Source organism: Ascaphus truei, chromosome 10 (genome assembly GCF_040206685.1).
Source record: "Ascaphus truei isolate aAscTru1 chromosome 10, aAscTru1.hap1, whole genome shotgun sequence".
Lineage (NCBI taxonomy): Eukaryota > Metazoa > Chordata > Amphibia > Anura > Ascaphidae > Ascaphus > Ascaphus truei.
Genome location: NC_134492.1, coordinates 29,803,623 through 29,864,570, shown reverse-complemented (window position 1 = coordinate 29,864,570; position 60,948 = coordinate 29,803,623). Strand labels below are relative to the sequence as shown.

Here is a 60,948-nt window from a genome sequence, read left to right as displayed (position 1 = left end):
TCTGTATTGTGATATTGTGATGCCTGTGTATTGTGATGTCTCTGTATTGTGATATTGTGATGCCTGTGTATTGTGATATTGTGATGCCTGTGTATTGTGATATTGTGATGTCTCTGTATTGTGATATTGTGATGCCTGTGTATTGTGATACCTATTGTGATACCTCTGTATTGTGATATTGTGATGTCTCTGTATTGTGATATTGTGATGCCTGTGTATTGTGATACCTGTTGTGATACCTCTGTATTTTGATATTGTGATGACTGTATATTGTGATACATATGAGCCCACTAGCTGTAATGATGAGCCAGCTATGTCACCTAAACGGACAGCCAGCTGCCTGTAATGCGGCTGTGCTCAGGGCTGACAGCCAGCCAGACACACACAGCGCTTCCGGCTGTCAAATAACTATGCTGGGAATGTAGCTCTGCCAGCAAACACCGCGAGAAGCCGGCTGAGCAGCGGATTCTCGCGAGATGTTACTGCAGCCTCCTGCCGAGAGCTTGCTTGTACCTTTCCAGTGTAGGAAGACAGCAGCAGCAGGCGTGTCACTGACCATGCCAGCTCCAGCCCAGGTAATCCTATACCCTCCTACCCTATCCCCTGCTGGGATTACAGCCCCGGCGGGATGTGCATGTGCAGAAGGATAGCCCCGTGCTGCAGAGCAGCCGCCCTCTGCTGCATGGCATCATTTGCACTGCATCTGTAGTATGCACAGCCTTCTAATGCACCCTGCTTTGTACTTGTTATTTTAGTATGGGTTGGTCAGTGGTGGGATCTGTTATGGGGTCAGATTGCGGCTGTGTGCATTAGGATGTGCAGGTACTGTCAGCCATTACATTGGTTAATAAATGATTGCAATTGGCAGCACTTCTTTCTATGTTGTACACCCCCCCTCCCAAATAGGAAAATAACTATATTGTCACATAACAAAAATAAGTTATACAAAATAAACATGACACCCTCCTGCACTTCCCCTGCTAACCAGATCCGGATCCTTCCTTAAGTTACACTGCTGATCCTTTTGATATGATTTTGCTATTTTTAAGGGCATGTCGTTAACAAATTCTCTCTAATAAATGGAAGAAAGCGCATAGAATAAAAGCCAATGTTGATTTATTTTAACTATTTCTTAGTTCTTCTTAAAGGAGCAATCCAAGCAATATCCTACATGTTTCTTTTTTTTAATCAGTTCTGTAGTATTAGATAATACTGTACTTATTATTATTTTTTTTTTATTTATTTATTTTTTTTAAATTCAACTCCATGCTATTTTTAATGAGTTTTATTTTTTTTTTGTATACTGAGCATCCTTTGATTTCTATAGCAGGTTTAGCCCACCTACACAGCCGTGCCAGATCTTTGCAACACTTTCCTGTTTGGGATCATTTGTTGCCAATATTCCCAGCCGTTTGTGCTGCAAACTGTAACAATATATAATGTTACCTTATAAGGATACATTGTAGCTGCTGAGTTACACTGAAGGATTGATTTGAAACTGAAACCATTTTAGTGAACCCTGAGAAGCAGGATTTTGCTGATCGATCACAGGAGAACTAATCGATTGGCAGCTTAGATAATTAGTTTTCAATAAAGGTAATCAAATGCTGCATATATTAAAACAAAAACATTTTTTAAGCTGCTTGGATTGTCTCTAAATGTCAGCTGATGTGGTTTTGTCTTTAATGGTCCTGCAGTGTCTGCAAACTCGATTTTGCTACATATGTGCCGATGCTTGTGTTATTTATTAGAGGAGGTGGTGATTTATTATAAGGATTGCAACCTTCTTGGATGGCAATTTAATTCTTTCAGCCCTTGAGGACAAATCCTGGTTCACAGTGCTAGATTGCAGGAAATCACCCTTCTTCTTCTTTTTTTTTTTTTAACTAATAAGGCATATCTTTAGGGTCTGGCAAGTCTTCCAAATGTTTTCGTGGTGTTTATGCCTTGGAAACAGAGATGGAAAGTATGTTCTTTCCTGTGTAGAAATGTATTAGAATTGCTGGATTATTACATGTATGCAGTATCCAATAGCAGAACTGTCACCTGTCACTGATTTTCTGAGTCTCAATGATTCGTAGTCAGTGTCACTGATTTTAGCATGAACATGCTCACTGATAGACGTCAGTACTGTTACATTAAGATGCATTAAGATGCAAGTCCAAATACCCCGAATCTCCCTGTTGTTAAAGATGTTAACTCTGTCATACGAATTATGCATGTGACAACAGATCAATGTGACTGCAACACTGACGGGGCAATGTAGCAAGTCTTGCACTTGCCTTTTTTCCTACAATGTTGACTAAAAGGAGCAATCCGTGCATTATTCTATGTGTTTTTTTTTTGTTTTTTTTAAAATCAGTTCTGTAGTATTAGATAATACAGTACTTGCTACCTTTAAAAAAAAATTATTCAACTCTTAATGCCATTTTTTAATAATATACAGAGCATCGTTTGATTTCTATAGCGGGCTTTAGCACACCTCCCCAGCAGTGCAAGATCTTTGTAACACTTTCCTGTTTGTGATAATTTGTTGTCAGTATTCCCAGCAGTTTGAGCTGCAAAATGTAACAATAGATAGTTACCTTAGTAATATAAGAATACATTGTAGCTGCTGATTTACACTGATTCGAAGGATTGATTTGAAACTGAAAGGCAGCCATTTAGTGAACCCTGGAAAGCAGGATCTTTGCCGATCGATCGCAGGAGAACTATTTGATCGTCGGCTTAGGTATTTAGTTTTCAATAAAGGTAATCAAAGGCTGCATATATTAAAACAAAATATATATTATTTTAAAGTGCTGCTGTGATTGCTTCCTTAAGGGGGAGATTGATTATGCTTGCTCAGCGTCAACTGCAATTCACTTAGATGGCCGTTAATGCTGATTGAGCTCTAAAAAATCCCTTAGACACTCCGCGCTTTGAATCCTCCAAATCACTAGCATGTTGTGTCTATTAGAGGGTTATTGATTAAGCTGTGATGGTGCTGATCGGGCATTATTACACACACACACACACACTCCCATTCACTTCAACAGAAGTTTCAATGTGATAGTGCAGATTGGAGCACTGTCAGTTTAATGAATGACCCCGTTAGTGTTGATGCATGAAGGCCCCACATAAAATAATTCCTGTTGCGCATCACGTCATTTTGACTTATTTTCTTAATTAGCCGTCACAGCCCAGCGTCATTCTCCTAGAACAAATGCGATTATTTTTCTCATGTTAAGCGGCTGTTTGTTCATTACAAGGCAACTGATGGCAAACTCATAAGGCAGCAACCATGCCTGTAATACAACAGCAAGGCTTATCGTTGTTATGCTGGTTAACAAAACACCAAGTTGTAATACGTTCCATGAACACGAAGTACTATAAACCAATAAACTTTGTGTTCTTCTTTTTTTTTTTTGTACACACATGAAAAACTTTAAAGGAAGTCCCTATTTACCCAGCAGCCGACTATAACCTCCTTCCTTATCCTTATTTATCCAGGGATTATGTTCTGCCAGGTTCTTAGAACTCGGAGAGTGCTGGTTAGGATAATTGTTAGGTTGGCATATTAGGGTTAGGCTGGCATGCTAGGGTAACGGTTCGCTGGCATATTCGGGTTAGGCTGAACAAGTCCTCTATTTGGCTGTTAAAGGCTAACCAAGTGCTCATTAAACCAGATTGTCAGCTTTAATAGCCTCTACCAAACTTAAAATATACAAGGGAATTTCTCTGGAGTTCCACCTTATAAAATGTAGGGACAGAGCCACGGCAGAAAGGAGAAGACTTGGTAAACGGCACAATGGATAGAAGGAACCCATTGTGGTTGCAGCCATATTAAATGTGGTCATAAAGCCCATGTTTTGTCTGTTTTATAATAACCACTTTATATAGCGCTTTTTTCCCAATGGTACTCAAAGCGTTTCACAGCTCCAAAAAGGGAAAAAGAAGAAAACATTTACGGTTGTAAACAAGACCAAACACAAGGAAAGATACAATACAGGATGGGGCGGTATTGTAGCTATTATATGCTGGACCGGTTGTGGTTCATTAATAAATGCCTCGGTAAACAGGCCTGTTTTGATAGATTCCCAGAGAGGGGATCTCTCGGACTGTCCGAGGCAGACTGTTCCAAAGACTGGGAGCAGCGAGACTAAAAGCTCGGGCCCCAAAGGAAGTCAACGAGATTCTGGGAACTGTTAGGAGTCCTCGATCGAAGTGAGCGAATGGGAGTTTTCCTGTAATGTTTTGGTGAAATGCGCTGCCGTTTAGCCACTTTGAAGAATAATCTCTGTATTTGCTTGAAAATGTCGTTTCACAATAAATAGATGTGGACGTGCACAGTGTCAAAGTAAGCTTCTGCCTTTAAGTAATAAACCTGTGCCTGAGACGTTTGTAGTTATAATTTTAGTTCTTTGAACTAATAAAGTAGTGGTACTGTGCCTAATTTCAAGTATTTCTAAACATGTTACATTTTGAGGAAAAGCTAGTTTGACCTTATTTTAAAAGGATTAATACAATATCTATGACCTAAACTAGAAAAAAGAGGTGTGTTTTTTTAATAAACTCCTTTCTTCTTTAAAAAAGGAAGTAAAACTGTGTATGTGTATATGATAAAGCACCGGTACTCTGAATCCCCCCCCAGTACCGGTACTCTGAATCCCCCCCCAGTACCGGTACTCTGAATCCCCCCCCAGTACCGGTACTCTGAATCCCCCCCCAGTACCGGTACTCTGAATCCCCCCCCAGTACCGGTACTCTGAATCCCCCCCCAGTACCGGTACTCTGAATCCCCCCCCCCCAGTACCGGTACTCTGAATCCCCCCCCCCAGTACCGGTACTCTGAATCCCCCCCCCCAGTACCGGTACTCTGAATCCCCCCCCCCAGTACCGGTACTCTGAATCCCCCCCCAGTACCGGTACTCTGAATCCCCCCCCAGTACCGGTACTCTGAATCCCCCCCCAGTACCGGTACTCTGAATCCCCCCCCAGTACCGGTACTCTGAATCCCCCCCCAGTACTGGTACTCTGAATCCCCCCCAGTACCGGTACTCTGAATCCCCCCCCAGTACCGGTACTCTGAATCCCCCCCCCCCCAGTACCGGTACTCTGAATCCCCCCCCAGTACCGGTACTCTGAATCCCCCCCCCCCCAGTACCGGTACTCTGAATCCCCCCCCCCCCAGTACCGGTACTCTGAATCCCCCCCCAGTACCGGTACTCTGAATCCCCCCCCAGTACCGGTACTCTGAATCCCCCCCCCCCCAGTACCGGTACTCTGAATCCCCCCCCCCCAGTACCGGTACTCTGAATCCCCCCCCCCAGTACCGGTACTCTGAATCCCCCCCCCCCCAGTACCGGTACTCTGAATCCCCCCCCCCCAGTACCGGTACTCTGAATCCCCCCCCCCCCAGTACCGGTACTCTGAATCCCCCCCCAGTACCGGTACTCTGAATCCCCCCCCCCCCCAGTACCGGTACTCTGAATCCCCCCCCAGTACCGGTACTCTGAATCCCCCCCCCCAGTACCGGTACTCTGAATCCCCCCCCAGTACCGGTACTCTGAATCCCCCCCCCCCAGTACCGGTACTCTGAATCCCCCCCCCCCCCCCAGTACCGGTACTCTGAATCCCCCCCCAGTACCGGTACTCTGAATCCCCCCCAGTACCGGTACTCTGAATCCCCCCCCCCCCCCAGTACCGGTACTCTGAATCCCCCCCCCCCAGTACCGGTACTCTGAATCCCCCCCCCCCAGTACCGGTACTCTGAATCCCCCCCCAGTACCGGTACTCTGAATCCCCCCCCAGTACCGGTACTCTGAATCCCCCCCCAGTACCGGTACTCTGAATCCCCCCCCCCAGTACTGGTACTCTGAATCCCCCCCCCCAGTACCGGTACTCTGAATCCCCCCCCAGTACCGGTACTCTGAATCCCCCCCCAGTACCGGTACTCTGAATCCCCCCCCAGTACCGGTACTCTGAATCCCCCCCCCCCCAGTACCGGTACTCTGAATCCCCCCCCAGTACCGGTACTCTGAATTCCCCCCCCCCAGTACCGGTACTCTGAATCCCCCCCCCCCCCCAGTACCGGTACTCTGAATCCCCCCCCCCCCCCCAGTACCGGTACTCTGAATCCCCCCCCAGTACCGGTACTCTGAATCCCCCCCCAGTACCGGTACTCTGAATCCCCCCCCCCCAGTACCGGTACTCTGAATCCCCCCCCCCCAGTACCGGTACTCTGAATCCCCCCCCCCAGTACCGGTACTCTGAATCCCCCCCCCCCCCAGTACCGGTACTCTGAATCCCCCCCCCCAGTACCGGTACTCTGAATCCCCCCCCCCAGTACCGGTACTCTGAATCCCCCCCCCCAGTACCGGTACTCTGAATCCCCCCCCAGTACCGGTACTCTGAATCCCCCCCCCCCCCAGTACCGGTACTCTGAATCCCCCCCCAGTACCGGTACTCTGAATCCCCCCCCCCCCCAGTACCGGTACTCTGAATCCCCCCCCCCCCCCCCAGTACCGGTACTCTGAATCCCCCCCCAGTACCGGTACTCTGAATCCCCCCCCCCCCCCCAGTACCGGTACTCTGAATCCCCCCCCCCCCCAGTACCAGTACTCTGAATCCCCCCCCAGTACCGGTACTCTGAATCCCCCCCCAGTACCGGTACTCTGAATCCCCCCCCAGTACCGGTACTCTGAATCCCCCCCCCCCAGTACCGGTACTCTGAATCCCCCCCCAGTACCGGTACTCTGAATCCCCCCCCAGTACCGGTACTCTGAATCCCCCCCCCCAGTACCGGTACTCTGAATCCCCCCCCCCCCAGTACCGGTACTCTGAATCCCCCCCCAGTACCGGTACTCTGAATCCCCCCCCAGTACCGGTACTCTGAATCCCCCCCCAGTACCGGTACTCTGAATCCCCCCCCCCAGTACCGGTACTCTGAATCCCCCCCCCCCCAGTACCGGTACTCCGAATCCCCCCCCCCAGTACCGGTACTCTGAATTCCCCAGTACCGTCACACTTCAACCACTGAAACTGATAAAAATAGCTTTAATCATACATTTTCCATAAATGAGTGAAATTATTTGCTAGGTTGGCTTAGTCTGTATGCAAAAATTCAAAGTATTTCAAGACTGGACTAAGTTTTTGTGATTACACTCGCTCTTCAGGTGTATAAACGGCCCATTAACTTTAGATGACCAGTGCTTAAAATAAATAGTTTATGCAACACCCGAAAGTACATGAGCATTAAATAGGAGAAACATGTTAATTTCAGTGTTTGCTATGTGCTGTTCTGGTTAGAGAGCCAACCATGTTTTAGTTTGGAAATCCAAATTCTGCATTTGCTTTAAATGACTAACAAAAGTAGCAGAACTTGTTTGTAGGGTGGTGGGGAAATTGTTCAGATCTGGAACTGATATTCTGCATAGTGAGTGGGAAATCCCCACCCTGTACCCTGCACACTCCTTGCTTATGCAGTTAAACCAGGGAAGACTCGCAAAACGTACCGGAAAGGCATACCCCGCATTAACGTACGCAATGGGCCCAGAGCATATATGTAAAGCGAAAATGTGCTTAAAGTGAAGCACTACCTTTTTCCCACTTATCGATGCATGTACAGTACTGCAATCATCATATACGCACATAACTGATGTAAATAACGCATGTGTAACAGGCTCTACAGTCTCCCCGCTTGTGCACAGCTTCGGTACAGGCAGGGAGCTGGTATTGCTGTTCAGGACGTGCTGACAGGCGCATGCGTGAGCTGCCATTTGCCTACTGGGCGATATGTCCTTACTCACGAGTGTACTTAAAGTGAGTGTCCTTAAACCGGAGTATGCCTGTACATACACGTAAGGGGACGATCCCCATCATATTTCTTAATGCCATGCTTGTAAAAGCTGTCTTGCATCACTGGGTCCATGTGAGTTCCCATTGCATCACTGGGTACATATGAATACAAGTGGTTATATTCCAGGGGTGGGCAACTCAAGTCCTCAAGGGCCACCAAGGATATCCCTGCTTCAGCACAGGTGACTCAATCAGTGGCTCATTCAAAGACCAGTGCTGAAGCAGGGATATCCTTATAACCTGACCTGTTGGGGGACCTTGAGGACTGTCGTTGCCCACCCATGAATTAAAGCAACACAGCTGGGACGCAAATTAGAAAAAATATTTTCGTGTTAGCGAACAAACTAAAGTGAATATGAGGGGAGTGTTCAGAGCTTCGTATAATGCTCACTACGGTCTGCTGATAAAGGACTCCTAACAGCTCCCAGAATCTCCCTGACTTCCTTTGGGGCTCGAGCTTTTAGCCACGCTGCTCCCACTCTCTGAAACAGCCTGCCTCGTACAATTCGAGAGATCCCCCTCACTGGGAATCTATAAAAACAGGCTGAAAACCTACCTGCTTACCCAGGCGTCAGATGGTGCTCCGGGGTCACGTGACCCGCGGCGTCATTTGACGCCTGTGACGTCACATGACCTGCGGCGTCATTTCACACTGCGTTGTCATGGAGACGCGTCACCACGTCTGAATTCCGGTAAGTTTTTTCTTGTTGCCGAGGCCTCGCGTGATCCCCTGCCATTTAATTTAAATGCCTGGGGGAGAGCGCGGGACCTCTGCAACCGCCCGCACCCCCCCCCCCCCAGACAAATCTCCCGCCCCCCCAGTTTGCGCACCCCTGCATTATGGGATAAATCACTTCCTGTTTGTTGGTTTGTTTGGATTTCTCATTTGGACCACATTTGTTTGTCATTTATTTATTTGGTCATTGCAGGCTCTAATAATTAGGCTCTAATAATTTATACCCATGTTCATTTAACTTAACCATGAATCTGTCGCCATAACTGTGCCCAGGACATACTTGAAAACAAAGAGGTAACTCTCAATGTATTACTCCCTGGTAAAACATTTTTATAAATAAAACTCATTCAGCAAGTGTAGTCGTTTTCAGGGTGCAGGCTCTTTGTTCAGTCTGTCACTAGTTGCACATTCTTTAACAGAAACTATGTACACAAATAATTATGTAACAAATTTGAAGATCAGAACACAAAAAATGTCAAGATGAAAGTAACTAGTCACAGCACAATATTGTGATTATATATTAGTTATTGCTAGGTGTTAAACTCAACCTCGTGAAGATCTCGATGACAGCCAATATGTGTGGTGGCTGACTGTTGTGAGAACTTGAGAAGATAATTCCTGCTGCTTCCATCGTCCCACATTTGTGTGGAGAAGTCACTGTCTGGCCGTGCCTTCAGGCATAAGGGCGAGTTGTCTCTCCAATTACATTAATATTGCTTTATGGCCTAGTAAGTGTAAGATCTCAAAAAGATGCTTAGTATGCCTGTTATTTAATTTCAGCACCCTTATGACGAACCCAGGGGGGCTCAACTCCTGTCCTCAAGCCCTCCCCCCCCCCCAACAGGTCAGGTTTTCAGGATATCGCAGCTGCAGCACAGGTGGCTCAATCAGAGACTCAGTCTTTGACTGAGCCGCCTGTTGGGGGGGAGGAGGTCTAGAGGACTGCAGTTGAGCACCCATGACATACACTGTGTCGTGACCTTTTGGTTTGTTATCCTAGGAGACAATCGTAAGCGCTGGCCGCAAACTAAACTGAAGACTAGGACCCTGCCCTCCCCTTCCGGTCACTGGAAGCGATCAAGTGATTGCTCAGGAGAGGGGTCACCTGATCGCGAGTGCCGGAGGGTCCGTGGCAATGAAAGGGTGAAATGTGAAGCAGCATTTTGTTTTTTTTAAATAAGACGATACATTCTGAGAACATCAGGAACACTTACATTATTGGCGTACGATAGTTTTAATAATGTAGGGTTTACCCTCTTTATTCTAAATATTTAAATATTTATAGGGCAAATTCATATGGCATAAGATCGCAAGAACCCCAAGATAAACGTTCCGTAGTGGCTACATTCGTATTTTAAGGGGGACATTCCATGTAGTCCAAAGCAGATTTTGGACAAAAAAAACACAATTGAGTTCCTTGGCGTTATCGTCCGAAAACGCCCTAAACGGCTGCTTCAGACAGTATAGAAAAAGGCCCTGAGACTCGTACTTGCACGGTCTAGGTCAGTGGTGGGCGACTCCAGTCCTCAAGGGCCACAAACAGGTCAGGTTATCAGGATATCCCTGCTTCATCCCAGGTGGCTCAATGTGCTGATGGTGAGCCACCTGTGCTGAAGCAGGGATAACCTGACCTGGTGGTGACCCTTGAGGACTGGAGTTGGCCCATCCTTATCTCTAGGCCATCACCATCGGCACTGCTCGGATACGCCACGACCTATTTCTTCCACTGCCTCCAGCGTAATAACCGAAAACCAAAATGGTCTCTGCAATGCATTTGTTTTTCATGGTCAAGTTGCCCAAGTCTAGAGACGTTCTGTACTTAAACATACTCTTGTGGCTGTAGGCAGTGTAAAGTGGCTGTTGGTTGGCCTTTGGGTTTGGAGACTTCTGTTTAAGTTCATAACTGTGTTTGCAATGCTGTCATGCTGCGTACCCATGAGGGACTCCACAGCTTTCATTGGGTTTTCGCGTCTATTCCCTGGATCAGATTCTCACACTGTGACAGGCAGTACCTTCAATTGTAGGCCGTGTCTGGAAATGTCAGCACTAAGTGACGCCGCCTTAGGCCGCGTCCATGGATAGTGCTCGCGGGCGAAGGCGTGCTTCCGCTCAGCACTGAGCCCCTACAGCCGCAATGAGAGCGGCTTTAGTAGGGGCTCGCCTACGCTTCCGCAAGCGCGCGGAACCGTAGGTCTTAGGGAAATTTTAAATCTTCGCGCTTGCCGGAGCGCAGGGCCGGTCACGTGAGCGGTTCGCCCAATGAGGGCGAACCAGCTCCGTGACGTCACTGGCCCACCCGCCGACACGCCCCCGGACGGCACGCTGTCTAAGGCCAGGGAAAGCACCCGCTTTCCCTCAGCCTCAGCGCGCCTCCGCCCGCCAGGATTAACCATGGCCGACGCCTTATGCTCATACAAGCAGGTACACACCCAGAGTCGTTGGTATCTGTAGTATGCTGTGTACGTATCACATGTACACGTGGATATGTTCTGCAGGCTTTATTTTGCAACCTGTTTCACTTCCTTTCTTTACACTCACTGGATGGCTTTCTGGGTAGTCCATGTGCCCACCATCTCCCGGTCTGTAATGGAGTCTCTCACTTTGAAGCCATCACATTATGTGTCTTAGAGTCCTCAGTCCTTGACGGCTACGAGAAGAGGAGACTTTCTGACATTTTGGCACTGTCTGTTGGTTGACAACGGACAGGAATTCATTTAAAAAACAAAACAATTAGAGCAGCAGCAAATAGCCACTGAAAATTGCTTTTCTCAAATTAAGAATACAATAGAGCATGTCTGGATTATTTTGACATATTTTAAGTTATTTTGTAATCCTTTTTTTGTACTGCCTAATAATAACTTTATTTCATATCGTGCTTTTGTCCCAACGGAAAGCGTCACAATGACAGTATAGTGCGCAGTAGCCTGGGGCGCGGTGAAGGGACATGTGCAGGGCCTCGGCTCTTGCCTTCTCCATCGGCATATCGTGCAGATTAGTCCAGTCATCATGACTGCGCGACGTAAAATGGCGCTGCGTTGTCACGACAATGAGACGTCGCTGTGTCGCGTTGTCATGGCAACGGGGCGCCATTGGACATTGTGGAGCCATGATCACGGGACCATGCGGTTGGAGATACCGCTGGAGAAGGTTAGTTAGAGGCCCCGCGCTCTCCCACTGGCAACCCGTTTGATTGTCGTGGGGGTGAGTGCGCAACCCCTGTAACCGCGGGGCTCGGTGGGGTGACACTGATGGCTCTGCCATCAAGCTGGCCCTGTGCGATATGCAGCACATAGGATTGTTAGACACTGTCCCTGCCCTGTAGAGCTTACAATCTATTATTTTGGTGCCTGATGCACAGGGAGATAAAGTGACTTGCCCAAGGTCACAAGGAGCCGACCCCGGGAATTGAACCAGTCATTGTTTTTAGTGTTGGTGACTTAGGACTTACATCAGCTAATCGGGGTGATATATTTCATGTAGTAAATGTAGGTCAATGTTGCCTGTAAAAAAAATCAGATGAGTGTAATTCATTTGAAATAATTTATTTAAATTTTGATATTGCCACATGCTTTTGGAGGATTTTTATGATATTTCCCTGGTCTCGCTTGTGATAAGACTGTTTGCGTAATAAGACTTGTATGCACAGGGAATCCTCAATTCTATACTTTGTTATTCTAATCTAGAGAAGTACTAGCTGGACTATTGTAAGCCAAACAGCTAAAACTTAAATAAAATATATGAATGTTAGTGGATCTGTTGGAAGAAGAAAATTATGTTTTTTTCACATAATACAACTAATTAACAATTTTTTTTGCGTTAAAGAAGCAGCTCCCCCGCCCCTCCTCCCCTCCTCCCCAGACTCTTCTTTGGGGACCCCCTAGTTCACAACCTGCTTACCGGTAAAGCTAGCGCCGGTACTTCCTAGTCTTTAAATCCCCTGCGTGACGTGTCCAATTGGAAGCCTCAACGGGTGACGCCGCTGCTTTCTATTGGCCCTTGTGACATGAGAGAGATTTGAGCCTCCATTTTGTTTCTCCCGTAGGGGATGGTACCAGCACTACCGTCTGTGGTATCTCAGGAAACGGGGGGTGCATGGAGCTGAAATTCACGCAGTTCTGCTCCAGGGACCTCTAGCTTCCCATCCAGGTAAAATAAAAAAAAGCGGGGAACAGGGTATATGGGGACCTGCTCTTTTAAGGGAATATGCTAAAGAAAGCTAGTTACATTGCAAAGCTTTTTTTATACATGGATTGTGCAGCCAGGATCCTGAGATTTTATTTTTTTGTTGTTGGATAGAGATTATTTGTGCTTGCGTTATTCTACAGTGTGCTGTATAAACTGGCATCACTACATAAATAAATCAATAAAGGACACAGCGGAAGAGGCCGAAGCTAATTAAATGAAAGACCAGTTGTCCTAGCAAATTTAGGAACTGCTTTCTGATTATGTCCCATATTGCACCATCACATTCCATCGTTGGCTCCCTGACCAGTAGATTTTGCAGCAAGTGATCTATTTCCCTGAAAGCGAACGTTTTATGGTAAACATTATTCAGTCATCAGCACTCGCACAACTTTGGGGGATTAAATGCAACGTTTGCAGTATGCAGTTCTACTTCTTCATCGCTGGTAGACACAAAGGTTAATTGGTTACTGGCCATGTACCAAATGAAACAAGAAATAACAGTTTGCTATCATTTGTGATGTTAATAAAATAGCCTAACGCACATGCAATTATCAAAGCATGTCTTACACAAGCATGCCTTAAAGCCGCAAGGTTTAAACACATGATGTAGATCTGCCTTTCGATGTCTGCTGGATGGGGAGGCCATCTGGGAAATTGAAATGAAAAGGCATAAGTCATTGCAGCTGTTATTTTGGCCTGTGTCATACTTTTGTGAAAATGTCTGTCAAGTTCATTAAGAAGTAGCTTGTGTGGTGTGCTATAAAATGTCTGCAGTAACCCAGCAAGTTACTGTCTTGCAACCTAGGGCTAGTTCATACTGTATCTAAAAACATAACCCTCGGTTAGAAGGGTTTACGTATTTATCATCCTAAAACCATAGCTACTCTCTTGGTGAAATAACAACGAAAAATTAAACCGTAAATGATGGCGCTATCCTTAAAGCCATAATATCCTTCCTGCCCCCTCCCCAGAAGCCTATATGTTTAACTCCTATGTTAGCATCTTGCCCCCTGAGCATGTCCTGCTTAAAAAATAAATATATATATATATATGATATATTATATATTTTTATTTTTTATTTTTTTTATTTAAAAAAAATTAACAAAAATTCTGTTTTTCTTAATTTCTAGCATATGAGGTTCACCTTTTAGACTTCACTGAGCTCTGGGGAGAACTCAATTTTAACATCCCAGTCGCTTGGGGTCTTATTCTATATCGGCCGATTAACATTAATGTGGTAGCTTTGGTAGATACAGAATAAGCCCCTTACTTTATAAAGGCAGTATTGGGAAGGGCAAGATACTTATGCTTTTTATTTTTGGTCTCACCCCAAGTTCAAATATACAAATTCTAAAAAACCCCACAAAAAACAAATATGGATTCAAAATCTCTCCGCTGACTCGCATTTGTTCTTTCATCGCTGTCTAAGAAGAATTGAAATAGTAGCAGAGAAACGTCTCCTTCTAGTTTTTGTATTGTGCTGGCGTTTCCGTAACCTTTCCGGCGCCAGTGATCCTGTGACACTGGCCTCCGGCACTTCCACATGTGGTCACTCCAGAAGTGACCACATGACTTGCCCAGGACCTGGCTGGCCACTGTTGGAGCAGTCCGCCCCGATCAGCCATATAGATCGAGCATGAGCCTAAAACGTACCTGGTATATCGTAAAGAAATCCCTCGATCTGTAGGGGGAGGGGCGGGATGACTTGAGGCCGTAGGACCCCTCCCCTAAGGAGCTGTGAGGCTAGGGTTGGGGGTGCGGAGTGAGAGGGGTATTTAAGGAGGTGGGGGGGGTGAAGGTATCTGTATAATGTAATTATCATTATTTCTTCACGGATCCATCTGCAGTGAAGTTTAATCGTCGCTGATGGTATGGGGGGAGTAGTGTAACATCAGGGGGGGGGGGGTTGGACGGTGTTGGCTCCTTGTGGTGAGGAGTTGGACCTCATAATTGGACGTTTGGGGAAGGCGGTGCCCTTCCTGGCTTGGGTGGCCGGAATGGTGGCATCTTTGCGTAATACTATGTGCTGGGCGGTGAGTGGCGATGTGGGTATGAGGCGGGGGTATCCCTCAAGCTCTTGGTTAATGGTAACGAGCCAATCTGGCTGGGTCCCTATTATGGTGAATTGTGGTTTAATAGGTTGTTTGTATAAAGTTGTGACCGGTTTATCCTCGCAAGTAGTGGTGTTGTTCTTTGGGGCTTGGGGGAGGGGACCGGGGCGAGGCATGGGGTAAGTCAAGGCATCTGGCGTGCCAGGACCCATGCATGAGGTATGTCATTAAAGCACTGTAAGGGTTAAACTCTTACCACCTGGGACATCCTTATTTTTGCATCAGATGTTGTGGTGCAATCTGTTTTTTGTTTACCCCGTCCCAAATCCATACCGACCAAACTTCCCAGGATTTAATTTTTTTTCTTAAGATTTTCTCACCCGCTGTTCTCAAAAAAAAAACCACCACTATTTAAATGTGCAATCCCCAATATCGGCCAGTGAATTTCTTGGAAGCCTCTGAATTGGGAAGTGTTTGTCAATAACATGTTTTTCTTTACCCTGATCCTACCCTGTCCTTACCAGAGAACCAATAACGTTAAGGGGAGGCGAGGAGGGGGAACTCTGGCTGATCACACAGTGACATCACACAGGAGGGAGCAGCCAGGGCAAAAGAAACCCCTTACAAGTCAAACTATAAAAATACAGTCCTTATAGTTGTCGGATTTGGGTAAAAAGGTTCTCAGTTGCCCAGGTGAGGCTGGTTAAAATGTCACTGGAATTAGTTTACTTTGGTTCTACAAGGGATTGCCCCTTTTAAAGGGACTGTATCACGTACCAGGACCAAAAATAATGACACAACTTAGTGGCATTGGATTCATTAGACCTGTTCCTGCTAAAGTGCAAATAAAATGTTGTTGTATTCTGTTTAAAATTATTTCCTTATTGTTGTGCCCACTGAATTCCAGCTTATTTGGTACTTATGTTCTGTTTGTAAAGTAATTGAGGCTAAAATTAGTCAAACATCAAATCTATAGGCAAACTGTGTTTTTTGTTTTGTTATTTTGAAGTGACCAATAGTCTGATCACCAAAAGGTCGTCAAGGTTGCAAAAACTCACCAAAGCATTTGTTTAATATGGAAATAGTTAAAAAATAAAGGTCAATCATGTAAATGTAACATGTTAACCCTTTGAGTCAGGTGATCATCACATGTTGGCTCCTTGAAGCGATCACATGATGGCAGTATCATATATGATGTAAGCAGAAGGAGAGTCCTCTTCAGTTCCTCTACCACCCTAGATCGGGATCAGCGCTCCACAGGATCGCAAAACGCAGTCTCCTCTCAAACGAGCGGAGAGTCCATGACCTAGCTACTACGTCACAACGCCCCTGGAGTGCCAGACCCCATGAAAGGGTTAAACATGCCACTGCCATTCGTTCACTTTGGTCCTGGGAGGGATTTCCGTTTTTAAATGTAAATAACTGCTATCCTCGGACCTTATGTCCAAAGCTTTGAATTATAACTACACTGACGTCTCCAAAGTAACATACGCTATCTCTGCACATCTCTACGCGTTTATGTTTTAGATTGTAAGCTCTTTAGGAAAAATGTGTCTTTTTCTCATTATTGCATTTTAATTCTCTGTATTTCGGACAATAAGATTACTGGGGATTAAAAAAAGTGACCGCATCCACAAGGAACAGCAAATACAAAGAACCCATGAGTATCTGCATGGTTTCCCCTCAAACCTGCTTCTTTTACACCCATTATCACGTCCTAAAGTTATTGACGTGTGTGACAGTAGGTGCAGTGAGGCCCAGTATATTAAAGGTTAAGCCCGCTTGTTGCCCCTACCAGTCAAGATGGCGACCCAGGTTCAGGGTCAGAATGGCCATCTCTGAGCCATCAAAAAATGGCTTCCAGCCCTGGTAATGCATTATTCACGGCTAGTGATCAGTGTTCTTTTTAATATGTATCTTTGTGTTTCTTTGTATTTCTGTGTGACGTGTACATGGACCTCTAACCATAGTTGAGTGGCTGCCATACAACCAGTAAGGGGCTAGGTGCAGGGTCTCTGGACAATGGTGAGGTGGGAAAGGGTGAGCCCTCCTGCTGGGGAGGTACATACTCCAAAAGCATTGTTCTCTTCCCGGCAGCCAGGCGTCGTCTAACCCTATGGGGGGTATAGAGCTGTCACTGAGAACCTAGGGATGAGTCCTAGTCTCATCGGCTCGATTCCCATTGGTCCGTTCTAATTTCCCACGCTCACCAAGCCCGCCCCTTGGGGCTGTTCTTAGGCTGTGTCCATGTTTCTGGTTAGTCCGGTCGATTCCCCAGCTCCTGATTTGCTCAGCGGAGGAAAGGTCTCCGCTGATTGATTGGCACTCCATCCTCCATGATATCATATGGAGGCTGAGGACTTATACTAGCCGATGCTGATCAGGGCTCCACAATTGTTCATGGTTGGTCAAGAGACTAACTGGAAAGTGAACTGTGGGTATCCTGAGTTACTGGGATAGTCCGGACGGATCAAGGTGGCATCTTGTGTAACCTAGCTTTGGTAGCACCCTACACCTAGCAAGCTAGACATCCCCCTGTACCCAGAGTTTGCGTTGAGTTATTGCCCTGTGTTGGCTCTGGACAGACTAAACCTGCGTTATTTAACTCGCTCGTTCTGCCTGCTGCTTGCGATCCCTGTTAGACGATACTTTTATCGTGACAACGTGCAGGCAAGGATTCTGGGAAATGTCTGGACCGCCGGCAGGAATGACGGGATCCAGGAAAGAGTACTGACCTGTGCCCCAGATTGGGGGTGAGGTGCAAAAGGTAGTTCAGCAGGCGACCAGAGTACATGTACTTCCAGTGGCAGGGGACACCACCCGGCAAGGTGAAGGGGAGTGGGCCCACTCAGGATAAAAACTTCCATGGACGTTGGGCCTAACGTCCGGTCTAGGCCCGCTATGCGCCCCCCCAGAGTGGCCGGGCCCAGGACAAATATCTTAGCTGTCCCCTCCTCCCCACCCCCCTTTGTGGCCCTGCATATAAATGACGACACTGAGCATGTCACACTTGGCATCCTATCCATTTTAAGACCTGGACTTGATATTCTAATTTCTTTCCTGTAATGGATCATTGGCACAGTATAGATATGGAATGTGCATGCGTTGTAGCAGATGTGAAGATAAGGGAACACAGATGGAAATTGCAGCCATTTAATCAATCAAGGTCAAGTGGTGACTGCCTCAGGGAAAGAGTTAAAACTAAGGAATTTTAGAAGGTAAACTTCAAACATATGGCTAATGAATTACAGAAGGTTAAGGCGAGTAGGTTATTTTGACAAACCTGTGCACTGATCCTAAAGTCATTAGGTACAGAGAATTAGAAACTTACCCTAAGATATTTTCCTGAATGAGGAAAAAGTCCGACAATGAGACAAAAATATGTAAGATGTTCAAAAAGAACCCACGTCATGTGTTCGAGAGCTTTCTGTGGATGCCGGCAGGAAATGTAAGTATAGCGTGACTATAAAAATGTCCAAGGACGGAGCAGTTTAACCAGATTACATTGCCAGGTAAGTTTAATGTGTGTAGGTTGGATAGCTTAGAACAATGCATCCTTATAAGCAAATCAATAACTACCCTACGTTGTTGTGTAAGGAGTAATTCACACGAAACTCCTGCTTTCTCAAAGGTTATGTTGCCGACAAGAGCATTCTTTATAGATGTAATAGTGTTTGAGCAGTTTTGATGCCTCTGGCAGTACTCATGAAGAAGAGACCCGTGTGGTTTTCAGTCACACGACTGGAAAACTCTTCTGATCCCATTTATTTTTTTAATCCTTTTTTGAAAAGTTAGCACAATCCATCGCTGACCTGCGGCTACAAGAATGCTGCACTAAATTACTTCCAGGTGGATTTTTTTGTTTTGTTTTTGCAATGTTTTCTGCAATCTGACTACCTCCTCACCTGTATTTATCCCACTGTGCAACACACAGTTAAGAATATAGTTGCTACTCCTACCTTAATTGCATTGTCTATGATTAAAAAAAATTAAAAAAACAGGCCTCAACATGCCCACATGGTTCTGCACAGGCAAACCTGTAATTTAATTAACTCCTTCTAAACCATTAATATTCCTAGTTTCAGCTCATTCTTGCATATTCAGCAAAGACACGTGGGTAGCCTTGTGGTCCTTTCCTCCATGTTAGGCTGCGGTCCCAGTCAGCGCTGAAGCACGTGCGCGGGGAGGGGGGGAGGTAGGGGCAGGAGGGGGCGGTGTGTGCACAGCGCTTCACTGTGATCTGAGGTCTGCGGGGAGAGGGAGAGATTGCGACGGTGGGGGGGGGGGGGGGCGTCGTGGTGGGGTTTTGCGTGGCCATGACCTCACATGGCTGGTTCGCCCTCATTGGCTGAACTGCTGGTGGGGGCGTGGCCACGCCTCCGTCGCAAACTAAACTCAATTTCACTGTCTTTGGAAAATCTTGTAGTATGGCGCAGCTGCACCTTACGCACGAAGGTGCGTTCTGGGCCCAGCCCCATTGAGGGGCGGTGCTTGTATGCACAGAGTGCGCTGTAGAAAGCATGGGACCGCAGCCTTAATGTTTTTTAACCAGGGTTCTCAGGAACCCTTGGGTTCCCCCGGGCATCCCGAAAGGGTTCCCTGCAATTTTCTGGTCATTTGAAAATTGTATCAAATACAGAAGTATTTACAATGGATCTGATCACAGAGTTGCTATTAGAGATAGTTGGGGGCGGTTCCCTCAGAATTTCAATTGGGGTTCATGAACCCAAAAATAGCTGGGAAACTGCCCCATGTAGGTAGTAACACAGGAGGGAGAGGGAGTAGGGGGTATGATGCCTTTTATTCGACCAACAACTAGTTGATCTGTTACGAGCTTTCGAACTTCAGGGTCCTTCATTCCGATGAGTGGTTTGCAAGCGTGTAACATTTCAACTACTTGTTGGTCAAATAAAAGGTATCATACTCCCTACTCCCTCTCCCTCCTTGGCTCTTAGGCCTTGTACATAGTAGGCACGCACGTGACGTCACACGCCCACTGCGTAGGTGATCTGTGGTGTCTGGAGGAGGAGACGCGACGAAAAGCAGCTCTAATTCAATGTTTGGGGGGCGTCTCCGTGACGCCACGTGAGCAGTTCACCCTCATTGGCTGAACCCCGGCCATTGCGCCACAAAATAAAAATATTTTGTCTCGCGAAAAATCAGGCGCACTCTATGGTTGCACATTGCCTTACAGACGTGTGTGCGTGTCGCGCTAACTATGGACGCGGGCTTCCACCTTCATTGAGTTTTACACTAATGCTGGTTTCCCTAATCATTTATAATTGGGGGCGGAAAAAAAACACAAGCTTTTTGAAAGATTTTAAAATCACAAAAATGTACGTTTTTCCCTGACGCACACATTTTTCGTTAATTCTTCAGAGACACACATGTGGTTAGTTTGTCCTGATCCGTTTACAGAAAAGCCTGGCTAACTCTGTAGTTGATGCAGTCGTTCTGTTTAGTGGGCTCTGACGACTTGGAATGTATACTAATCGGATTTATTGGTTTATGTCAAATTATAACTTGTCCTCCTCGTTCCCCGAGGCTGCCTCTCCCCTTCTTGTTTTACATGGATGGAAAGTTTCCTATTGGCGCACGTGATGCGTGATTTTTAAAGCTCCGTTGTTTCAGCTCCTGCGTTATACTGCTCTCCTCCCATGTAAGGCTGAGTCCATGCAGACTGCAGCAGTGCGGAGGCGCGCGGAGGCTGAGGGAAAGCGGGTGCTTTCCCTGGCCTTGGTTCGCGCGCTGTCCTGGGGCGGGCCAGTGACATCACGGAGCTGGTTCGCCCTCATTGGTCGAACCGCTCACGTGACTGCCCCTGCGCTCCCATGAGCTCTCAAACTAAAAAAAAATTGTCGCCTGCGGAAGCGTGCGCGAGCCCCTGCTAAAGCCGCTCTCATTGCGGCTGCAGGGGCTCACTGACCGAGCGTCAGCGCGGGTCAGCGGATAAGCGCTGACCATGGACTCGGCCTAAACCATAAACAATCTGTGGGGCATGGGAGAAACAAACTCTGGGGACTGCACCCTTTTTAAGAACCTTGGGAAGTGATATGACCGTGTATAGATTTATTCATACATCAAATATAATATCAGCCACTTTAATGTGACTTGTTCTAGAGAGGTCTTTCTGGCTCTGCACGGGCGTCACATGACCCAATTACAGATCCGACAATGGAAGGCATCTTAAGACAAAAAACATGTTACCTTCAGAGTGGTTAGAACAGGGGTGGCCAACTCCAGTCTGCAAGGGCCACCAACAGGCCAGGTTTTCAGGCTATCCCTGGCTTTCAGGATGTCCCAGGTGGCTCAGTCGTTGACAGCTACTGATTTAGCCACCTGTGCTGAAGCAGGGATATTGTGAAAACCTTGCCCTGTTGGTGGCTCTTGAGAACTGAAGTTGGCCACTCTGGCCCTCTTGTGTCAGCAGTGTACCCTGAGTAACAAATATGTAAATCGTATCACAAAATGCATTTAAATTGTAGCGCCTGGAGACCATCTGATACCCGCATCCCCTCTCATTGAACTTTGTAACACTTTGCTTTAAAGGTGCGGTTTCCCCTACTAGGAACTGAAACATTATTTCCAGCTCCCTTGGTTCCCGAGATATTTAACACTAAAGGTAGCGCTGGTACCATCCCCTTCAGGGGAAACAAAATGGAGGTCTAAATCACCTGTGTGACGCAGGCCAATAGGAAGCAGCTTCCTATTGGCCCATATGATGCGGTGGAATTAAATACAAGGAGTTAAGTGTAACTGTTCCAGGTATATTGGGAACCAGAGGTCCCCCGGAGTGGAACCACGTTAATTTCAGCTTCGGGGGGCCCCCTGCCTTTTGAGATACAGCTCAACCCCGTTATAACGCGACTCATTACTGTGCAAATTTGCTTATAACGCGATGCAAGCGCGGCTCCCAATTTCCGTATTTATGAATACTTTACAACACGATAATTGGTATCTTAAATACTTTATAGTACAATGCTTACAATTGTACATTATTTGTAACGCGATCCGCTTATAACGCGATGTGATTCTTTGGACCCCAAACACAGCGTTATAAGGGAGAAGAGCTGTACTTGCCGCCTTACTCTGTACTTTCCATTCATTTAAAAAATGAGGAGGTGGGTGACCAGAGTGGGTTCTGCCCCTTTAACGTTCGTGCTGGGTTTGGGCCCTGTATCAGGGATCCCACCATTCCTCATTGAATGAAATATGCAGGAGGTAGGTGACCCCAACAGACCTATCTGCAGACTCCTAACATGTTTTTACACAGATTCAAATACAAATTGTTGTGTAAAATTGAACGGACCTTGTTTTTTTTGTTAGAAATTGGAATGTGATTAACCCAGTTTTCCTGTGACTGTCCAAACCGGTTATACGATGTCAGTTATGGCTGAAACATCTATAGATGTTTTTTCATTTGACTTCGCCCCATAACCTTCACATTCTAAATGTTGTAATTTATTTTTTTCATAGTACGTGGAATTTGCTTATTTTGATTTGTGCACGTTGTCGATGGTTTTCTGTGATGTTGCAATCCTAGTTTTTGTGTGAAGTGCTAGTTCTGTGTTTTGTTGGGTATTTGTATTCTGCAACATGCATTATAAAACCTAGCTTTCTGACCTACTTAAAGCAGCAGCTTGCACTCATCACTATTTAAAAAGAATAATATACACGTGTTTTTTTTTTTGTATTTTTGTTTTTTTTTCCAAACGTTTTTATTAGGCAAAAGTAGTTACACAAGTCATAGTTTATACATAGCCTAATACACAAGATTTTTCAAACATATAGAAAAGACAGGATAGAACATCGCCGAATGCGGTGAGGCCTCTTAGCCCCATAGTGGGCCTCGACTGATAAGGGGGGGGCGGGGGGGGAATGGCCAACTCTCATTCCTTAACAACTGGGCTTGGAGAGCTGGGGGGTGGGGGTGGGGGGAATTTAAGGGATCAGTCGAGAAGAAGGCTAGAAAAAGAGAAAAAAGAAATACATATGTGTTTTTTAATAGAATTTTTCTTGCCCTTTCAAAACCGTTTTTTTATTTTTAATAAGCGTTTTGATGTATTAAGTATCCGGGAGGTTAAAATGAAGCGCAGTGAAGTCAAAAGATTACCATGACATTCTCCGAAGCCTGAGATTCGGAAAATGGTTTCACTTTTATTTTTATTTATTTTTAAAAGCAAGACATGCTTAGGGGGTAAGATAATATTACTATTGAAATGAAACTCATACAGGCTTCTGAGATGGATTGCTTAGCGTTGTAGATGAATACACTTATTGGAAACTTACCTCCCTTGTGTTAGTGGGGTAGCCGAATTCGCTCATTTAAAAGCATAATTTGTAAATTGTTTAAGAATGTAATTGGTTTCCCTCAGCAAACTTAATCATGGAGTAACGACAGGTGTCAAGAAAAAATGCATCTATTACCTGGATTTCATTCCTCGAACATGTCGCTGCCATTTGGTTTGTTTCACTCCAGGGAGGAACTCGCTTGTGCATTGACAACCAAAAAAATCACAGCTGGTCTGTTCTGACTTGCAGCATTACTGCAAGTGTGGCCCAAACCCCAAACCTTACCTGTTACTAAGCGCATGAAATGTCCTGTTTTCCCAGCCCAATTTCTTCGATTTTTAGTCATCCCTTTCCTCTCTCTTATTAGTCCCTTTTCCTCTCTGGTCTTTTCCCCCCACCTTGCTATGAAGCCACTTCCCTGTGCTGGAAATGATTTTAGTCCCAGAAGCAGCGTATTCACAGAATATTGAACCTATCTATCCATCTATCTGATGGGATCTATCGAATCTGAGTGGATCTATCAGATCTAATCTAATTTTATGTAGAGCTTGCTGTCTCTTTCCGGGATTTATGAACTTCTGACACGGGCTAGTGACTTGAATAGCAGTTAACGCGGTTTTACTGTGAGATAACCTGTAGCCAGTGGCGGGTTTAAAAATATGCCGCCCGTAGGGATTTAGATACTTGCCTGGTGCCGCCCTCCTCCAGCGTGTTTTGACGCCACGCTGTTTTGTTGGCATGGCAGCGCGATGGCGTGTGATGTCACGATGCCAGCCGTGCATGTGGGATCGGCACTTGCCGGCCATGCGTGTGTACGAGCGTCTGGTAAGCGCTGTTTACACGAGCGGCCGGCAAGCGTTGATCATGCATGCACACCAACAGCTGGCAAACGCCAATCGGGCATGCACGGCTGGCAAGCGCCGATCTATGCCACCCCATAATGTTGCCGCCGTAGGCCTGGGCATAATGGTAAATCCACCACTGCCTGTATCGGAAATTGGTGAATGTCCCCCAATCTCTCTCCATCCTTCAAATCTCTTCTTCCTTCTTTTCCTTCCCATCTCCTCTTTCTCTTGTTGCTCCCGTCTCCATGTAAAGCTGGCACCGTTTTTTGGTTCGGCTCGAAGAGTCGATCAGAGCACAGTTCTAAGAGGAGAAATGTTCTGTTCCAACAGTTATGGTGCTGCTTTAACCCTTGGAGTGCCGGAGGACAAGCAACACTCGATCGTACTCGATCACGTGACCCATTTACCACAAAGGGATCACTACATCACTAACGGAGTGCAGAACACGATCTCTCCTACAAAAATGAGCATCTCGATTATGACGTTATGGGGGCCTCTGGAGTGCCAGACCCCGTGACGTAGCTACGTCCCAAAGTACCCAACAGTACCCAAAGGGGGTTAAACCAGGGGTGGCCAACTCCCAGTTTTCAAGGGTCTCCAAGAGGTCAGGTTTTAAGGATATCCCTGCTTCAGCACAGGTGGCTCAATCAGTGGCTGCCAGAATGAGCCACCTGTGCTGAAGCAGGGATAGCCCTAATACCTGACCCTCCTGGTGGCACTTGAGGACTAGAGTTGGCCATGGCTAAAACACAGGCTTTCATTACGGTCATGATAATATCATAAGAAATTACGTGGGTTAACGTTGGGTTACAAATTGTCTTAAGAATGGGTTTTTTGATTAGTTTTATGTGCTGATCTAGTGATAAGGGTATCTGGTTTTGGAAGTGGAGCCGATTGAAATAGGGCTTCCCTGACACTAGAATAAACAGGACCCTTTTAAATGTACCTTGAAAGGCATTCTTTGGGGAGGGGGAAAGGGTCAGGAAGCGTGGCTAGCACAGCAGGTCCAAACATTGGAAGTGTGCCATGGAGAAGATCGAATGGGCTAGATAGCGGTGTCCCATAGATGGGTCACGTGCTCTCAGGTGCGCCGTACCTGACAATCGCCTCTCGTTTCTTGATTTGTTTATTTTACCTCCTGTTGTACTGGTTTTGCAACCGATTCTGAAATCGTACAATGATGAGTTCACTTACCGAAAAATTAGGGGGGTGGCGTGGGGGGGGAGGGAGGTACAGAAAGGAGAAAATAGAAGGGTGATGTCCTGGAGTTCTCGGCTCCTGATCCGTGGTACTGTGCAGTATATTAGGTTTGAAATGACAGAGATACACAGGTGCATATTTCCAGTTCAGTTGACTACAGGCGAGTCGGCATTTGTGTTATTGTGTAAGAAGTTGGGAGCGTGTAAATATCGTTCTTGGCTTCATTTTGCATTGGAAAACGGTTGCATTCCTTTTAAAACTGATCATTTCAAGATGCTTCCAGCACATACAAAGCCAGAGCCAATACTTTATTAACCCCTTCCCGACCTGAGGGGCCAGCAACGCAATGCTTTGTGGGCCTTTTTAGTAGCAAAGATTAATTCATATTAAGGCGTTGTAGGCCATTTTAATCAAATATAGAAAAGAAACTGCCTCTTATTTGCTTTTGTCGTGCGTTTATTTGTGGATACTTTTGGTCAGAAGTCCTAGGTCAGGGGTGGCCAACTCCCAGTCCTGAAGGGCCACCAACAGGTCAGTTTTTAAGGATATCCCTGCTTCAGCACACTGAGCCACCTGTGCTGAAGCAGGGAGATCTTGAACATCTGGCCACTTCTGTCCTAGACGATGTATAAAACGAATTGTTTCCTTTTTATTCATAGGACAGATGCCCCTGTGCAAGCAGCCGTAGTGTGAGCACGATCGCAGCCACCTCACTAATCTGAAACCTGAACCAAAAGGAACATCGTCTTTTAATGGTAAGAGAGACCCATTCACATGTTAGCAATACCCTGTTCTGGCGAGTGGACGTGCTCAGATTTACCGGCATCTAAGTGCGCGGCGAGAAAACACATCTTCCCCGAATGCTGCAATGAGACGTGACACGAAGCTTTTATTGCTGAAAAATTCACCCCGATGATGAATCTTTCGAACTATCTGTTTTCAAATAAAAGAGATATTCTCTCTGGGAACGCGGCCGACGGAGCACTTTCTCAGAAAGGGAATGACTTTATTTTATTTCGAAAGCTCTTTATAACATTTTCCCCAAACGCTCACTGAATTAAAACTCGCAATCGCAGATCAATGCACAGTTCTGAGACTTATTGCTTGTAATATCTGTTTTTATTACTGGGAAGGGACACCTGTGTAGGAGTTGATCCTTGGCTACTGTGTGCCTCCTGTGTAAAAGAACAGATAGTAGCGAATATGAAATTTACAGAAATAACACATTTAGATCATGGGCGGCCAACTCCAGTCAACCAGGGCCCACCAACAGGTCAGGTTTTAAGCATATCCCAGCTTCAGCACAGATGGCTCAATCAACGACTGAGCCACTTGTGCTGAAGCAGGGATATCCTTAACCTGACCCGTTGATGTAGACGATGACCATCATAGTACATCAAGACTTTTTTTTTTTTTTTTTATAGTGAAACTCGATTCACTCCTGTCGTCTCCAGTTGTGGTGACACTGACAGAATTGAATAGTCACAATAATCTATAATCCTAATAACAATAGGAAAGCAATAATTGCAGGGATGTCAAAGCCTGTGTATACTGCTTCAATGCACAAAACATGGCATCCGTTATTTATCAAAAAATCAGCGTTTTTGTCTCACAGTGAGACCTTCATCAGGGTTAAGGTAAGCAAACGTTATATGCTGTGTGTAACATTGATCTGTATGTTATTGGCCCTTTACCTATATTTGTGGTGAGAATTGAGACATGGTGCAGGGTTAATGAAACTTTTTGTCTTCATCAAGAGGAGAATTGTCATCTTGACTGGGAGCAAATAAAACTCGCCACCCCGTGGGGCTCACGCACACACTTGTTGGAGCGCTTCACCAATCTTACTAGCTGTTCAGAGTTCACGGATAACCACGTTGGGTAGAAGTTACAATTCACAAATCACAGTCCTGCAAGGCTGGGGTGCTCAACTCCAGTCCCCAAGTCTTTCGTCCCCCCCTCTTCCCCCTTCCCGCCCCAAACAGGTCAGATTTTCAGGATATTCCTGCTTCAGCAGAGGTGGCTTCATCGGTCTCTGCTTCAGCACAGGTGGCTCAGCCCTTGACTGAGCCTCAGAGCCACCTATGCTGAAGCAGGGATATCCTGAAAACATGACCTGTTTTGCCGGGGAGGGTGGGGGGGAGAGTGGTGGCTCGGGGAATGGAGTTGAGCACCTCTAGTGCAAGGTCCGACTATCAGAGTCCAACTGCAGGAGTTGCTGGGTTCCATTATTCGTTGGATTTTAATGGCGCACTGAACGCCATCTATTAGCACTGCGGAGCATGGATCATTTAATACTTTGCAGATCATTTTAATGTGATTGCGTGTCTATCCTTATTTATAGTATTCAAATATAATATTTGTGTATGTAGTTCTGTAGCTGCTGGTGTAACCACATTATTTTGCATTTATCTGCAGGCTCGCCTTTCATACCTGCGGATTAAGTATCTCTTCTTTTCGTGGCTCGCTGTATTTATAGGCAGTTGGGTTATATATGTTCGCTATAACACTTACACGGAGCTCTGCAGGGGACATGATTGCAAGACAACCATAGTAAGTATCCGAGTGTGTTACTAAAGCTCTGTAATCTAGGGTTAGTAAGATGCTTCACTCTCCGGCGGGCCGCGTAGAAAGAGTCCCGCCTCCTAGTGCATCCAATACATATAACCTCCCTTCCGTATTACATCACTAGCTCCTCCCCACTGGCTTAACTCCGTAGCTGCCAGCGGGGAAGAGTGGAGCAAAAGGAGGGAATGCGGAAAGTCCCGCAGTGAGGTTATGGGGGAGAGCTCGCACCCTCTATGAAGCAGCGGCCTTAGTCTCACACTGGTGCTTCAGGCCTTGTGATGCTCTCTCTCTGCCTGTGATCAGTGTCCCTCTTATGGGCGCTTAATAGCTGGGCATGTCTATAGATATTCTCATTATTGTATAGTGTACCTGTGACGGTAGGGGTAGCTGGAGGACCTAATAAAGAGAAATCCCAGCTGTTTACCCCTAAATACATGTAACTTGGCTAGCTATGTAAAGCTTATTTCAGCCAAATGTAATTTAATATCTGGGAGAGAACAGGGTATGTATTTCAAAGCCTGTATTCCCTGTAAATGCAATCCCCCAGTGAATCAACATTGTTCTGTGATGTAATTTGGGCTAGCTGTAGTCTTTTACATAATTACCTTATGTCTGTATTTATGCCTGTGTTGGCAATTCCCCCCCAGCTAGATACAGTAGTTTGGTATTGTGTGGTGATGGAATTAACATGCAAGAAAGTAAATTAGATATTCAACTGTCATTTCTATGGAGAAAGACTAAGTAATTCACTCAGTTGAAGCTCTCCACAGAAATAGACCAGAACAAAGGTAGGAGATTAGTTAAATGAATCAGTTATCAGGTTTGAGCCCTAGGCACTGTTTCTCTTGGCTGGCTGCCTTATTCAATGTTAAAGGATAGCCACCAAGGGGTATATAAGCAACACGTCTGATCAGTCAATCTGAGAGACACTCTGGGAACGAGTGTAGAGTTGGACTGTGACCAGCTGGAGGTTCATGTCAGAGTGGCTGCTGTGTGCGGCACTCTGATATCCTGAAACAGAGAAGCGGACAGGGTAAACCCATTTGACGTGGGTCCCTTCACCTAGGAAAGGTAGATATCATTCCCCAGACGCCCGTAAGTGTGTATATTTTTGTATTTTGTATTCTTGTGTGTTTCCGAGGATTCATCCAAAATAAACCTCATTTTATTTCGTTGTCTTGTTTTGCCCTGTGATTGATCCCTTAAATATAAATGGTGTTAAAAGACCTGGTATACTGTGACAGTACCATGTTCATATTTAATGTGAAGTGGAATGACAAACGCATTTTGTTCCCTATGAAAATGAAACGCTATTTCTGTATCCTCTGTTGACTTCATGAACAGCAGCAGATCAAGGTCTGGCATCTGTTGCATTGGTCCTTGGGACGTTATGATGAGCAGCGTGTGCAATCGTGACCACATTCCATTAGACCCATGGTTTGTAAAACACTTAGGCTAAAATAATCATTCTTGTGATGCACAAAATGTGGATTAAAGATACTGTATGATGTATCCACATTGATCAATGAAGAAGTATGGTTGGTTCTGGGGCTATTGTAACCACTAAAATGGTGCAGATATGCTCATTATAAATCTGTAAATCTTACCATGACATTTTGTTTACTAGTGAATTACATTGAACTCTGTAAATAAGATGGGAGGTGCTAAGTGTTTTTATTTTTTGTAAAATGCACATGTCAAATAATACATGTTAAAAAAAATGTATTTCAGTTAATATCCTATTCTCTTGGCAAATGTCCTGTAGATACTTGGAGATACTATTATGTATGTATCCCTTCTTTGTTGGAATTCTTATGGGCCCCTCCAGCTGATAAGGGGTTAAGGCAATAGCACCACAATGTCAGCATTTCTGTTAAGTTGTTTAGTAAGTGGAACTGCCTTGATGTATTGGAAACACTATCCCCCTGACCTTGGGATTCACCAAGGACCTGAGCTATCATCTCAGAGGTCTTACAAAAGCTGGTAGGCCAGTGGGAGGTGGGTGTTTTGTGGTCTGGCGGTTCCAGCCTTGCACGGTTTGGGGTAGGACATCGCTGAACCTGGGTAATGTCATAATGTGATGCAGTGCACCAGGAAACCAGGTCTAAATGATGATGTCAAAAGCTGAAATGGAAATAGTCCTTGCAATACTTTTTGTGATGCAGTGGTAATGCCGGAAGGAGAACAGCTTGGGTAAAGGAACCCCTAACCAGTACTTGCATATTATAGCCTGAAGGGCATAAACGCTATTTGTAAGTTACAGATTGAAACCATTATTCTTCTGTAATGTCCACATGGCATGCAATACAGTAATAACATTTCAAGGCACAATTCGTCCTTGATGTTGCATACCTAAAGAACTTCAAAATAGGTTTGAAATGATACATTTTTTTTATGTACTTCTAACAGTGGTGGATATAATATCACACAGGCTCTATAAATGCTTGACCCAAAGAGCTTACCATCTAATATGACTTGTCCAGGGCCACAAGGAAAGGACTCTGGGAGTTCAGCCCCTGAAAAGGCAGGGACATTAAAAGTGGTCCTTTTAAAACAAACATTCTCCCTGTAAAACATTTGGAGTGTTCAGTTAAGAGTTATAATCATCATCTGTACTATTTTATGTATATGTATGTATATACATACATACAAACATACATACATACATACATACATACATACGACATGCACCAATACCCCCACCCCCTTACAAGTGAGTTTGTGTGAACAGAATTGCACTTAACTGCAAGGGCAATTACAATGAAATTAGGAGAAGCAGACTGTTCAAGGTCCACATCAGGATCCTTTGTGGGCTTCCTTTGGCCTTCGGGCCACCAGTTGAGGAGCCCTGCTATAGTTTATGGCAATTACCTCTGAAGCTCGATGCCGATTAATAGAATTACACAGCACTATGCAACCTAATTACCAGTCTCATACATGTTGTTCTTTTTAGTGTGATAAATATAAGAAAGGAATTATTGATGGATCAGCCTGCGACGGCCTCTGTGCTAAGGAAACACTTTATTTTGGAAAGTGTCTATCAACCCGACCCAACAATCAGGTACCATTTTCTTGTCGTTTGTTACAGTGGAAAGAAATATGTACATTCAGGGCCGGCGCCACAGTTTCCCTCCCCCCCCTGTCTACATGCTCACTGCCACCCTCCTCCCGAACGACTCACCCAGAGAATTACTCTCTCCCACCCACCTGAATTACTTTGCAATGCGCCGGAGCCCGCCTTCCCATTTGCCGACTTGCCTTGCCACCCGCCCGACTCGATTTCCCACCCGCCCGACTCGCCTTCCCACCCGCCCGACTCGCCTTCCCACCCGCCCGACTCGCCTTCCCACCCGCCCGACTCGCCTTCCCACCCGCCCGACTCGCCTTCCCACCCGCCCGACTCGCCTTCCCACCCGCCCGACTCGCCTTGCCAACCGCCCGACTCGATTTCCCGCTCGACTCGCCTTCCCACCCGCCCGACTCGCCGACCCAACTTCCCAACCGCCTTCCCACCGCATGACTGACAACCACTCGCTCCCGAACTGACTGACCGGCCCTCCTTCCCATGCCCGAACGAGTGACTCGCCCTCTTGCCCGCTCAGATGGCTTGTCCTCCTTCACGCCCACCTACACGCTTCATTTTTGCTGCCCTGAGCAAATGCACGTACTGTGTACATTTGTGTGTGTCTTGAGTTAGACTAACTGGGTGTCTAACATTCTGAGTAAAACATAAATGCATATAATGTGAAAGACTGGGGCAGTATCAGAAGGAACTGAAAGACCTCACTTTGCAGTACACCAGTAATTACTGTCACCCACGTAATAAAAATACATACAGAACGTAGGAAAAACCTTTCTGCTTTTCATAGAATCTGAGATTGAAGGCAGAAATAGTTAGTCATTATCTGAATGGCACCATAATACAGGCAGAGCCGAGTGTGAGAATCATATTATTAATCTGTAAAATATTAATAGCACTGATGATTTATAAACCAAATCTAGTAAGTCTAAAATAGAAGTCACCTGTGCTGAAGCAGGGATATCCTGAAAACCTGGCCCTTGAAAAATGGAGTTGGCCACTGCTGGTCTACTGTGTCAGATGAACAGGTTCACACGTTCTTGTGTGTGTAACTGACCAGCAATATAATAATGTTTCACATATATACATTATTTAAGTATAATGGAGGGGCAGCGTGTATACTGTGTTTTATTGTGGCGACTTCAAAATAATTCCTATCCTTCAAGAACAAATGTACCCAGCCTGACTTTTTTTTTTTTGTAACTTCAATTTTATTCAAACCCAGCCTGACATTTAATGTATTTTAGGGAAGACATTGAAACCAGCAACTACTCAGAATACGGAAATCCAGCCAGATATACAATTTTGGTGTACAACTAAATAGATAACTTGCTAACTTTAAGGATTTTACCCAGCCCATAAAATCACATTTAGTGTAAAAAACAAAATAAAAAAATGAAGTGTTAAAACGATGCTCTGAATTAAAGTGATATCCATTTAGTAACTTTGCACATTTTTTTTTACATGAGTTGGCTCATGAAATCCATATTACTAGGTCAGCTCTTTCTAAATATACCATTCAGTCACTCCCGGATTAAGACTTTAAAAAACATATGGTAGAAAGAATGATAAATGAATGAAAGCTTTTTTTTTTTAATAATTACACGGGCAGACTTTTTCATGACAAAATAATTTGATTATAAACTTTAAAAAAAAAATCAGATTTTCAAAATGTAAAACATTTGTTTATCTTGATTTTTGGAGCAAATTTATCGATGATATCTTCATATAATAAGCGACAAAGTTTATCGCTTCCTATGCACAAAATGCTAAGTGCAGGAAGCTTTTCTTACCACATGGTCGTTTTTCGCTCTTTTTTTTTTCTTTTTCTTTTCTTTTTATCCGTTTTAGCTTCGAAAAAAAAAAACCAATTGATCAGGAGAAAGGTCTATCATTAAAACTTACAAATAGACGCAATATTAACTGGAAATAAAATAAAGGGGAAAATATATCATATGTTTGACAGATTATTTAATCTCAAATTAATGCTTACAAATAAATATCATTTGTGGTATTCCCCAAGACAAACAATAATTTTCACTGCAATTTATTTTTCCCATTTATAATAAAACCAACCTCAACAAGATAACAAGGACTCTATATCCTCACAAGGGTTAGCAGCAAACGGAGCAGATTACCTGACTTGAAGATAGGGTGACCAGACGCCACGGTTTGTAGCCGTTTTTTCTGGATCCCGACTTTTCTGTCCACTGTCCCGGTTTTTCTCTGCGATGGGCGCTTGCCTGCTGCGCATGCGTGATGGATGCTGACTAGCCGACCAGCGCACGAGCGGCCGGCCAGCGCCCATCGCAGAGAAAAACCGGGACAGTGGACAGAAAAGTCGGGACCCAGAAAAAAACAGTTACGTGGCGTCTGGTCACCCTATCTTCAAGTCAGGTAATCTGCTCAATTTGCTGCTAACCCTTGTGAGGATATAGAGTCCTTGTTATCTTGTTGAGGTTGGTTTTATTATAAATGGGAAAAATAAATTGCAGTGAAAATTATTGTTTGTCTTGGGGAATACCACAAATTATATTTATTTGTAAGCATTAATTTGAGATTAAATAATCTGTCAAACATATGATATATTTTCCCCGTTTTTATTTCCCCCGGGACAAATATGCTCATCCTATTTGGAGACCTACTGTACTAAATAAATGTTTCTAAGAAAGCATTCAAAAAGACGGGAGGGGGCAGGGCAGGGTAACTACCCTAAACTGTTTTGAGTACTCCTCACATTTGAAAGGTGGTGTGAGAGTCCATTCTTAGAACTTAAACAAAACAGGGACTGTGAATATGAAGTCGAAGGAATTAATTATCTGAACATTGTGTTCTGCTAAATTTTGTTGTTACTTGTCTGTCTATTTTTTTTTTTTTTACATGACTGATTTGCTTTTGACGTACATTCAACTTTTTGTTACTAAAGATTCAAACCACAAGTGATTTTTATTCTCATTTATGTTTAGCGTGAATAAACCCTTTGGGATTTACGGGGCCCCTCAAGTATGTTTTATAGGCATTTGAAAAGGAAAGATTCTAAGTATATGGAGGCCCATCAAATTACGAGGCCCTAAGCTGTAGCGGTATTTAGCTTCTACGTAAATCGACCGCTGCATTGAGCGCAGTGTCTCTAGAAAGAATGTACACCCTAAACCAGGGTTGGCCAAGTCCAGTCCTCGAGTCCCCAACCAGTCATGTTTTCAGGATATCCCTGCTTCAGCACAGGTCGCTGTCAATGACTGAGCCACTGATTGAGCCACCTGTGCTGAAGCAGGGATATCCTGAAGACCTGTAGGTGGCCCTTGAGGACTGGAGTTGGCCACCCCTTCACTAAACAAAGGGACATTTTAACTCTGCCATGTTAAATGGTTACCAAGAAGCTTTGACGGCTAATTAATTTTTCCTTTTTGTTCTAGCTGTATTTAGGAATCTGGGGGAACTTGGAAGGCGTGATAAAATGTCAGATGGAGGATGCGCTTCATCTAGACTTTGGCACTGAACTGGAGCCAAGAAAAGAAATTATACTATTTGATAAACCAACACGAGGCACCACAGTCCAAAAATTCAAAGAAATGGTGCATAGTCTTTTCAAAGTAAGCAGCTTGTTCCATCTTTCTCTTACCTGTACATCATGAGAGATGCGCACTCGATCATTAACCAGAAGCTTTTTTGTTTGTTTGAAGGCCATAATTGCTTTTGTGAAATACAGAGACTATTTGCTGCACTGTAAGTGGCTGGCCGCGCAGACTGATTATTCATAGTGTTCTGTCTTTAGAACTCTTTAGTAACCAGGCCGTGCTCATGTCGATAATGTGATTTTAAATGTGTGAGGGTTTGGCATTCAGCGCTCTGCTTCCTGAGGCTTGTTGTATGGGGACATATAGTATTATTAATAATAATAGTATTATTAGTAGTATTATTTTTGGAGGTAGAGCTGAGAGTTTAAATGGAAAGAAAATGGGAGGTTTTCTAGAAGGAGCAGAGGTGGCGTTTGGGACAATCAATGTGCTAGCCAAGTATGACCTTACGCCACAATGAATTTGAGGTCCACGACACTCACCCGCCCCTTAATTGTGCAGAAGGACAAACTGAGCTAATGACAACAACATATACAAAATACAACACACAGTGTTTAGCTACTTATTTATACAAGAGACATTTGTTTATAGAATCTCGCCCTTCTAGAGACCCGTTTCTAGATACTAAGGTCTGTCTGGGGTACGGTCGGACCTATCCTACTGTTCAAGCCATCCACATTAGGGGTGTATGCCAGGTGGGGTAAAGCATATAAAATTGTAATTGTGACCACCGGAGCGGCCCCTGGTTTTCTGAAATATTTGAGTTTTGTGTACCAGTGTGTGTGCGACACGCTGAAAGAGAGTCTGCTCCCATCATGTGTTTTTTTTTTCTTGAATGCTTAACGTTACACAAGTAAATGAATGAGATCAAAGTTCTGTCCAAAAATAGTAGTAAGAAAGCTTCTTTGGACAGTCTGTGGCCTTGATCAATATCACCTCTTCCCCAGTTATTTAATTGGGAGATACTAGCTCTGACATGGCGGTTAGTGGTCCCATAAGCCTTGATAGATAGCCGAAAAGGCTGAAGTTTGGGTGACCAGACGTCCTGGTGCGTCGATTGTGTGACCAGACGTCGCCAGAAAAATGGTGCATCGCCCACCCATAAAGAGAGGGTTAGTATGTGTGTTGTGACTTTGTTACTCTGGGAGCTCTTGCTACAGATGAGCTAATCCTACGGTAACATTTTGCTGAAAATGTGTGTTTTTGCTTCATTAGGTAAAGTTGTGGTACGGTACTAAATAAGCGCCCAAATCATTTTTCTTTCTTATCTTTTTAGACTAAATTGGGTGACCAAGGCAATCTCCGTGAGCTAGTAAACCTTATCCTGGCAGCTGCTGATGGAAATAAGGATGGCCATGTTTCCCTCCCAGAAGCCAAGTCCGCCTGGGCACTTCTACAGCTCAATGAGTTCTTGTTGATGGTGATCCTACAAGATAAAGAACACACGCCAAAGCTGCTAGGATTCTGTGGGGATCTGTATGTAACTGAGCGAGTTCCATACACTTCCCTCTATGGAATAAGTCTCCCATGGGTCCTTGAAGTATTTGTTCCCCATGGCCTCAGAAAACGTATGGACCAGTGGTTCACCCCATCCTGGCCAAGGAAGGCTAAGATAGTTATAGGTCTTCTGGAGTTTGTGGAAGACATTTTTCATGGACCTTATGGGAATTTTCTCATGTGTGACGTAAGTGCCAAAAACTTTGGTTATAACGATAAATATGACCTGAAAATGGTAGACATGAGAAAAATAGTACCTGAGATGAGTCTGAAGGAATTAATCAAAGACCGGCCTTGCGAGTCTGACTCGGACTGTATTTATGGTACCGACTGCAGCACTGTATGCGACCCAAGTAAAATGAAGTGCTCTGCAGACGTAACCCAACCAAACCTGGCTAAAGTGTGCCTGTTGGTGAAAGACTATATGCTCCGCGGAGCTCCTTCTGAAATCCGAGAGGAGCTGGAGAAACATATTTACTCTTGTATTGCCCTGAAAGCTGCAGCTATGCACATGGAGATGGAACATTCATTAATATTAAACAATTTGAAAGCTCTTTTATGGAAGAAAATTTCACATACCAACGATTCCTAATAACCAATGCATTTTACGACCGCCGGGAGCTTGCCAGTTTTGGACAAATGCACCTTCAGCTTTTGTTATTTTGTACATGGTTTTTAAATTCTATTTTCTTTTATGAACTTTTTTTTTTTTTTTTACATACCATGAAAATCACCATCATGGCATTTCTCAAAGTGAAAGGCTGAAGTGGTTTTTTGTTTTTTTTGTTTAGATCACCTGTGTCACTTTGTAAAAAACAAAAAAAGTAAAAAAAAAAAAAAACTGGATTAATTCTGTGGTCAATGTGTCATTTGCATACAGTGTTGCAGTCCCTCCTCATTGAGTCTAGTTCCTCTGAGGGAAACAGACACATGTTTTGTGCACTTGAAATGCAGGAAATGGTGCCAGAACAAAAACTGATCAGTCTTACAGTTCCACCATGTTTGCCATCGTCACATTTTTACAATGCTGCGAAATTGCTTCCGAAGCTTCTGTCCATGTAACTCGAGGCGTTTTTACAAACTACTTTTCTGAACGTTGGCCAAAAGACCACTACCGACTTACCGGGGTTGAATGGAAGCTGCTGTTTTAAAAAATCAACTCAAGAACACTTTCAAGATAAAGTTTACTGATATTTTAGCATGGAGAAATTTGCACACTACTGTTCAGAATTTAAAAAAAGCTAACGTGATCATTAAAAATTGTAGTTTGTCAACTGCATTGTTGAGCTGATTTTTTAGATTTTGTTTCACTACACTTTTTAACCTCACACTTAAGTTATTTTCAGTGATCAAGGCAAAATAGCAGGCCATGTTTGAACCAGAAAATTCCACCTCCTATGACTAAAAGGAACAGTATCCCGCTGTGCAGTGATTGGCATCCCTTCTACAGTGGATCCGGCCATTTTTACACTGCACCCCCTGCTAGAAAATATTTGTCTTAGTTAATAAATCTTATTGCCTACACATCAGACTATCGCTAACAAAACTGTTTGGCTGATTCTAGGCAGGATAGTGCCCTGAGCTCGTAGGAGGAACACACTTAATAAAGTCCCAAACTGCACCTCCGTGTGTGCAGACGTGTAGTATAACTGTCAATTGCTGCGGGAGCTTCCAAAGTCACGCCCCACAATGCCTTGCTGCTATGGATCCAAAGCATTGTGGGGAGCTACTTTGCAAGCTCCTTTTTGTAGTTGTCAGCTGTGCCTCCCATGGGCTAAGAGCGCAGCTCCCACACGGGCTCCAGAACCCACTATACTGGCCGGGTTCCGCCCTTACATATTTTGTTTTGCCGCACCCTTTGGGGGCACCTCCCGAACCTCTGTTGTCCTAAGACACAATCCTGCCTAACATATATCAGCATGCTCAAGTATTTCTCTGTACTAGACCTGGCACAGTAGGGTTTTGAAGTCTGTATAAATTCAGAAACTGGAGTAATTAGTGGTTACAATTAAAGATTCTCCCCCCCCCCCGCCTTTCTTTTCCTCGTAGAAGGATCTAAACATTCCCTACAACCCTTGTTAATGGCTTTCTACTTAAATGTATGTTAACACATTACTATGGCTGGGACATTTAAGTGAAAATATCCTTTAAATTGTTGTAATTGTGTAGTGTGACCACAGTCCTGCAGAAATGAACACGCAGTATAAAAAGATCATACGCGGAGGAAGAGGAGCTGCTGCCTTAGTGTCGAAGTGACGCAATGATTTGCCATAGTACAATAGAATCTGCTGGGTTCCTAGGCTGTACAAACCATCTAAAGGCAACAGAATATTAACCCTTTCATAGAAGAAAAATAAACCACCACGCAGGTTAGTTAGTGAATACAGTAGTGATAAAGCCTTATGTCAAGGTCGCCTTATTATGAGGGTGTATATTCTGTTACTTTAGAAAGTAATTTATGAAGTACTTGAAATGAGTTCTAAGGTATAAGCAAGGTTTAATATGTTTTATTTTCATCTTATGTTTTCTCATTGGTGTAGTCTACAAATTGATTTAAGCCACATTTAATGATGTAAGTATATATGAATAAATATTTGTATTTTTTTTTGCTACCTATATGGCAAATTATTTCTAAAGCAAAAAGTATTTTTTTAAGATTGTGGGGAGCTATTTATTATACAGTATGCTGTTCTCTTACCCTCCATGGTTGCTGTCCTGCCAGATACTTTGTTGCAATCGGTTGCAGACCTTGAAGAACTCGATGATGTATTAAAGAGGCAATCCAAGTGCTTTTTTATTATTAGTATTATTATTATTACACAGGATTGAAGCAGGGGGTCTCTAGAGCTGAACCCCGTTAATTTCCGCTCCGGAGATACTTACCACCATACGGGATGCCAGTTGCTGCTCTGGCTGGGTATCGGGGATCAGTAATTTTGCCAGCAACTGATTGAGCCATCTGTGCTGAAGCAGGGATGTCCTTAAAATCTGACCTGTTGGTGACCCTTGAAGACTGGCGTTGACCAACACTGCATTAAACAATACTTATATACTAATGCGTTCACATTCAAATGGAGACAAGCTTAATGTTGTGCGAAAATTGTGTTCATAAAACTATCTTGTACAGAATGACCCCATTTGACGGCAATTCTTGCTTCAGAAGTGGCTTGAAAAGCTTATTTCACGAAGAAGCAGGAGAAATGCACTGAAGATGAACAAATCTAAAGCGGGTTCCTTTCTGTGACCTGACAGAGCCACACAGAACAAAGACCCTTACAAAGTACCGGTGACCGGAGGCTGCAAATGAGAGACAAAGTATAGAGGCGGCTATTCTATAGCCAGGTGTAAATAAGACTGGAATATCTCAAGGTCTTTGTCAGTTCTCTTTATTTTCTTTCTAATCACCTCACAAAGCACTTGTGTAGAAAAACACACCTGTTTGAAATTGGTGTGACACTTTTCTAGGCTGTGAATATGTCGGGGGGGGGGGGGAAGGGTTGTTCAGCAATTCTTGTTGTAGTCCTGTTTAAAGGATTGTTAAGTCTACGTTTATCTAGGAAGCCTTACTTATATGCGATAAAACAAAACACTAAATGTTCCTGCAGTATAACCAAAGACGCACCACGGAGCAGGAGCCGCCGGGCGGCAGCGAGCGCTGATTCGGACTAAAAACCACCGCACTTCTGAGCATCGGAGGGTCAGGTCGCATTTAAGGCAAGTACCACGTTCTTGCTCTGAAGCTGGGACAGACAGGAAGGGGTATTACACAGCATGCCACAGATCAGGGGCACTCAACCCCAGTCCTCAAGCCCCCCCCCCCCCCTCCAACAGGTCAGGTTTTCAATATATCCCAGCTTCAGCACAGGTATCTCAATCGGAGGCTCGGCGAAAGACTGAGGCCCCGATTGAGCCACCTGCGGTGAAGCGGGGAATGCTTGAACCACTTGTGCTGAGGCTGGGGATATCCTTGGGGGGGCACGGAGGGGGGGATGTTGTGAGATTTCTCATGTCCTTATCACATCTTTTTGAAGTGTCTGTACGCTTTATTCAGTTGTATGTTGTTTAGAATTTTCCACTTACATAAATCTTTATTTTTGATACTTTCAAAGCTCCTTGCCTTTATTATTATGAGTGTGAGATACCCTTTTTGTGTGTACACTTTAGCCTGAGTTTCGCCGCGTTATCTGCACGGTGCTTTCACTATTGACTGCTGACCGCCCATTATCAGAGTGCCTCTTTGTCTGCACCACAGAGTATCATGTGGCGACTCTTTAATATAAATGAATACAGATCTTTTTGGCCTATCCCCAGTGTTTGTATTTTTCTTTATATACCACTGAGTGCTGGGAACCTCGCTGTGTGTTCTGTGTATAATTTGGGAGGGATCGGGGTCTCTCCGTTCTCCTTGCATCACCTACATCTATTGATATACAAATTAGTCCTTGGAGTGCAGCCTACGTCAGGGGCGCGCAAACTTCTTGAGCTGCTCTCCCCTGCCTGGCAGCCACAGTGTTCGCGCCCCTCCCCCCCATCTCCAAGGACTCGGCATCAAATGATGGTGCGGGTCATGTGACGCCACGTCACGTGACCCCGCCACGTCATTTGACGCCACGTTGCCATGGCGACGTGTGGCCGAAGACCCGGCAGAGAGCAGGTAAGTGAGTTACAGAGGCCTCACGCCTTCCCCGGCATTTAATTTAAATGCCGTGGGGAAGAACGCGGGGCCTCTGTAACCGCCGCCCCTCCCCCCCACCCCCCAGTTTGCGCACCGCTGGCCTACATTCTATACTTCCTTTTTGCATATAGTCTTATCATTAGGGGGTTTCTGGTCCCTACTTTGCATCCATTGCACCGGCAGTACTGTATTTATTCTCTAGGTGGTGCTGTTAGTCTATATATGTGATATAACAGCAGCATCTCCAACTCCATTAAAGCAGTGATTCTCAGCTTCAGTACTCAAGCTCCACCTCCCCCCAACAGGGCAGGTTTTAAGGATATCCCAGCTTCAGCACCAGCTGCAGAACACTGAAGCAGGGACTGATTAAGCCACCCGTGCTTAAGCAAGGTTATCCTTAAAACCTGACCTGTTTGGGGGGATTTGAGAGGGGAGGGGGTGGGGGGTGGGGGGTAGGGGGGCACGGGGGCACCCCTGCATTAAAGTAAATAAATTGAGCACACCACATTGTTATTAATTAAATATTCTCTGGAGAATTATTAATGAGCAAGCATTAACGTTTTGAGTTAACTGTTTCATTGCCACGTCCACTGATGAATTCCAAACACCGTATGTTGAAGGGATTCGTGTGTTAGAACATTTTTACGATATGTTTAAAATAAATAAATCTTAATATATAAAATCGAATGGTTAGTGAGGTTAGTGCTATCTGCGGTGAATCTGATTGGTCCGTGACTCTCATTGGCCAAGAGGTACGCCCCACTGTGACATCACCTCCTTCACTCTCACACACTTGCAGTCACACACACACACACACACACACACACACACACACACACACACACACACACACACACACACACACACACACACACACACACACACACACCTACACACCTGTCATCCCACATCTCAGTCATGCTGTCACCCCTGTGTACACACTGTCATCCCATAGCTGACACTCATGCTTACTCCCCTGTAGCTGACACTCATGCTTACTCTCCTGTAGCTGACACTCATGCTTACTCCCCTGTAGCCAGAACTGTAGGCACAACGGACGAAGCGCACTCCCTATAGCCGCGCACATTCAACCGCGACACTCCCTGTGCACATGGCCGGCCATATGGCCTCCTTCATATGCACATGCCCGGACTAACCGCCGGAACAACCGCACTCCCTATAGCCGCGCACATTCAACCGCCATTCTCTCTCCGCAGTCGCCGGCCGACAGTCCCTGTGCACATGGCCGCCCATATGGCCTCCGCACACACACGACGACACTCCCACGCACCATCAAGACTGCCTTACTAAAAACACATATATTCAAATATAAATATATATCAAAACAATGGCGTGCATCACTACGCACTTTACATTTTTATTACAACAATGCCTGCCCGTACCTTCACCTACGCACTCTTTATTTACTTTCTAAAATGGCCGCCACACGAACTTACAACATGTACCTTACATTGACATTATACAATGTCCCGCTTTGCCAATGTTACATTATTTCCCTTAATAACATTATTTTATTACTTAACTTTATTAAATCGCCGCAATACTACATTTAATTTACATTATTAAATGTCCGCATTCACAATATGTGTGTTTAACATTAACAAATGACCGGCAGCCTTCACCTACGCACTCTTAATTTAATTTAAAAAATGGCCGCCACACACACTTACAACATCTACATTTCATTTACATTATTTTATTCCAGCCCCCCCCCCCCCTCCCCCCCTCCCCCCCTCTTACCCGACCACCAAATCACACTTTCCCCCCGCTCCGCTCCTTCCCGCCCGCTCCGCTCCTTCCCGCCCAATACGCAATGGACGACTTCACGGCCACGCCACCGCTCCAGCACCACCACTTACTTGGCCAACACTGCTCTGCTACTTACTGGCCGCTACTTACCGCCCTTCACCGCCGCTCCGTTACTTAACGGCCGCATTCACTGCCGACAGCTCCAGCCCCCACACGGCTCTGAGGGGGGTGGGCTCTTGGCCCCCCGCCAAAGCACGCTCCCCATCCCCGAGATCGCTCCTCCGGCTCTCTCCACCTCTCCCTGCAGCCACAGGGAGGGGAGATGCGTGCGCCTCCGCCGCGAGCCCGCTCCCCGGCGCTCTCCCACTTCCCCCCAACCCCCAGAGCACGCTCTCTCAGGATCACCCCCACACACACGCCGCTACCCCCCTTCACACACGCCGCTTACCCGCCTCACCATCCCCGACAACGGACACCGCCGAGGAGCACGAGGTGGAGGAGGAGAGCGTCAGGGAGGTGGTGCCGCGCACTACCTCCTCTATGCCACCGGGAGCCGGAGGAGGCCAGGAGTGGGGAGAGACAGACTGGTAGCCCGAGGAGGAGCGCGCCAGGCTGCCAGGTGAGGAAACGCAGGGGGAGGGATCCCTGCCTTTCATGCAACCTCCCCCCCCCCTGCCTTTCATGCAACCTCCCCCCCCCCTGCCTTTCATGCAACCTCCCCCCCCCTGCCTTTCATGCAACCTCCCCCCCCCTGCCTTTCATGCAACCTCCCCCCCCCCTGCCTTTCATGCAACCTCCCCCCCCCTGCCTTTCATGCAACCTCCCCCCCCCCTGCCTTTCATGCAACCTCCCCCCCCCTGCCTTTCATGCAACCTCCCCCCCCCTGCCTTTCATGCAACCTCCCCCCCCCTGCCTTTCATGCAACCTCCCCCCCCCCCTGCCTTTCATGCAACCTCCCCCCCCTGCCTTTCATGCAACCTCCCCCCCTCTCTGCCTTTCATGCAACCTCCCCCCCTCCCTGCCTTTCATGCAACCTCCCCCCCCTCCCTGCCTTTCATGCAACCTCCCCCCCCATCCTGCCTTTCATGCAACCTCCCCCCCTCCCTGCCTTTCACGCAACCCCCCCTGCCTTTCACGCAACCCCCCCTGCCTTTCACGCAACCCCCCCTCCGTGCCTTTCACGCAACCCCCCCTCCCTGCCCTTCACGCAACCCCCCCCTCCCTGCCCTTCACGCAACCCCCCCCTCCCTGCCCTTCACGCAACCCCCCCCTCCCTGCCTTTCACGCAACCCCCCTCCCCTCCCTGCCTTTCACGCAACCCCCCCCTCCCTGCCTTTCACGCAACCCCCCCCCCTCACTGCCTTTCACGCAACCCCCCCCTCCCTGCCTTTCACGCAACCCCCCTCCCCTCCCTGCCTTTCACGCAACCCCCCCTCCCTGACTTTCACGCAACCCCCCCTCCCTGACTTTCACGCAACCCCCCCTCCCTGACTTTCACGCAACGCCCCCCCTGCCTTTGACGCCCCCCCCCTGCCTTTGACGCACCCCCCCTGCCTTTGACGCCCCCCCTGCCTTTGACGCCCCCCCCTGCCTTTGACGCCCCCCCCTGCCTTTGACGCCCCCCCTGCCTTTGACGCCCCCCCCTGCCTTTGACGCCCCCCCCTGCCTTTGACGCCCCCCCCCTGCCTTTGACGCCCCCCCCCTGCCTTTGACGCCCCCCCCCTGCCTTTGACGCCCCCCCCCCTGCCTTTGACGCCCCCCCCCCTGCCTTTGACGCCCCCCCCCTGCCTTTGACGCCCCCCCCCTGCCTTTGACGCCCCCCCCCCTGCCTTTGACGCCCCCCCCCTGCCTTTGATGCCCCCCCCCTGCCTTTGATGCCCCCCCCCTGCCTTTGACGCCCCCCCCTGCCTTTGACGCCCCCCCTGCCTTTGACGCACCCCCCTGCCTTTGAGGCCCCCCCCTGCCTCCGGCCAACGCCGGGTATACACACACACCTCTCCTCCTCCCCCCCATCACACTCACCTCCCTTCACCGGCATGACCCCCTTCCTCCCTCGCGCCATCCAATTGAGAAGATGGCGTCACCCAGAAGTAGAGGTAGGTGTCGCGTGTGTGTCGCTCCCCCACCTCACCCCCCCGCTTCACCCACCTCACCCCCCCCCACTTCACCCACCTCACCCCCCCCACTTCACCCACCTCCCCCAGCACGCTCTCTAAGGCTCAACATCCCGAGGAGCAGGAGGAGGGCGGCAGGGAGTTAATACCTCCTTTGTGCCACTGGGAGTCGGCGGAGGCCACGAGGGGGGAGACAACCAGTGGCAGCCCGAGGAGCGTGGCATGCTGGCAGGTGAGGAAATGCAGGGGGAGGAATCCATGCCTTTGACGCACCCACCTTGCCTTTGACGGCGCCCCCCCCTTGCCTTTGACGCCCCCCCTCCCTCTGCCTTTGAGGCCCCCCAGCCTTTGACGCCCCCCCTACCTCCGGCCAACGCCGGGTATACACACACGCACACACCTCTCTTCACACCCCCCCCCCCCCCATCACACTCACCTCCCTCCCCGGCGCTCACTCCCCCTGCCTTTCACTCCCCCCCTCCCTGCCTCCGCGTCCCCCTCCTGTCCACTGTCGTCGTCCCCCTCCTGTCCACTGTCGTCGTCCCACTCCTGTCCACTGTTGTCGTCCCCCTCCTGTCCACTGTCGTCGTCCCCCTCCTGTCCACTGTCGTCGTCCCCCTCCTGTCCACTGTCGTCGTCCCCCTCCTGTCCACTGTCGTCGTCCCCTCCTGTCCACTGTCGTCGTCCCCTCCTGTCCACTGTCGTCGTCCCCTCCTGTCCACTGTCGTCGTCCCCTCCTGTCCACTGTCGTCGTCCCCTCCTGTCCACTGTCGTCGTCCCCTCCTGTCCACTGTCCCGTCCCCTCCTGTCCACTGTCCCCGTCCCCTCCTGTCCACTGTCCCCGTCCCCTCCTGTCCACTGTCCCCTCCTGTCCACTTCCCCCCCCTCCTGTCCACTCTCCCCCCCTCCTGTCCACTGTCCCCCCCCCTCCTGTCCACTGTCCCCCCCTCCTGTCCACTGTCCCCCCCTCCTGTCCACTGTCCCCCCCTCCTGTCCACTGTCCCCCCCTCCTGTCCACTGTCACCCCCCCCTGTCCACTATACCCCCTCCTGTCCACTGTCCCCCCCCCTCCTGTCCACTGTCCCCCCCCTCCTGTCCACTGTCCCCCCCCTCCTGTCCACTGTCCCCCCCTCCTGTCCACTGTCCCCGTCCCCTCCTGTCCACTGTCCCCGTCCCTCCCCTCCTCCTGTCCACTGTCCCTCCCCCCACCCCATCTCCTGTCCATTGTCCCTCCCCCCACCTTTTCCTAGCGGGAAATTTCACTCACGGGCAACGCCGGGTCTCTCAGCTAGTGGAATATAAAATAATACTTACAAACAAAATGATTTAGAATAAATCTATAATGCACTTGGGCTCCCACTCGCTGTGGCCACCTGTACTGGACCAGGTGGGATTGAAGGGTCATCCTACATATCATTTAGCTATCGGGGTTAGTTGCCATTAGCCTGGCGGGAGAGGGTTGTTGGGGGTGGGTGATGAGGATAGTTGCCCCGTGGAGGTGTGTGTGTTCAGTGTGAACCCCTTCATTACCGCAGCGGTTAGTCTGTCCATGCTTTACTAGCCACTAAAGGGGGCCAAAGGGAGTATGCAGTGTAGTTTTTGGTTGCTATTAACCCTTTGGAGCACATGACTTTTGGAAACCCATGACTCGTTGAGCACTTGGGCTACTAAGGGGTTATTATTTTCAGTAATGTATGTGAAGTCCTATTTTATCACCTATTCCACGCTGGTTTGCCTTATCTTGCCTATGTGTATAGTGGGCAATGTATATTTGGCCATTAGATACATGGGAGAGATGGGACTAACACCAGCGTTGAGCAGGTGATATTAAAAAAATAATAAAAAAAAAAAATTAATAAAGTGTACTATTTCTGCCGATAATCCCGTTCCAAGGAATATCGGAATGTGATGTACGGCATGATCGGTGGGAAAAATGCGGTACTGTTATTAATGGATGCGATATTTTTAACGGCTCCGTTTAAAAAATACAAAAAAAAGTGCGGTTATCAGCTTATTCTACGTTTGGAAGAAATAAAATATGACATCCGCTTCCCACCGAGCATTTGGGAACTATACGTTTGTTATGTTGCAAGCACCTCCCTGGGCACGTTACGCACACGGAGTATTGTACTATCCACTGTCTTGTTGTTTGTCCGCTTTGAAACCGTTATCACTTATTGCATTATTCTGGCAATGGATCAGAAACAGACTAAACCCCACGAATCTCTCTGTTTCTCGTCTCTCAGATCGCCCATTCGTTGTTTTATTGCGTTATTATTTTTGCCTTTCACTTTTCTATCTCACTTTTTTTTACCTTTCTTTTTGACTCTGCATTTGTGTTTAAATTAGTCCTGGGCTTAACACTGACACTGTCCCAGTGTGTAAGGACTCGGGTCACAAACGCCTCTTCATTCGGGCTCTCTAACCACCTGTTTGTAACAATGAAGTAGAGAAGCCCCTTTATTGATGTCCCCCGCCTTTATATTTTTCCACTCAATCCTGGCTATTTCTAGTTCATCATCTCATTTTTTCCTTTATATATTGTTTTTCATAAGAGTATGTATATTTTTTCACGAGCAAACCCCCACCACGAGGAGGAGGAGGATTACTTCAATGTAGTGGTGTCCTTTCAAATAACTTTGGGAGAGATACAATGTATTTCAGCACCAAAGGTGCCTTATAGAAGAACACTGCTTGGTAAATATGGCCCACTGTCCTTTTAGGATTAGAAGTACTAACTCAAGTCACAAGCTCATATTGTTAGATGACTTTTTCTCGGCATCTTCTTTAGTGTGTGTGTGTGTGCGCCTGTGTTTTATTTAAAGACCCTCAGTAAGTACATAGTTACATAGTAGGTGAGGTTGAAAAAAAGACGTACGTCCATCAAGTTCAACCTATGCTAAATTTAGATGACAAATACTTATCCTATATTTGTACTTACAGTATATTGATCCAGAGGAAGGCAAACAAAAACCCCAGTGACACATCATCCAATGATATCTCATAAGGGGAAAAATTAATTCCTTCCTGACTCAAGTGGCAATCAGATTTCTCCCTGGATCAACATCCTTCCCATGTATACTTATTTGGTATATCCCTGTATACCTTTCCTTTCTAATAAGATGTCTAACTTTTTTGGGGAACAAATCTATTGTATCTGCCACCAGTCTCCATGGGTAATGAATTCCACACTGTAACTGCCCTTACTGTAAAGAACCCTTTCCTTTTGTTGCTGGTGAAATCTCCTTTCCTCTAACAGTAAAATACTGTATGTAGTTTGTACTGCCCTTGGGATGGATAGTTCTTTTGAAAGCGCCTTGTACTGTCCTCAAATATATTTGTATATTGTTATCATAATAGTTCTTGTATAGCGCTGCTACTTTCAGGTAGCGCTTTACAGAGACATTTTGCAGGCACAGGTCCCTGCCTCGTGAAGCTTACAATCTATGATTTTGGTGCCTGAGGCACAGGGAGATAAAGTGACTTGCCCAAAGTCACAAGGAGCCAACACCGGGAATTGAACCAGGTTCCCCTGCTTCAAACTCAGTGCCAGTCAGTGTCTTTACTCACTGCGCCACTCCTATCATATCCCCTCTTAGATGCCTCTTTTCGAATGTAAACATTTAGCTAGCCTCTCCTCATAAATCAGATTTTTCATCCCCTTTATTAATTTGGTGGCTCTTCTCTGCCCTTTTTCTAGCTCTATAATGTGTTTTCTAAGGAGTGGTGCCCAAAACTGTACTCCATATTCAAGATGACACCTTACTAATGCTTTATAAAAGGGACATAATTATGTTTACAGCAGTCCTCGGTTATCCGACACAATGTCTTACTCAAAATGGCGTTGTAAAGCGAAACGTTGTAAAGCGAAACACGTTTTCCCATAGGAACAGTTTAAATAAATTTTAACACTAAAATACACCAAATATTTTATGCAGGCAACAAGATATGCAGCACACACATAAATTATATAGTGTATATACTGTATTATATATATAATGTAACATAATAAATAATATATTATATAGTATAATATAATATTATAAAGTATAATATTATATAAATACGCTTTGCAACGTTGTTTATGTGAATGTGTACATATATACACACATACACAACGTTGCAAAGCGTCGTAAAAGCATTGGATAAGCCGTTTTGGCGTTGTAAAAATGAACATAGGTATGCATTGCATAGCGTTGGATAAGCCATTCGTTGTAAAGCGAAGCGTTGTAAAATGAGGACTGCTTGTACTTCCCTTCCACCCATTGCCCGTTTAATGCAAGATAAGATCTTGTTTGCCTTTGCAGCTACTGCATGACTTTGGGCACCATTGCTGAGCCTGCAGTCTACAAGCACTACTCAATCCTTCTCCATCAAGGATTCTCCTAATTTATCCCCATATAATTTGTAAGTCGCCTGTTTATTCATGCATTCTAAATGCATAACCGTACATTTATCTGTATTAAACCTCATCTGCCATTTACCTGCCCACGTTTCCAGTCTCTCCAAGTCCTTCTGGAGAGAAATTACATCATGCTCTGATTCTATTACCTTACACAATTTAGTGTCTCCAGCAAAGATGGAGACTTTGTTCTCGATGCCGACCTCAAGGTCATTAATAAAAAAGTATAAAAGCAGGGGTGCTACTACCGATCCCTGAGGTACTCCACTCACGACCTTAGCCCAACCTGAAAAAGTTTCATTTATTACAACTCAAACAGAATACCAGTGCTCTACCAGGTAGTCCAGACAGTTCAAAATGAAGGTCAGATGTGTTGTCTTCAAGGGGTTGGCTTCCTCAGCCCCTCAAGGTTCTGCCAGGGAACCTCCAAATATATGCAAAAAACAAAGACGAGCACAGATTTCTTTGAATAAGTAAAAGATAAATATATTCGGCCACAAGCCCCTATCCTTACACGTAAAGAATTTGCAGTCCAGCATCAGAGGTATCGCAAGGGTAAGTATATCACAGCCAAGAACACTGTCCCATCAAAAAGGAGTGTTCTTAACCCACATAGATACCGTTCTGGTATAGATCGCGTCGTGATGTTCCGTTGGTCTTCCTAGTGGCAGCTCGCCAGGGGTCTCCGGTCAGGATCCGCGTCTCAGGAACGCTGCAATCGCCCGCGATCACAGGGCTCCCCGCGCTATTATCCTGTAGTGTCTTCTGGTTTCCTTCGCCCACAACTGACTGCACACGTCTGACGTCACAGCGTCGTTTCTGGCCGTATGCCAGGAAGTCTCGCAATCCTTGCAAACCTCCGTTACAAAGATACAGCGCTACCATGCAAACCCAACTAGTTTCGCTTATTCCTAAAGCTGACGAAACTTTAGGAATAAGCAAAACGAGTTGGGTTCGCATGGTGGCGCTGTATGGTGCCACCAACAGTTCAGATTTGAAGGATATCTCTGCTTAAGAACAGATGGCTCAATCATTTTGATTAAGCCACCTGTTCTAATGCAAAGCTATCCTTAAAACCTGACCTGTTGCTGACACTCGAGGACCGGAGTTGAGAACCACTGCTTTAAGCTTTTCAACTCTATCTAGGTATTATAGAAATTATTTTAGGAAGTGCGGGTGTGACTCATTTAAATTTACTTTGCATAGCCATTAGCATATCTCCCAGGGTACCTAGGTGTGCTCCTTTTTGAGCATAGGGTCTCTCGCTGAACTGAAGACACTACTAAATTGAAGACATCCTCCGAGTTGTTTCAAGCAGTTTAGTCTTTTGTACTTAACGGAGCTCCTAGAAATCAGCTAGTTGTCAAAAAAATGCGAGTCTGGTCATTACGCTCAGATTTGCAGATCTGGAATTAAACTGCTTCTAAAACAGACAATTCCGTGTGGTTTGGACATGCAAATCCGGTCGCAAAGGGCTCTTTCTGCACATATTGGCACAACTTAGAGCTACTAGAATATGCCCCTATGTCCTTTTCATTAGACATTAGAGGGTAACCTTGCATTTTTATTGTCTTTACCAGTCATGATTTCCATTGTACTAGGATGCAGTAATAGCCATAGTATTAACTTTTTACTTGTTCATTATTGTAATTACTTGTAGAATTGTATTTCTCAGATTGATGGGCCTTTCAAATTCTATTAATTTTCCTTCTGCTACCTCCAGCTGCCCCCATGCACCCCCTGTTCTGTTTGTATATATTAGTTACCCTTTATTCTGTTACACAGGTATCATAACTCACTCTTTTTATAGGGATTCCAGAACAGGATTGTGAAAGGTACTGCAGCATGGAACACTCGTTACAATACTTTTATTCAAAATGTGATTGCTGTACAGGTGTGCTGTATAAACAATCCAATATAATATAAATATGAATAAGATACAAAAGAAAAGTACAGTAGAAAAAAAAAAAATACTTCCCTGAAATGGGATGCAAAAGACATTACGAAAACCAGAGTCTAATTATTACTAGAGGGCAGAGTTTGTGGGATGATGTAAAAAACGCAAGCAAGTTGGTCACTTCAAAAATGGTATTGGTAATGCTAATTCCTGTTTCAGTTTAAACAGAGGCTGTGAAAAGAATAATCGTCCAATAAAACCATTTCTGATCATATCTAGTAAAAACATTGCCTGTAATGTATGATAAATATCATCATTGTAGAGGTAAAAAAAACTCATTAAGTGCATTTTTGGCAAAAACTCACTAACTGTACTTCCTGACTTAGAGTTTTTCTATAGAAATCGCAAGAAATTCCAACTGCCTATTAAAGCTGCAGTTCAGTCAATATCCTGTATGTGTGTTTTTTTTAATAAATCAGTTCTGTAGTAAGAAAAAATACTTTTAGCATTTTCTGTTTTTAAAAAAACAACTTTGAAAGACCAATTTTCTTGTATTCTATTTTAACAGCCATTTGCTAAGGCACTGCCCCTTCATGTCCTGTCACAAGCCCTGGCACACCCCTTTGTCAGCCCTGCCCTCCCTCTAGCACATGTCAGTGCAGGAGTGCTCATGAATATTCATGAGCTTCCACTGAGAGACAGAAGCAAATAAAAACAGATCCTTCACTAATTATGTCACCAAATGTCGCCTATCAATACATGGAGAACTAATTGACCTCCAGCTATACAGTTCTTTAGGTAATTAGAGATTGCCCACATGAAACTATTGAAGTAAAAAAATTAATTAAAAAAAAAAAAAAGACTGAGCTTTAAGTCAAAGTCCAGTTACCAAAGCATAAAACTCATTAAGTACGATTTAAAAAAATGTCTAAAGGAACATTTAAAATCGTGTTTTGCTCAGTACTAAAATGATTTTTACCTCTACAATGATGATATACAAAGTGTAAAACTTCGTAAGTAAATTGATAATTTATGGTTATTGAATTTGTAGAAAAGTTGTTATTCTATAAACCTTTTTTTAAGTTGCACTTTAGTCACATATTTTGCAAATCCTTACACGTCTGAAGGACTTCGAAATCCGGTGATTAAAGTGCAACTTAAAAAAAAAAAGTTTATAGAACTTTTCTACAAATTCAATAACCATAAATTGGCAATTTATTGACCACGTTTTTCACCTGACTGACGGAAGCTGTATTTTCTGATAGGCCAATTCTAAGCTCACGTTTGCACTGCAGCAGAAGCCCAGAACCTAGAAGAAATGTATTCTTTATAAACATACAGTAGGAAATACATCCACTACTCATTTCTTTGAGATGAAAATATATTTTATCAAAAAAAATAAGAACAGTGATGGTGAGCATACGTTCCTGTAAATGAGTACAGTATAGATCCTGACCTACTGTAAAAGGGATGCTTACATAAGGTATACATAGTATATTTGCAATTTTGGACCAATAAAAAAAATTCTACATTTGCAATAAGTCACACGAGTTCATCTGTAATTTGAATTCTGCTTGTTTTCTGTGTGCTTGTTCTGGCAACAGATCGCGATTGCTGCTGCTCCTTTTCCACCTTGCCGGTTTGAGACCACGCAAGTATTATCAATGGAGTATGTTCCCAGGGCTTTCGAACTCCGAGAATACGCATTGCAACCAGTTAGAGTCCAGCCGACGTCGCATGAAACGGTCACCTACAACAGGAAAAGTGAAGACGTTGCCAATATTCTGTTCACCGACAGTAGAAATACTTCGTAGACATAAAAAAAATATACAGTACCGCACGTGTTTCAGCTTTAGATTGAAAGGTGCCATTTAAAAATGTGGCCTCAAAAGATATTCTGGGATATGTGACACTTATGTGCATCAAAAGAGGTGCAAAAAGTTGCACCCCAAATCCTTGCTTTCAACATTTTACAATAACAAACTTTATATAGAGGGTGAAATGTCCAATAAATTGTGATCGATTCTGGACCAGTAATAAATAACCCTCTGGTTTTGATTACATCAAAGATTTTAGCTTATATTTTTCACATTCTTATAAAAAAAATTTTTTTTTTATAATCCCCTCTTCCTTTTGAGAAATAAGTACAGAATAGCTGAAATGCTACTTATGTATCAAGGCAAAAGTGGGACAGGAAACATCCAAAATTGTTGGGCCATTAAGAGTCTCACAGAAATGTTGAGGCATATACTGTGAGACTGCCCCAGAATCTCCCAGGTAAGTGTTCTAATACTGGTGGCTGCATCTGTACATACAGACCTTACACCCGCACAGCTCAGACACATACTGGCAGTTGCTTGACTCCCAAAATGTTTGCATTCAGCCTGCTCCGTGGCGGTTCGACCACTTTTGCCAAAACCGTATTTGAGTTAGAAAACTGAATTTTAAGTTTGGTCTTCATTTTGACTTAAATGTTTCAACCTCATATTTTGAACATAATAACATGGTACCACAGTCTCTTGAGTAGAAGAGAGAAGGAGCACAGCTAGTTACATTCAAGATGCAAAAATATGAAAAAGGGCAACTCCAGGCAACGGAAAAATTATATTATCCTTTCTTAGACAGCTTAGCAATGGTATAGGATAACGCACCTGTGGGACGAAACGTGTTGGTGCGTTATCCTATACCATTGCTAAGCTGTCTAATAAAGGATAATATAATTTTTCCTTTGCCTGGAGTTGCCCTTATTCATATTTTTGCATCTTGGATGTAACTAGCTGTGCTCCTTCTCTCTTCTATTCATCTGGACCTTCACTTCTACGGACTGCACACTGAGGAATCCATTTATCTGGAACACACAGTCAGGTAAAGGGCTATTGCCCCTCTGTTGTTACCTCTCTAGTGCTGGACTGTTTATACATTATACCCCAGGGGTGAGTGATTTCATATTGGGGACTACACGTTGTGGTAGCTGTGTGGGCACCACTAGGTCCCCTTTCTACCCTGGGAAGATTATTTCTGCCATTATATAATTGTTCCTGGATATTGGATTTACTTCAAAGAAACTTATGTTTTTGTGAGCTTACTGTGGTGATGCACCAATATACCACATAACCTATGTACCACAGTCTCTTACCTTATCTGTAAAGCCCACAGGAGAATATTCTTTGACCTTGCATTCGATACTTGGAGCATGGCAGCAGGAAGCATGAGAAGTCATGTCACTTTTCCCTACACAAAGAGGGTCTTTGTTTTCAGTACCATGAACAGGCCTTACAAAGTCACTGAAATGGCCAGATAAAGAATGAGAGCTGCAGCCTGTTAAACAATAACAGATAATATCTTATGTTTCAGTTCCACTTTACTGCTGTGAAAGCAACATTCCTTCCACGATATAGAATGAAAGATAATGAATCTAGTAAGGAACATGATCACGTACCAGTTAGGATGTGGTCCTCCCTGGAGCAGCTTGCAGTGGACAATGTACCTCCCTCACCTGGAGAACTAGAGTTCGTATGACACTCTGCCTTTGGCCAAATGCAGCACCGGGCGATAGCATATACACCATCACCACCAAATGCGTTGTGAGCAATGCATGTTTTCTTACCTCTGTGATCCTGCATATTAAGACAGAAAATGAAATATAGATGAATAATAGTCACTTCATTTATATTTCAAACACTTACAAATGATAAGAGGAACATGGGATTTGGGGGTTGGAGTTATGATTATTTGCATGGTATAGTATGGAATGGAATAACCTGCATGAGATTTTTTAAATGCACATACTGAAGATGTAGCACCCATATATAGGACTACACAACATCTCAGTACTTCTCCCAACACAGCTCCTTGTGGTACTCACACTAAGTACTTCTCACTACACCGCTTCTTGTGGTACTCACTGACAGTACTTCTCCCTACACAACATCTTGATGCTCACACTGTCCCAGTTCTTCTTCCTACACCGCTTCTTGTGATACTCACACTCGCAGTACTTCTCCTTACACTGTTCCTTGTGGTACTCACACTCGCAGTACTTCTCCTTACACAGTTCCTTGTGGTACTCACACTCGCAGTACTTCTCCTTACACAGTTCCTTGTGGTACTCTCACACTCAGTACTTCTCCCTACACAGCTCCTCGAGTCCCAGTATTTCTCCTGATTTCTATGAAGGTTTTATTAAAAATGTAATAAAAGGCCACCCAAAAACAGTTTTTGTTCTGTGTCTTTGCTAGAACATGTTTATAGGCTAATTATACTCTTGTCCCTATTAGGCTGCGTCCATGGTAAGTTCAGCCGTGCGGAGGCTGAGGGAAAGCGGGTGTTTTCCCTGGCCATGGTACGCCGTCCGTGGGCATGTCTAAGGGCGTGCCAGTCATGTCACGGAGCTGGTTCGCCCTCATTGGGCGAACCGCTCACGTGACCGGCCTGTCGCACCAAGAAATCAGTTTGAACTGATTTGTTGCGCAACACGCGCCCCCTCCCCCGCGTGTGTGCCCGCCGCATGGAAGCGATCACTGCCTTGGGCAGTTTGATCGGTCAGCGTGCGCACGCCTCCGCACGGTCTGCCCGACCATGGACGCAGTCTTAGGGCTGTTCTATAGTGCGCGCGAACGTGGTGCGCGCGTTTCATTTAGATATTGCAGGGGGCGTGACAGCGTTAGGGCGCGCTCTGATTGGCCTGCGGCTCGGCAGCAGCGCGAAAATAATATAATTTTCATTATATTTTCTCCTGTCCGCCGCACCACCGCTCACGGCCGTGCGCGTCCCAACTATACAAACGGATGCCAAACACAGCCAACTATGATTGACGCGCGCAGTGGAGGAATCGCGAGCACTATAGAACAAGCCTGAGTCATGGAAGGGAGGAGACACAAGCCACGAGTCATCATAAAAGAGGTTATACATTGGTAATAATTCTAAGCAGAACATATTGCTAAACTACAGAAAAGCAACAACAAGCAAATCAATCAATATATGGTCATGTTACCTTCCTAGTAATGGAGAACATGTCACATCTAACATATATATACAAGTAGATTTGCAGCTGATGCAAACCTAAGAAGCTGAAATTATTATTATTATTAATAATATAATTCAGTTATTTGTCACAAGGTAACATGTACTGGTGCACAACAAAAATATATCAACGAAAAGAAAAAGAGTCCCAACTCAGCACTCAAGTATACTCAGAAGAAATATCAAAGAAAATTATGATTTATTAAACAGCACAAATAATCAAACATAAAATATTAAAACAAACCCTGACATCCTCCTGTGATAGAATATGTATCAGACAGGGGAAATCCCCTATGAAGATACTGATGGACCCCTAATACCCAAGGCAAGGGAAAAAAGCATATAAGCACAAAATATATGTAGAACAAGGGGTTAACAATAACCCCTTGAACCTACAAGGCCGGCCTTACCCCTAGTAAATATAAAACCACACAGCAAGCATAGATAACACATGCACCAAATTGCCTAATACATGCTGATGTCAGATACATATATTATATACATACACCGTAAATGCAGTTGGTATAATCAAGGCAAACCAGGCACAGTGCCAAAAAGAGACTGTTAGTATGGGATCAACAATGGTTAACAGTTCACATCAGTTACCATAGTCCATGAGACCATCCATGCCACACTGTGATACTAAAATGTTCCAAAGGGTAAAGATCTTCCATCACAGTGTGGCATGGATGGTCTCATGGACTATGGTAACTGATGTGAACTGTTAGCCATTGTTGATCCCATACTAACAGTCTCTTTTTGGCACTGTGCCTGGTTTGCCTTGATTATACCAACTGCATTTACGGTGTATGTATATAATATATGTATTTGACATCAGCATGTATTAGGCAATTTGGTGCATGTGTTATCTATGCTTGCTGTGTGGTTTTATATTTACCAGGGGTGAGGCCGGCCTTGTTGGTTCAAGGGGTTATTGTTAACCCCTTGTTCTACATATATTTTGTGCTTATAGGCTTATTTTTCCCTTGCCTTGGGTATTAGGGGCCCATCAGTATCTTCATAGGGGATTTCCCCTGTCTGATACATATTCTATCACAGGAGGATGTCAGGGTTTGTTTTAATATTTTATGTTTGATTATTTGTGCTGTTTAATAAATCATAATTTTCTTTGATATTTGTTCTGAGTATACTTGAGTGCTGAGTTGGGACGCTTTTCTCTTTCTTTTCGTTGTTATATTACTTCTAGTCCCTAGCACCGTTAGTGGTTATTATATTACGAATTTAAGTACTCATTATTTGCTTAGTCTGTTGCAGGCAGTTTGTCTTGTTGTAATATATATCTTATACTATATTAGTGAAAGCACTGTATGTTTGCCTGCCTGTCTGGATGTCCGGTGTCCCTCTCATTGGTCCCTTGGCCCGCCCGCCCCCGCACACCTCTCATTGGCCTCACACACTCACACCACCCCCTTGGCCCGCCCCCCACACCTCTCATTGGCCTGAGGCGGAGTGACGGGCCAAAGGTCCAAAAAAATAAATAAAACACACACACACACACACACACACACACACACACACACACACACACACACACACACACACACACACACACACACACACACACACACACACACACACACACACACACACACACACCTCTCTCTCCCCGCTCCAAATCACCTCTCTCCCCGCTCCAAATCACCTCTCTCCCCGCTCCAAATCACCTCTCTCCCCGCTCCAAATCACCTCTCTCCCCGCTCCAAATCATCTCTCTCCCCTCCCCAGCGGCATCACCTCTCTCCCCGCTCCAAATCACCTCTCCCCGCTCCAAATCACCTCTCCCCGCTCCAAATCACCTCTTCCCCCTCCCCAGCGGCATCACCTCTTCCCCCTCCCCAGCGGCATCACCTCTTCCCCCTCCCCGCTCCAAATCACCTTTCCCCCTCCCCAGCGGCATCACCTCTCCCCCCTCACCGCTCCAAATCACCTCTCCCCGCTCCAAATCACCTCTCCCCGCTCCAAATCACCTCTCCCCGCTCCAAATCACCTCTCCCCGCTCCAAATCACCTCGCTTCCCGCAGCTGCCACGCGGCACGTAAGATGGCGGACCCCCTTCCTCCCTCGCGGCGCCGAGTCAGACGGTGGCGGCGCCCGGAAGTACAGGTAGGTGTCGCTCCCCACCTCCGGCGCCAAACGGAACTGAGAAAGGGCGCATCAACTGAGGTGTGTGTGTGTGTGTGTATGTGTATGTGTGTGTATGTGTATGTGTATGTGTGTGTGTGTGTGTGTGTGTGTGTGTGTGTGTGTCACTGTCCACTGCCCCCCCCTCCTGTCCACTGCCCCCCCCTCCTGTCCACTGCCCCCCCCTCCTATCCACTGCCCCCCCCTCCTATCCACTGCCCCCCCCTCCTGTCCACTGCCCCCCCCTCCTGTCCACTGCCCCCCCCTCCTGTCCACTGCCCCCCCCTCCTGTCCACTGCCCCCCCCTCCTGTCCACTGCCCCCCCCTCCTGTCCACTGCCCCCCCCTCCTGTCCACTGCGTCCCCCCTCCTGTCCACTGCGTCCCCCCTCCTGTCCACTGCGTCCCCCCTCCTGTCCACTGCGTCCCCCCTCCTGTCCACTGCGTCCCCCCTCATGCAGGGGGAGGAATCCATGCCTTTGAGGCGCCCCCCCCCTCCCTTTGACGCCCCCCCCCCCCCCTCCCTTTGACGCCCCCCCCCCCTCCCTTTGACGCCCCCCCCCCTCCCTTTGACGCCCCCCCCCCCTCCCTTGACGCCCCCCCCCCCTCCCTTTGACGCCCCCCCCCCCTCCCTTTGACGCCCCCCCCCTCCCTTTGACGCCCCCCCCCCCTCCCTTTGACGCCCCCCCCCTCCCTTTGACGCCCCCCCCCCTCCCTTTGACGCCCCCCCCCCTCCCTTTGACGCCCCCCCCCCTCCCTTTGACGCCCCCCCCCTCCCTTTGACGCCCCCCCCTCCCTTTGACGCCCCCCCCCCTCCCTTTGACGCCCCCCCCCTCCCTTTGACGCCCCCCCCTCCCTTTGACGCCCCCCCCCTCCCTTTGACGCCCCCCCCCTCCCTTTGACGCCCCCCCCTGCCTTTGACGCCCCCCCCTGCCTTTGACGCCCCCCCCTGCCTTTGACGCCCCGCGCGCACACACTGACTGACTGCCGCACGCACGCACACACTGACTGACGCGCACACAAAGCCTGACTGACGCACGCACACACTGACTGAGGCACACACTGACTGTGTGTGCGTCAGTCAGTCTGTGTGTGTTTGTGTTTCTGCCTCAGACTCACTGACGCGCGAGCAAACACACAGTGACTGACGCACACACGCTACATGAAGCTGTAAAGGAGGGAGGGAGGGGGGGGACTGGATTGATGTGAATGGGGGACAAACAGAGAGAGGGGGGAGGAGAGAGAGGAACGGGAACATTACATCCCGGGCAACGCCGGGTCTCTCAGCTAGTATATATATATATATATATATATATATATATTTATATATATATATTTATATATATATAAATATATATAAATATATATAACTGTTACATCTGTGTTAATTTAAACCATTGAGTTACAGAGGAAGCTGCTGTGTGAAGTGCTAACAAGGTGATTACTGAGTGAGCATTGTGAGATACATGCCTCCCTGTTTCCTGTGTTATAAATAATTGGTCCTTTTAGGCCATACTGTTTTACTGCACATTACAGCCACTAGGACGGAATTTGTACTCCACAAACTTGTTTATAGTTAATCTTTCTGGGATTTTGTACATTACATTGTATGTTACTTTGATCACACAATGATATCCCACCCTTCTTCCATTGCTGTAATTATGCCCCCCCCCCCCGTTCTCATCCCCTTCCTTATTACTGTATGAAAGTTTCAAATAAATAAAGTGTTCACAAGTTTAAACTGGTAAGGACATAGTTCTGGGAATACATCCTCACGCAGATTTTACGTTTCTCTTTAAATACTTTCCGGTATAGGAAAGAGCCCTCGTATACTGAGAATTGACCAATGTTATTATTACCACAAGCAGTCTACATCTACCTTTAAAACTGTGGATCAAAGAAATAGAGACTATGGACCAAGTCTGGAAATGGCTGAACAGGTGAAGAAATGATTATCATTCTGTGGCGGTATCAATTATGGTATCCATTAGCATATTTTAATTAAACAGATTACCTTAGAGCAGGGGCAGCCAACACCAATCCTCAAGGTGATTTTCTAAATGCTATTATTCTTTGTACTCTTCCTATCCTCCAATACCTGGACTGTCTCCTCCGGCATCTCACCATGCCCCCCCTATTGTTTTTTTTTTGCTTACTGTCTCCTCACTACTTTGTGAACGTCTCTGTTCTCTCCCATTTCCCCACTGCACCATTATTCATACACCTCTCTCCCAACAACTTCTTTACCCCTCAATAAAAAGCACCCACACAAATCCTCTATTCACACCCTCTATCAACACCTTCATGCTGCTGGGGATCTACCCTAAGCCTGAACCAAGTCACACACCTGATATCACCCATGCAGCCGGCCATCTCTTCCCCTGTAAATGGTGTTAACCTTCTGATTTAATACTGACTAACCTTAAAACTCACCCCACAAGTTAAGCCTCCCAACAGCCTGCACTCATGGTTACTGTCCCACACTCAGCCACTCCTACCACCCATTGTGGCCAAGCACTGCCATACACCGCACTTATTCCCTCACCTGCTGTCTCTGTAAGTTTCCCATTAAACCTCTTAGATTGTAAGCTCTTCAGGGCAGGGATTTCCTTTCCTATTGTCTGATTTTGCTGCACTTATTGTATAATTATAATTCCCTGTACTGTTTTCTTTGTGAAGCGCTGAGGACACTTTTGGCGCTATATAAATAAAGCGCAAACAAATAAAAAGTGAACACTAATAATAAGTGACTAATCAAAATCTTAAATAGGTGATAATGTGATAAAATTTAAATGAATACAGCTTCACCCCCTGCTCTTGAACCCACTTGGAAGGGGGTAGTCTTCACTCTTCCCCCACAGTACCAGCAAAACACACAAATTCCTCAGGAAGGAAGAAAGCAGTTGCTTTTGAAACACGTAGAGTGGGAGTTTTCATTCAGACCGGAGCATACAGCAGAGAAGTTGCAGGAGGATCCAGCACTCACCGCGCAATGAACCCGGAAGTGACGTCAGACGCCAGTCGGAGCAGTGTAACAGCTGACCGGGGGCTGAGGCGG

At 45.8% G+C, this 60,948-nt stretch overlaps 2 protein-coding genes across 4 annotated transcripts in view; one reads left to right on the top strand and one right to left on the bottom strand.

The window, feature by feature from the left end:
* Window positions 1-441: 441 nt before the first annotated feature.
* On the top strand, window positions 442-37,144 carry DIPK1A (divergent protein kinase domain 1A). 3 transcript variants are annotated; one of them, XM_075616420.1, is made up of 7 exons: window positions 487-575; window positions 12,618-12,721; window positions 25,808-25,903; window positions 27,567-27,701; window positions 30,670-30,777; window positions 34,212-34,388; window positions 35,650-37,144. In XM_075616420.1, exons 3-7 carry the CDS (start codon window positions 25,901-25,903, stop codon window positions 36,460-36,462), a joined length of 1,236 nt encoding a protein of 411 aa, XP_075472535.1. In that variant the 5' UTR covers window positions 487-575; window positions 12,618-12,721; window positions 25,808-25,900; the 3' UTR covers window positions 36,463-37,144. The 3 variants fall into 3 exon arrangements, with proteins under 3 accessions (XP_075472534.1, XP_075472535.1, XP_075472536.1); XM_075616419.1 differs by lacking the exon at window positions 12,618-12,721 and having other exon boundaries at window positions 442-575; XM_075616421.1 differs by lacking the exon at window positions 12,618-12,721 and having other exon boundaries at window positions 526-575; window positions 25,813-25,903.
* A 13,535-nt stretch (window positions 37,145-50,679) lies between these two features.
* The window catches only part of PCSK9 (proprotein convertase subtilisin/kexin type 9), a 16,145-nt gene continuing 5,876 nt past the window's right edge, over window positions 50,680-60,948 (bottom strand). Inside the window, exons 4-6 of the mRNA XM_075615474.1 lie at window positions 54,168-54,345; window positions 53,865-54,046; window positions 50,680-52,478 (exon numbers count right to left, since the gene is read on the bottom strand). Coding sequence (XP_075471589.1) covers window positions 52,281-52,478; window positions 53,865-54,046; window positions 54,168-54,345 — 558 coding nt within the window. The 3' untranslated portion in view covers window positions 50,680-52,280. The remainder of the gene's footprint in view (window positions 52,479-53,864; window positions 54,047-54,167; window positions 54,346-60,948) is intronic.

Bases quoted from the DNA above. Each gene is read 5' to 3' on its own strand.
- DIPK1A (XM_075616419.1), top strand. The intron at 30,778-34,211 runs GTACCATTTTCT...TTTTTGTTCTAG, and splicing joins CAACCCGACCCAACAATCAG to CTGTATTTAGGAATCTGGGG. The intron at 34,389-35,649 runs GTAAGCAGCTTG...TTATCTTTTTAG, and splicing joins TGGTGCATAGTCTTTTCAAA to ACTAAATTGGGTGACCAAGG.